Source organism: Bos mutus, chromosome 12 (genome assembly GCF_027580195.1).
Source record: "Bos mutus isolate GX-2022 chromosome 12, NWIPB_WYAK_1.1, whole genome shotgun sequence".
In the NCBI taxonomy this organism is placed as follows: Eukaryota; Metazoa; Chordata; class Mammalia; order Artiodactyla; family Bovidae; genus Bos; species Bos mutus.
Window position 1 is genome coordinate 20,123,911 of NC_091628.1, and position 72,089 is coordinate 20,195,999.

Consider the following 72,089-nt stretch of genomic DNA (forward strand, 5'->3'; position numbering starts at 1 on the left):
TAACAGACTGCACTTGCTTCTGGCTTTGGCTTTTAACTGTTAGATTGATCATTAGCAAGTAACAAAGGGGGCATGTGCTGGTTCAGCCTTGAGTAAATTTGGGGGTTTTTCTTCCCCTTGATTTACACAACTTGTGTATGCCTTTTGTGGGATACCTATAGCGCTCAAAGGTTGACATGCCCACCCGAAGGTTGATATGCTCCTTCTGCATTTTTCTCCTTGAAGTTTAAACCATATGTGGAATCAACATTTCCTCAAGATCTTTTTTAGCACTTTCAGTTCAACTTTCTCTCCCCATTTCTTTCCCTTCCCTGGTTTAGTGTGTTAAAAAAAAAAAAAAATCCTTTTGCATCAGCATTTATGCAGCATCTATTTTTTTTTTTTTTTACTCTCATCCAAAGGCACATTTGGATTTACTATTTCTCTTGAACAGTTGGTGTTCACTGGCAGCAACAAGAACAAAATTTATAGCAGCAAATGGAAGCTGAACTTGCATGCTGGCTCTGGGCTGGAGCGCTTCGTGTTTGCCATTTCCTAATTGTGAAAACAATATGTCCAAGGTTTTGCAGTCATCAGCATTCTAATGTAACGATTTCCATCTGGTCAAAGGAGGAAACTCAGAACCTCTATCTCCTTGAATTTAATTCCACTCCAATGTAAAGGTAACTGGCTTAGAAGAATGTGGAAAGACAGAAAAAAATTCAGACAAAATATGTTCTGAAAAGTGTCTGTAACATCCACTTATCCACAGGATAATTTTCCTGAAGGACAAACAGGGGTAGAGAGAGAATTTGCCATGATCTTCTTAATGCAAGCAGCTCTAACTGGAGCAAGATGACAAGATTACTTGGAGGTGAGAGAGGATAAAGAAGGCAGAGTGATTTGTGGTGTGTTCCAATTGGAGGTAATAAGGAGTCAGAGATCCACAGAGACAAAGCAGTTGGAGAATAATACTGAGGCAATCGAGGCCAACAGAGTGGTAATAAGAAGCGGTTTTAACATCTCATCTCGTCCCATCTGGCCTTAAGAATTTGGCACTGGCTGTTGAAACATGAAACTCATGATGACCCTAACACTCTTCCAGTGACCTCCCGCACTCATTGGTGTGGAGGTGGAGCTAAAAGAAATGTAGCACAATATTTCAAATGCTTGGTTTGCATTTTTCCATATTCATTGATTCAACAAATATTTATTAGGCAGTACACTATATGTCCGGAGAAGACAATGGCACCCCACTCCAGTACTCTGGCCTGGAAAATCCCATGGACGGAGGAGCCTGGTGGGCTGCTGTCCATGGGGTCGCTAAGAGTCGGATACGACTGAGCGACTTCACTTTCACTTTTCACTTTCATGCATTGGAGAAGGAAATGGCAACCCACTCCAGTATTCTTGCCTGGAGAATCCCAGGAACAGAGGAGCCTAGTGGGCTGCCCTCTATGGGGTCGCACAGAATTGGACATGACTGAAGCGACTTAGCAGTAGCAGCAGCAACAACACTATATGTCAAGAATGGCTTTGGGTGCTGGGGTTATGGATCATAAGCATCTCTTGGCTGTCCATTATAGATAATTAAATGAGAAACATAAAATATACACAGTATGGTCCTACTTCGAGGTGTTTCAGCTGAAACAACCCACAAGGAAGACTTTTCTATATGTTAACCTTTTTTCTTATACTTTATATTCATCTTTTTCTTCCTGAAATTAGTATGGAAAGGAAATAGGATGCTAGAAATTACCCTACAGTTGACCTTCACTCTATATAGAATAAGCGAGTTCTTGTTAGGAAGAGGGGTCTATCCATGATCTCCCAGTTCCTAAACAGCAGCAGCATTGCAAACATAGCCAACTTCCAGAGTTGAGGCCAGAGCCTAGCACATTCAATGAAAAGGTATCAATTGGCCAAACAGAGGACGCTTGACTAGATGGTTAGAGTCTGCGAAATCAAAGCTCCAAAATGATTTTTAAGGGCAGTGGAACGGGACAGAAACTATGAGATTGTTGTCCTCCTCCTCAGATACACATCTATCTGCAGATGTGAAACAACTCAGCTTGTTCTCAGTGCACGGTCTTTAGTTCTGGACAGCAGGGTCCTACCCCCCTGCCCACAAGCAGACCATGGGTTCTGTCACAGAACTGCCACTCTGTCCCCCGCTTCCCTCCTCCCCATGTTCTGCTGGACATTCAAGCTGTGCAGTCACAAAACTCAGAGAGGAAAGAAAGGGTCAACTTGTACTAACTCAAGCTACAGGCGGTACTCGTGGTGCAGAACCTGCCTGCCAGTGCGGGACAAGTAACAGATTCAGGTTCAGTCCCTGGTTCGGGACGATCCCCTGGAGAAGAGAATGGCAACCCACTTCAGTATTCGTGCCTGGAGAATCTCACAGACAGAGGAGCCTGGTGGGCTGCAGTCCGTGGGGTCACAAAGAGTTGGACATGACTGAGGCAACTTAGCACTACACGCTCAGTTACATAGCCCCAGTTCATTCCATTCTGGCAGAGACTCCTGTGGGAAGACATAGAAATGGTGCTTACCTGGGAGCCATCCCTCATCCAGAATCACCAAGCCCTCCCCTGTCTCCTCCGACTGCTGCATCTACCTAGGGTTTCACCAATCCCCAAGTCTAGGGCTAGAAGCCTTGTTTCCTCCACACTAACTCACATGTTGGGCAACGTTGGTTCTTTTTTTTCTTGTCTCTCATCCCATCTTGACAGTGACCTCTCTGGGATCTCATCTCCCTCTCCTGTTATTCGTCTTTATCAGAGCAACCCCAGTCTATCCAACATGTTTCAAGACCATTGAACCTGAGGAGGAAGGCAACTCTCCTGATATATACATGTAACATGATGTTAAAACAAAACTTTCCTGTTGTCTCAGTGTTAGCTGAGGCCCTAGAGCTAAGAATGAATATTGTTAAATACCCATCTATTCTGAAGAGACGTAACTTGTGCAGGGGTGACCGAAAATGGGTCCAGGAACACTTAGCCTGTCCCATAACCTCAAGTATGTATATTTAAGGAGAGGCCTATGAATTAATATGGAAAGCATGGATTTCATCAGAGACAATTTTTAGGTTGCTGAAATGTTTCCTCTATTTTCCTGGTGTTTTTCATCTTAAGCAAGTGAGAGGGGACTTCAGAAACTCGAAGAATGGATCTACCTAGGGTGTATTCATTTCCTATGGCTGCTATAACAAATTATCACAAATTTAACAGCTTAACACAACACAACAATAGAACCCCTGGTGGCTCCGATGGTAAAGAATCTGCCTGCAATGCAGGAGACCTGGGTTCAATCCCTGAGTCAGGAAAATCCCCTGGAAGAGGAAATGACAACCCACTCTAGAATTCTTGCCTGGAGAATCTCATGGACAGAGGAGCCTGGCGGGCTACAGTTCATGGGGTCACAAAGAGTCAGACACTGCTGAGTGACTAATACACACATTTATTGTCTCACAGTTCTGTAGGTCAGAAGTTCAGAGGACTCGGCTGGATTGTCTGCTCTGTGCCTTACTAGGCTAAAATCAGGGCTTCCCAGGTGCTGCTGTGGTAAAGAACCCTGCCAATTCAGGAGACTTAAGAGATGCAGATTCAATCCCTGGGGTCAGTAAGGTCCCCTGGAGGAGGGCATAGCAACCTACACCAGTATTCTTGCCTAGAGAATCCCCATGGACAGAGGAGCCTGGTGGGCTGCAGTCCACGGGGTCTCATAGAGTCAGACACAACTGGAGCAACTTAGCATGCACGCAAGCATGCACAGGCTGAAGTCAAGGTGTTGGCTGCACTGTCTTCTCTTCAGGAGGCTCTAGGGGAGAATCTGTGTCCAGGCTCATTCAGATTGTTGGCCAAATTTAGTTCCATTCGGCTGCTGGACTTAGGTCCCTGTTTCCTTGCTGGTTGTCAGCTGGGGACCACCCTTGGCTCCCAGGGCTGCTCTCTGGTTCTTGCACTGCTGCTGCTGCTGCTGCTAAGTTGCTTCAGTCGTGTCCGGCCCTGTGTGACCCCATAGATGGCAGCCCACCAGGCTTCCCCGTCCCTGGGATTCTCCAGGCAAGAACACTTGCACAAGGGCCCCTATATCACAGAGCCAGCCAGAACACATGGAATCCTCCTCATGGTGCCATATCTCTCTGACTTCAGCCAGGAAATGTTCTCTGCTTTTAAAAGCTCATGTAATAATACTGAGCCCCTCTGATAATCCAGGATAATCTCATCTTAAAATTCATAACCTTAATCACATCTGCAGAATCCCCATTGCCACATAGTGTAAACTATTCACAGGTTTTGGGGATTAGGGTTTGGACATCTTTCGGGGGGATATTATTCCGCCTATGACATAGAGAGTGGGACCTGAAAAACTCAGAGGCTCAGAAGCTAAACAGAGCAGCATGTGGCAGCCGAGTGAGAAAGGGACCAATTGATGGAGTCAACTGTACTTCCGCTGTTGCATTTCTGCTGGTCATATGGCTTGTGCCCTGTGAAGCCTCCGGGGAAGAGATCTGGACTTGGTAACCTTGAACTGGAGCATTCCCCAAGAGAACCATCAGGAGCCACAGGTACCCAGCAGAATGAAGTTAGAGGTGAATCACAGGAAGCCAGGGGCTAAGGGGAAGTAACAGCAGCCAGTTGGAGAAGACACGTGTGTGTGCCTGCTAAGTCACTCAGTCGTGTCCAACTCTTTGTGACCCCATGGACTGTAGCCCATCTGGCTCCTCTGTCCATGGGATTCTCTAGGCAAGAATACTGGAGTGGGTTGCCATGCCCTCCTTCAGGGGATCTTCCCGACCCAGGGATCAAAACAATGTCTCTTTTGTCTCTTGCATTGGCAGGCAGGTTCTTTACTACTAGAGCCACCTGGGAAACCCAGAGAAGACACGTGTACTAGGAAACCATGCTGGGAGTTCCCCAGGGCCCAGTGGAGATGTTTCTGAGGAATGCTAAAGGTGCCTTATTAGAGAAAGCATCAGCCTTCAGATAAAGCCACATCCAGAAAACTCCCTCAGATGAAAACCTTGCCTTTCCTTCCCACTGTTGTTCCAATGCTTGTTGTTCAGTCACTCAGTTGTGTCTAACTCTTTGCAACCCCATGGACTGCAGCATGCCAGGCTTCCCTGTCCTTCACCATCTCCTGGAGCTTGTTTAAATTCATGTCAGTGATGTAACCCAACCATCTCGTCCTCTGTCGTCCCCTTCTCCTCCTGCCTTCAATCTTTCTAAGAATCAGGGTCTTTTCTAATGAGTCAGCTCTTCGCATCAAGTGGCCGAAGTATCGGAGCTTCCATTTCAGCATCAGACCTGCCAATGAATATTCAGGATTGATTTCCTTTAGGATTGACTGGTTTGATCTCCTTGCAGTTCAAGGGACTCTGAAGAGTCTTCTCTAACACCACAGTTTGAAAGCATCAATTCTTTAGCATTCAGCCTTCTTTATGGTTGAACTCTCACATCCATGCATGACTACTGAAAAAACCATAGCTTTGATTAGATGACCTTTGTCAGCAAAGTATGTCTCTGCTTTTTAATATGCTGTCTAGGTTTGTCATAAATTTTCTTCCAAGGAGTAAGCATCTTTTAATTTCAAGGCTGCAGTCACCATCTGCAGTGATTTTGGAGCCCAAGAAAATAAAGTTTGTTACTATTTCCATTGTTTCCCCATCTATTTGCCATGAAGTGACGGGACTAGATGCCATGATCTTCGTTTTCTGAATGTTGAGTTTTAAGCCAGCTTTTTCACTCTCCTCTTTCGCCTTCATCAAGAGGTTCTTTAGTTCCTCTTCTCTTTCTCCCATAAGGGTGGTGTTGTCTGTATATATGAGGTTATTGATATTTCTCCCAGCAATCTTGATTCCAGCTTGTGCTTCATTCAGCGGCATTTCGCATGATGTACTCTGCATACAAGTTAAATAAGCAGGGTGACAATATACAGCCTTAACATATTCCTTTTCCAGTTTGGAACCAGTCTATTTTTCCATTTCCAGTTCTAACTGTTGCATCTTGATCTGCATACAGATTTCTCAGGAGGCAGGTAAGGTGGTCTGGGATTCCCATCTCTTTAAGAATTTCCCACAGTTTGTTGTGATCCACATGGTCAAAGGCTTTAGTATAGTCAATGAAGCAGAAGTAGATGTTTTCCTGGAATTCTCTTGCTTTTTCTATGATCCAGTGGATGTTGGCAATTTGATCTCTGGTTCCTGTGCCTTTTCTAAACCCAGCTTGAACATCTGGAAGTTCTTGGTTACAATACTGGAGGATCCAAAAGCAGCAAAAGAATCAAGAGGAGTGGGAAAGCAAGGAGTGGGGAGACGTGCGCCTGCCCATGCCCCCTTCATCCACAGTGGTCTCCTAAGGCAGGGCTGAGCTGGAGGAGGGAGGACACTTCAAACTGAGTAAGCAACTGAAGCTTGTCTATCAGACTGGACTGAAATTTCAGCATCTCAAAACACAAAAGTATTTGTTAATACCTGATAGTCACATAAAAGTTATGGATCTGCCTAGGATCCCCAAAACGGAAAACAGTTTCATCAGTCAGTTGCAGCAAAGAATAATGTTGCTTTCTGCTTGCTCTTGTTTAACAGATAGTTACATAAATTACCCAGCCCTTCTCTAGCAACCTTTAAGGTCTGCTTTAAAGCCATCTCAAGGGAAGAACCACATATCTCCATTAACAGGAACTCAGACCCTTGTTGAATTAAAATCTTTGGTTATACTTTATCAATTTCAATTGCAAAGCCAAAATACTGAGTTTTTATGTGATATATTATTTATGTGAAATAATACTTTGTTGCTACTGTACTAAACATAATAAATTCTCTGAGAAATGACAGAGTATTTTAATTAGTCAAGAAGGCTATTTTTTGATCTGTGATCCTTTGGCTACTTTTTCTGTGGTGTAATGGAACAAGCATTAGACTAATTGTTCTAGAATTAGGTCTTTTACTAACTATATACACATGGGCAGATCATTTCACCTCTGTGAGCTTCAGTTTCTTTCTGTGTAAATTGTTTAACAGGAATGTTTGACTGCCCATCTCATGGTATTTTAAGGAGAATCAAATGTCATAATGCCATGAAAGCACATTTCTAAATTTTAATCTATAGGATTTCTATATATGCCATAATAGGTAATACCTTTTTAAGGAAATCTAAGATTGCTAAGCCATGAAATTAAAAGATGCTTACTCCTTGGAAGGAAAGTTATGACCAACCTAGATAGCATATTCAAAAGCAGAGACATTACTTTGCCAACAAAGGTCCGTCTAGTCAAGGCTATGGTTTTTCCAGTGGTCTGTATGGATGTGAGAGTTGGACTGTGAAGAAAGCTGAGCACCAAAGAATTGATGCTTTTGAACTGTGGTGTTGGAGAAGACTCTTGAGAGTCCCTTGGACTGCAAGGAGATCCAACCAGTCCATCCTAAAGGAGATCAGCCCTGGGTGTTCTTTGGAAGGAGTGATGCTAAAGCTGAAACTCCAGTACTTTGGCCACCTCATGCGAAGAGTTGACTCATTGGAAAAGACTCTGATACTGGGAGGGATTGTGGGCAGGAGGAGAAGGGGATGACAGAGGATGAGATGGCTGGATGACCTCACTGACTCGATGGACGTGAGTCTGAGTGAACTCCGGGAGTTGGTGATGGACAGGGAGGCCTGGCGTGCTGCGATTCATGGGGTTGCAAAGAGTCAGACACGACTGAGTGACTGAACTGAACTGAACTGAAGATTGCTAAATGGACTATTAATAATCCGTTGTATAATAGTCTATGCTTAATGGACTGTTTCTGGAAGGACACATAAGAAACTTGTAACAGTAGTTGCCTTCAGGTAGAGACTTGAGTGGTGGGGAAGAGAGAGACTTATTTTTCACTCTATTCCTTTTTTATATCTTTTGAATCAATACCATATGTATACATCATGCATTGAAACAAAATTTAACAATAATTTGAGAAACTTAAGAAAGGAGATATGTTTATTCTTAATAACAAATGGGGTATAATCTAATCTTTCTGTAAAGGACTTTTTCGGCTCTGTAATGCTTCAGGATTAAATACAATCAGCACAGGACTTGGCACATAGTAGTGTTCAGAAAGTGGTAATGCCCTTTCTCTTGAGGTCATCCTTATGACCAGTAACCTCTGGTGAATTAGCTATACACAAGGACATAGCTAACGGGATACTGGATATTAGAAACTTTATTGGATTTTGCTAGGATGTTGGACACAAATGCTAAGTAGGAATGCCAGAAAGCTGATGAATCATCTGGTAAACCAGTGGAAAAGGTGAGTGGAGCCAGAAGCAGACCAGAGAGGGCAAGGAAACAAACAGATCTGGAAAAAGGCAACTGCACTCATTATATCATGTAACCTGCTTTGCAGTTGCTGATGTTCCCAGACTATTAAGTGCATTTTGCAGATTGGAGTTATTCTAATCTTCATGGTATTAAGTTCATTGAATAACAAATAGCTTGAAATCTCATTAGACTATGGACCTTTCTTTTTGAATTTATTAATACTCCTCATTTTATGATGAGGAGCAGTGAGTCCATAAAGCAGAATGCTTTATGGGAAGCTGTAACACCTAGCCCTAACGCCAAGACTGAGAACCTGATAGTGAAGCTGTTAAACATGAAGACTCCTGCTAACAGGAATGCCCAAGGCAGGCAGACACTATGTCTCCCTTTTTGTTTTAATGTAGCTGCATCAATTCCCCTATTCTATTATAAATTAAGCACCCAGAATGACACTTAGGAAGCAGGCAAAATGAAAACAAAACTTAGAAAAATTATCCCATAGAGAAATTGCCAGTGATGTTAAGGAGTTATTGATGCTGTTGTGGGGACTATGGGACCATTTAGAAGCTAGATCCTCAGAGTGTGGTTCCCAGACAGCAAAATCAGGGAGCTCATTCTCAGTGCAGACTCCCAGGCCCTCTCCCAGGACCTTCCAAATCAAAAACTCTAGTTTCACAAGATCCCCAGGTGATTTCTATAAACATGAAATTTTCTTTATTTTTTAATTAGAGTTGATTGCTTTACAATGCTCTGTTAGTTTCTGTTCTACCACAACATGATCAACTATATGTGTACATGTATGCCCTTCCCCTTGAACCTCCCTCCCACCATGCCCCCCATTCCCCCCTCGGTGGTCACAGAGCCCTGAGCTGAGCTCCCTGTGCTCTACAGAAGGCTCCCACTAGCTATTTATATATGTCAGTGCTCCTCTCTCAATTCATCCCAGCCCCCCGTGCCCCCACCCCATGTCCACAAGTCTGGAACGTGAAAATTTGAGAAGCATCAATTTAGGTGTGCATGCATTCTTGCTCAATCTCGCAGTCGTGTCTGACTCTTTGTGACCCCAGGGACTCTAGCCCACCAGGCTCCTCTGCCCATGGGATTTCCCAGGCAAGAATACTGGAGTGAGTTGCCATTCCCTTCTCCAGGGGATCCTCCCAACCCAGGGATCGAACCTGCATCTCTTGCATCTCCTGCATTGGCAGGCAGATTCTTTACCCCTTCGCCACCAGTGAAGCCCAATTTAAATGTAGCATATATTTTAGCTTAAAAAAAAAAAAAAAGGTCCTAATTTAAAGACAACATTCATTTTATCTCAGTGAGGAAAAATGGTCAATTTTGGATTGTCCCATGAGAATAAATAATTAGTAAATAAATTCAGTCAAAAATTTAATACAGAGGCACTTTCCAAGGAAAGGCTTTGGGACAGTGGAATCATCTGAGGGCCATGGGAACTGAAAGAAGAAAATAGATAGAAAACAACAAGCTCAAAGATGAAGGCTGTAAGTCTGGCAAAGGATTGAATGTAGAGTCCAGTCTCTGCAGACTGGTGGATAAGAGAACGAGGAGGCTTTTCACTGAAGAAGATAATCTACTAACTAGTGAGATGCCAATGAAACAAAGCTTGCATTTACAACCAAGGACATTTAGGATCTGGGACATATTTTTTACAAGATTGTTCTTTGAATCAGTGATTCTGTTTGACACTAAGCATTGCTTCTGCTGCTTTCTGTCTTCCCAAATGGATACTTGATTTTTTAAAATTTGTATTGGAGATAGTTAACTCAGACGGTAAAGAATCCACCTACAGTGCAGATTAATTTCTGGGTTTAATTCCTGGGTCGGGAAGACCCCCTGAAGAAGGGAATGACAACCCACTCCAGTAGTCTTGCCTGGAGACTTCCATGGACAGGGGAGCCTGGAAGGCTACAGTCCATGGGGTCGCAAAGAGTCAGACACGACTCAGCAACCAGCACTTTCACTTTTCATAGCTGCTTTACGATGTTGTGTTAGTCCCCCCTGTACAGCAGGGTGAATCCGCTGTGTGTATACATTATCCCCTCTTTTTGGATTTCCTTCTCGTTCAGGTCACCACAGAGTACTGAGTAGAGTTCCCTGTGCTACACAGTAGGTTCTCATGAGTTCTCTATCTTATACATAGTAGTGTATGTATGTCAGTCCCAATCTCCCAGTTTAAACCCCCACACTCCCCCCTTGGTGTCCATACATTTGTTCTCTATGATGCTTTATTTGAAAGGCTTCCTCTTTCACCCTCCATTCATATGTAAGAATATTTTCCTCTCTTTTATTCATAAAAGTGCTACTGTGAGATAATGCGTGTTCCTGCTAGGGTTGCTATAATTTCAGCAAACACAAAGAAACTTAATAACTTAATTGGTGTATAAAATTTCCCATATATGACTCAAACAGGGGCTCTGTGACGGCCCGAAGGGTGGGATGGGGAAGGAAATTGGAGGGAGGTCCGGGAGGGAGGGGACATGGGTGTACCTATGGTTGATTCTTGTTGATGTATGACACAAAACCACAAAATTCTGTAAAGCAATTAAACTTCAATTAAAAAATTAAAAAGATATTTAAAAAATTTCCCATTTATGATTTTGATTGGAAAATAACTCAAGAACTTACCGTGAGTGTGACTGTGAATAAGAATCCACTGCACACCCAAGTGAAGGTTCCCAGGCTGGATGGGAAGGAGGAGAACGGGGGGCAAAAATGTGCGCAAAATTAAGAGAAATTTTTACTGCCTCACTGTGAGCTCTTCCCATTAAAGAATTTAGTGAAAGGAAATAGGAATGAGCATATATACTTGGGAATGCTCAGACCCGTCCCCTTGCCAACAAACTGCGGAAATAATAGACATCAGCAACCAGCTGGTGACTTTTACTTTGACTCTTATAATAATAAATTAGTGGAAAAGCTTCTGAAATATCACTTCCAGTGTGGAAGACCCTCATCTTTCTTACTGTAGGGGACCAAGTTATAATGTTATCTATTAGAATGAATCATTTCTCTTGGAAAGTCCCTATGTGATAAACCAGACTGTCGGGACACTAGCCAGCTTTATGTTTTATTTTTGGTGATTTAAGGGATTTATTACAACAGATGACATTTCTGATAGTGGAAATTTACCTGCATGTAGCCAAAGTCTTGACCTCTTGAATAAATTTTCAGTTGGCAGAAGTGGAAAGTCTTCTCCAGCTTTGAACTATAGGGATTTTCAGTAAGGGTTCAATCAACAAAAATTCAGATACTCTTTCTTAATGGGGTAACTTTAAAGGTACATTAACTAGATAAAAGAGAGTTCTGTGTGGGCAAGTTTAGAGAATAACGTAGCAGCTGATATGTGTGGGTGATTATTTGGGTCCTAGCTTGAACAGAAAGCAACGTTTAAGATCTGTTAAGTGTGCGAATCTAGGTGAAGTCCTCTCAGTTTTGAGTCATGCTTGTGGGTTTCCATGTGTTACAAGGATCGGGCGAACATGCTACCATGGTTCAGCGTTAATGGGAATTAATATGTGGTTTATTTAGCAAGTTAAAACTCTTCCACATTAGAAAGGACTTTACAGCAGACAGTTTTATAAGGAGAATGGAATGAACTGAACACAGTCACTTGAATTAGAATATCTTTTATATTCTCTGTGTCCCCTCAGAGTTGATGACAAACCTAGAGAAGCATGCTAGAACAAGCAGACCAGAAAATTAAATTCTTCTCATTCTCACTTCGTGCAGTAGGCACAATTCAGAGCGTTTAGCCTCAAACATCTTTCTGTGTGTTTTTCTGTTTTCCTTTCTTCCTTTCCTTCTTTGTAAGTCAGCCAGACTTGGTAAGGTCATTAAAATTGGGACTTTGGCAAACTTGATGAAATCAGGAAAAAATTAGCCTGGAAAGATCCTTGGAGTGAGTCAGGTCCGGTGCTTTGTCTTCTGGCGCCTGACGTCTCGGGACTGTGGGAACCGACTGTGATGGTGAGTGTGAGGGCGCCACTGCAGTGCGGCGGGCGAGCTGTGCGGAGGTACACGCCGTTATCGTTATGGGTCCGGCACCAGGTCATCCTGGATCATTAGAAAGTTTTGATGTTTAAAATAAATTCTGTTTCCATATCTGCCCTAAACGAATTCACCTTTAATCATATAGAGCTATTCCCACACTCATTTGTTAACAAAGAAGGAGACGAGCTGGTTGCAGTCCTATCTAGAGACACCTTGATTTGACAGGAGGAGTTTTTTAAAATTATGAAAAGTAACTCCCTAAAAAGGTGGGGGGTAGTTGGGGGCGGGGGGGGGGGAGGAAAGAGCAAATTACTGTATGAATCAGGATAGGGAAGCCTTTTCTAAGTAACATAATACCAAAGGCAGGAACTTTGAAAGAAAAACTTCATAGATTGGCTGTATATAAATTTTGCACTTTTGTGTATTAAAGACCACCATGTTGTTCAGTCACTAAATCATGTTCAGCTCTTTGCAACATCATGAACTGCTTCATGGCAGCCTTCCCTGTCATTCACTATCTCCCGGAGCTTGCTCAAACTCATGTCCATTGAGCCAGTAATGCCATCCAACCATCTCATCGTCTGTCGTCCCCTTCTCCTCTGGCCTTCTATCTTTCCCAGCATCAGGGGCTTTTTCAATGAGTCAGTTCTTCACATCAGGTGGCCAAAGTATTGACGCTTTAGCTTCAGTATCAGTCCTTCCAGTGAATATTCAGGGTTTATTTCCTTTAAGATTGATGGGTTTGATCTCCTTGCTGTCCAAGGGACTCTCAAGAGTCTTCTCCAGCACCACAGTTTGAAAGCATCAATTCTTCAGCGTTCAGCCTTCTTCATGGTCCAACTCCCACATCAATACATGACTACAGGAAAAAAAACATAGCTTTGACTATACAGACCATTAAAGACCACCATAGGAGAAAGCAAAATGCAAGTTATACACTGGGAAAATAATAATATTTGTAACTCATATGGACAGATAAAATTATGTTATTTATTTACTGTATACATGTTATTTATGTTATTGCCAAGATGTCACTAAAATGAAATGAAAGGAATAAAAGCAATATAAAATCACAAAGAGAATGAAAGAAGAGACAAGAGCAGACAAGGAATAGCAGCAAATTTTTGAAAGATGGAGAGCTGATGGACAAATCAGCAGAGCTGACCAATCTGAGCACCAAGTATCTGCAAAGGAAACGAGATGTGAGCCAATCCCTGCAAAGCAACACTAGGAAGTTCAGGGATGGGAAGTACCAACTAGTGTGGGAGGCACCATAATTTACAAGAAGAATGCAGTATCCAATAGTACGGTCACTGTTTCCAAAACCACTAGAAAAGAAACACAAATTTTGAAAGAGATTAATATCAGATGGAAAAGGCTTAAAATACACTCACTCTTCAGCATTTGTTCATTCACCAAACATACACCAGGAACCTCAACTATACTCTTGACACTCTTCTGAGTCTTCCAGATAAAGTAACAAATAAAATTGTCCTACTGCAAGAAGACAGATCCGTAACCCAGGGAGATCAGTGGGTGAAGGGGGAAAGCCAGCAGGACCTAAGCCTTTCTTTCTCTTTCATTCTTCATTTCTGTGCATTACCATGCTTCCAGCAAAGAGCACGTCACTCGCCCTTTACTGCGTGACAATGCAGAATATGCCCTAAGCCCTGCCACCCAGTAGCATGAGCCGGATGGGACTGACCCAGCACAGCAAAGGAGACCCAAAATGAGAGTAAGACAAGGCACAGTAGAGTGAGCTTATTCAAGACAACGCTGTAATTAAAGAGAGAGAGAGAAAAAAAGGAAGTACTTATAGCTGAGAGGGAGGAGACAGAAAACTAACAGATCCTGTCAGTTGGTTAACAAGGCTGGTTAAAGAAAGAAACAAGGGTTCCTATTTTCTGTGCTGTGATTGTGAGAGGCCTTTTCCAAGAAGAAGAAGAGACCCAAGGAGGTGGGGAGCTTACCAATCCATTTTCTAAGGGAAGAACAGTTCAGGCAGAAGGAATAGCAGGTGCAAAGACTCTGAGCAGGGTGAGTGTTTGGATTATCCAAGAACAGTAAAGAGGCCCGGGTCACTGAAGTCACAATATGTGGGAAAGAGTGGGAGGAAATAAAGTCAGAGAAGCAGCCAAGGGCCAGGTCATGTGCAGCTTTGGAGGCCATAATAAAGAATTTGACTTTTATGACGATACCAGAAACATTCAGAGTTTCAAGGAGGAAAATGATAGACTTTGATTTGTGTTTAACAAGGATCTCTGACTCCTGCATGAGACAGCATTTTGTGGCGGGAGAAAGGACAAGAAGACTATTGGTTTGGAGACTATTGACATAATCCAGCAAAAGATCATAGTAAATAAAGGGATGGAGGGGGTGAAGGAGGTAAGAAGTCAGATTCTAGATACATTTTAAAGGTTGGGCCTGTAGGGCTTGAAGATGAACTGGATGTGATGTGGGAGAAAGACTAGAGCTGAGGATAATCATAATTTATTTGGGACCTGAACAACTGGAAGGATGGAGTTGCCACATATTCAAATAGGAAGACTATGGGAGGAGTGCCTAGCGTCTGTATTATGATAGCTGTGGTTGTGCTTGTGGGATGCAGAATCGGGAGCTGGGTCTTCCTGAGTTTGAGATGTCTTCAGGCATCTGAGAAGAGATGCTGTGCAGGCAGTCTGGGGTTCAGAAGATGGGTCGGGACGAGACAAATCAACGTGCTCATCAGCACATGGTGTTTATTTTGAGCCATGGCACTGGGTAATCTTCTTCGAGAGTGAGGGGAAATTCAAGGTCTGAACTAGTGGGCACTGGAGCACTGAGGCTTCCTACAAGTTAGGAATATAAGGAGCACGTAACTGAGAAGACGGGAAAGGACCAATCAAGAGAGTCAAGAGTGAAGGTAGATCTAGCCAGAGAAGGAAAACCAAGAGAGAATGGTATTTCCAAGGCAAAAAAAAAAAAGGAGTTTTGAGACAGAGGGAATGAGCATTTATGCCAAAAGCTGCTGATTGCTCAGGTAAGATGAGGGCCCGGACTTGAGCACTGGCTTGGACTAAGTAGAAGTCTTTGAAAGAGCAGGTTTAGTGCAGTGGTGGGGAAAGAAGCCTCATCACAGTGGGTTTAAGACAAATATGAAGGGAGGAAGAATTAACAGCAAGTAAAAACAACAAACAGAAGACAGAAAGATCAACACTGTGTGATCCCATTGTCTTGTAGGAGAGGGAACCGAAAAACAGTCAGCAAGCAGCCTGATGGCCAGCACGCGCCTCACTCCTGTCCTGTGACCTGCGATTAGGTGACGTGGCCGTGCTGGCCTCTGAGGTGTTTTTCTAAAAAAATGTATTTACTTTCAATTGAAGGATAATTGCTTTACAATATTGTGTTGGCTTCTGCCATACATCAACATGAATCAGCTATAGGTATTTTAAACTTGTGAGGTCCCAGCCCAGCTCACCTTCCCCAGCTCAGCACTCTCTTATTTGCCTCCTTTTACCATTCCCCTGGGCAAGGTTCCCATCCCTTTTCCTACTCTCCTCACACCCCCACCCACCTTCTCATCCAAAGACAATCACCTCTCCAACAGCTTTTCCCGAATCTATCTGGGAATCAGCCAGCCTCCTCCTCCCTCTTTGTATACAGCAGAGGCTTCCATTAGAAAGACATGTTTTTTTACTTAAATTTCCCTTGAAAATACACAAGGGTTTAAATTAAGGGTAAAAATTGCATTTTTGAATCACAAAAGTTTTTGCCCAAATCCAAAATGTTTGAAAAAATAGGTCAAGAGGCTTTCTTAAAGCTTCAGGTTTTCCCATCTGTGGTTAGATTCATGGATCACATGTGAGGCCCTTTCGTGTGTGGATGTCATCGTTCCAAGTCTTCTGACTGGGCCTTTTATTTCTCCAGGCAGGGGTGGTGAGCCACGGGGTGGGCTGAGTACCTGTGAGTCTAGGCAGCAGTTCCTAGAGAGGGCTGTGACCTTGAACTTGTTTCCTAACTCTCTGTGTTGTGCTCAGCTGTTTCAGTTGTGTTGGACTCTTTGCAACCCTGTGGATGGCAGCCCGCCAGGCTCCTCTGTCCATGGGATTCTCCAGGCAAGAATACTGGATTGGGTCGCTGAGCCCTCCTCCGGGGGATCTTCCTGACCCAGGGATCCACATCTCTTACGTCTACCTGCACTGGCAGGCAGATTCTTTACCGCTAGCACCACCTGGAGAGCCCCAACGAAAGCTTCACCTAGATACTGAGTCAATTTGGAGGTAGTCTGGGATGAGGCCTGAATTCGCATCTGCATGGAGTCAGTATTTTCTTTTCCACTGAGTTGTTCACCTGGGAGAAGTGCCCATTAGAGCACTTTTAGAAGTGGGCATTAGAGACACTAATGCCCAACTGTTCTGGGGTTCCACACCATGAAGAGCTGTTTCGATGTTCTTGGCAGACTCCCTTGTGAGGCTTGGGCTCCCAGCACCCCCCAGGACTCCTGTGTCTGCTGGCCTCAATTCCCTCAGCCAATTCTCCTTTCACTTATCTGAAAACATTTGAAGTGACTCCCTTGACTTTTCTCCAGTTTCACCCCTACAGCAACCCCACCCTGAAAATGTGTAGAGTGATCCTCTACCTTAGGGTCCAGTTAATTAACTCAGTGTCAAAGCTGGCTCTGGTCCACTTTCTTCCAGGACCAGGGCTCTTCTCCCAGCTTCAAGCCCTCTGAGCTTTGCTCACTGCCGTGTGCTTTGCACCAAGCTCTTTAAACTTTAAGGTGCTAGTAATCACTTGGGAATCTTGTTAAAATGAAGATTCTCTTTCTGTAGGTCTGTTGTGGAGCCTGAGGTTCTGCATTTCTAACAAGCTCCCAAGTGAGATGCATGCATATATGGCCTGGGACCTGCTTTAAGAGTGGGTCTTCAAAGTGTACCTGAGGCTGCACCCGTTGGTACCTGGCCGGGCCATGCATCATGCTAAGTCTCTCAGTCATGTCCAACTCTTTGTGACCCCGTGGACTACAGACCACAAGGCTCCTCTGTGGGATTCTCCCAGTAAGAATACTGGAGTGGGTTGCCAGGCCCTCCTTCAGGGGATCTTCCCGATGCAGGGATCAAACCTGCATCTTCTACATCTCCTGTGTTGGCAGGCGGGTTCTTTACCACTAGTGCCACCTGGCAAGCCCATGGCAGGGCCATATCATCAACCTTTAAGTAGATCTGGCCACAAAAAGGCATCCTTCTCAGGAGATGGGAAGAAGCCAGTCCTTGAACTGGAAAGGAATCACATTAGCCTGGGCTTTGGGAGGAAAAAAAAAAAACACAGGAAAATGCATCTTTTTCCAATTACAGATAAGAAACTAGTTATTTTAAAGAGAAATGAGAAATGTAATAGACTAAAATTGCAGTTCCCTAGGTATATTCTAGGAAATATTGGTCCTGTGGGATGTTAACAGGAGTTGTGTGCAAAAGAGGTTTCTATGCTCAAATGAGTTCTAGAATCTAGAATGTAAACACGGGGTTAAACAAAGTTTAATAGGTTTTCTTACCACAGAACTTTTCAGAGGCTTTTATAAGTTGATGTGCGTAGTAGCTGTCCAAGAAGGACATAAAGCCTGCAACATTCTCCAAAAGTATTTTCTAAGAAAATCCTTAAGTTTTGTGTTTTTTTTTTTTTTTTTTAAGGAGGCTAAACAGTACTAAATCTCCATGGAATTCTCTTTGGGAAAGGGTAACATAAGCGCATACCCAGAATCAACTGTATCGACCTTCCCACTTCTTCCTTTGCCTGCCCCAGAGATTACAAAATGGAAAAGTGTTTGTTTTCTCAGATTCATTTGCTAATAACTTTGTCATTGTTTAGTACATTCACGAATCCATAAACATCTGTTATTTAATTTTTTTCACAAATGTCAGGTACTTCTTATAAGTGCTATGGCTAAAATGTAAAAATCATGACATCTGTTCATCTCCACGTTCTATCAAGACTGAAAGGTACCCCTTCTGCACTCTTTCCTCTCCTTACTACTAACAGAAGTGTTGCAGGAAGGGGCCCCTTTTAGGGCCCGACAGTGGGCCCTTGTCTAACACTCAGAAATGAATTGTCCGAGGAGACATGTGTGCTAACAAAACAAGAGATTTTATTGGGAAAGGAGTTCCTGGGTGGAGAGCAGTAGGGTAAGGGAACCCAGGAGAACTGCTTTGCCACATAGCTTGCAGTCTTGGGTTTTAAGGTAATGGGATTAGTTTTCAGGTTGTCTTTAGCCAATCATTCTGACCCAGAGTCCTTCTTGGTGGTGCACGCCTTGTTCAGCCAAGATGGATGCCAGAGAGAAGGATTCTGGGAGGTGGTCGGACAGGTGGTGTCTCCTTTTGACCTTTCCCAAACTCTTCTGGTTGGTGGTGGCTTATTAGCTCCACGTTCATTAGGACATTAGGACATCCGTCCTAAAACAACTCATGCAAATGGTTATTATGGTGCCTGGCCAGGGCGGGCAGTTTCAGTCAGTGTGCTTCCCCTAACAGAAGAATTGGGGGAGGAGCTGTAGGAGGGAGAGTATTTAAAATGAGAAGAGGAGGACAGTCCTTTCATCTGTAATTTGGAAAGCTGAGAGGGCTTGATTTGGTTAAACATGTTTGAATACGCTTCAGAATTTCTCCTTGAGCTTTAGGAGTTTGTCTGAACGGGTAACAGGAAAATATAGGATAAGTAGACTGGAAGGCGGAGAAGGCAATGGCACCCCACTCCAGTACTCTTGCCTGGAAAATTCCATGGAGGGAGGAGCCTGGTAGGCTGCAGTCCATGGGGTTGCTAAGAGTCGGACTCGACTGAGCGACTTCACTTTCACTTTTCACTTTCATGCATTGGAGAAGGAAATGGCAACCCACTCCATATTCTTGCCTGGAGAATCCCAGGGATGGGGGAGCCTGGTGGGCTGCCGTCTATGGGGTTGCAAAGAGTTGGACACGACTGAAGTGACTTAGCAGCAGCAGCAGACTGGAAGGACCATGCCTCCGCCAGATTTTGCTGAGGGGTCTGCATCCTGGCAAGTATTTAGTTGCACATAAAAGTTAAGATACTCTCTGAAAGTGAAGGAGGCATTTGGAAGTTCTGTGTTTCTGTTGCAAGCAGGCTGGAGAAGCATTTTACACGGTTATGGCCACAAACCAGGATGCAGAAAGGGCATCTGGTTCATGTAATAGCTGCGTCCTCAACCAAAATTCTTTTAATCGTCTTTGGGGAAAATTAGATTGACGGGATGAAGCAATGAAGAGGGCTGTGTGTGTCTGAGGCAGTAGTAGGTAGCTGGAATTGGAGATGGGTCAATTTACAAATTAAATAAAACAATAATATTGTACTTAAAAATAGTAAAAGTGCAAAATCTCCCTCTACCGTGATAGCATTTTCCTCCCCCGCCCCGGGGAGGTGTTGGACATATCAGAGCCTGTATTGTTGGGGTTGCTGTGGCAACTGCAATACCTCCACTTTCCTCTAAAAACCTCACTAGCCCAAGAACAAGCCTGGGCAAGTTCACAATTCAGCGGCTTATGAGCACTTTCTTATCCTAAAATAGTGCAGTGATAATTGCTGAGAATCATAAATAGAAGAAGGGGAAGTTATTTGTGCTTGCCTCATCTACCTACTTGGGCTTTCCTCACATAATGTTTCTGGTTTAGTCACTAAGTCATGTCCAACTCTTTGCGACCCTGTGGACTGTAGCCCACCAGGCTCCTCTATCCGTGGGATTTCCCAGGCAAGAATACCACAGCAGGTTGTCATTTCCTTCTCAGATCTTCCTGATCTAGGGATCGAAGCAGGGGCTCCAGCATTGCAGGCTGCCCTTTCCCTAATTGTCTGCATATCTAAACACAACTTATTTCCAATTACAAAGCCAATGTCCATTTTCCAAAATTAAGGGGAAAAATGTCTGCCAACTTGAACATATAAACTTTTAGGCATCTAAGTGAAATACTTAAAAATCTACTTACAATATTTAATTTATTAATTTCCATATATGTATATGAATGGCATAAAACTAAAGAGAAAATAATATTCACTCTGATCTGGAAATACTGCTCTACTCTGGCATTTCATGGCTTCCCTGGTGGCTCAGTGGTAAAGAATTTGCCTTTGATGCAGGAGCCAGAGGAGACTTGAGTTCAATCCCTGTGTTGCAGGAAGGGAGACCCCTTCCAGGGCCCGAAACTGGGCTCTTGTCTAACACTCGGAAATGAATTGTCCGAGGAGACACATGTGCTGACAAAGCAAGAGATTTTATTGGGAAAGGGCACCCGGGTGGAGAGCAGTAGGGTAAGGGAACCCAGGAGAATGCCTCTGTCACATGGCTTGCAGCCTCGGGTTTTATAGTGATGGGATTAGTTTCCGGGTTGTCTTTAGCCAATCATTCTGACTCAGAGTCCTTCCTGGTGGTGCACGCCTTGTTCAGCCAAGATGGATGCCAGAGAGAAGGATTCTGGGAGGTGGTCGGACAGGTGGTGTCTCCTTTTGACCTTTCCCGAACTCCTCTGGTTGGTGGAGGCTTATTAGTTCCATGTTCCTTACCAGGACCTCCTGTCGTAAAACAACTTATGCAAATAGTTACTATGGTGCCTGGCCAGGGTGGAAGATTTCAATCAGTGTGCTTCCCCTAACACCTGGGTCAGGAAGGTCCCCTGGAGGAGTACATGGCAACCCACTCCAGTTTTCTTGCCAAGAGAATCCCATGGACAGAGGAGCCTGATGGGCTACAGTCCATGGAATCGCAAAGAGTTGGACACAACTAAAGCAACTTAGCAGCAGCAGCTGACACTTCATGAAGCAGTTTGATTCAAATGTGTCATGTGTATCTTGGCTGTCAGTGAGTGTGCTGTCACTAGAAATCTCTTTTAGTTTTTCAACAATTTTCCCAAACATGCTGTCTCTCTGCCCCCCCAAGTTTGACAGCACAGTCATTTTTAAACCCAGATGTGATACCATCACCGGAAATGTTATTCCATACCTCAGGTACCCATTTCTACAACAGTAGGATGGACTTTCCTTTTCGTAATTCATCTTTCATGGGTTTAGTGATCTCTATGATGTGACCCCTTATTGTACTGCCTTTAAAAAAAAAAGGTGTTTACAATGACATACAAAACTTGAAAAATGAGGTTGAACCACCTAAAGTAAAGATGATTACACTCTGTTAAATGTCTCTGACTCCTTTTCATTAATTTCAACTTAATTTGATTAGTTGACCTAACAAAATAGTTTCAGTGACAGCCATAGCTAACACTTTCTGAGCTCTTAGCACTTGCCAGACATTGTTTAACCAAGTTATGCACAGTAACTTATGTAAAGGCCTCAGAGGGTGGCAGATGAAACTTCCAGTGCAGATACAGCTGTGGAGCAGATGAAAGTGTCACTCGCTTGAGTGTGGAAAGCATTACCCACAAGTCATGTAGAATGGTTTCCACTTGTGTGTGCGTCACTGCTGTTTAATCACCTGGTTACCCATCACACACACACACGTACACACACACACACACACACACACACACACAGAAAATGGCCATCCTCTCCTTTCCCCATGGAGAAATACAAAGGCAAGATCTTAACAGCATGCCTTGTTTTAGATTAGTGGTTCAACCATGTCTGCACATTTGCATCATCTGAGAAGCTTTTAAAAGACACTGATGATGCCCAGGCCTCACCCTAGAACGAATAAAGCAGAATCTCCTGGATGGAGTCAGAGCATCAAAAGTCTTTAAAGTACCACAGCTGATTCTAATTTATAGCCAGATTGTGAACCAAAGTTTTAGCTTATTAGACATCAACCAAATGTCCTCATATTTCTACCTCGATAAAGGAAACGTCCTCATATCTCTACCTAGGAAGTTGGGAGGCGCTCAGTGTACTCTTTAGTGTTCTGGAGAGTTTCAGAAGTTCTGCTGCGCATGAACATGTACTTGCACTTTGTTTTCTCTGCTCCAGCCTTCCTTTGCCCCATCCTTTAAAACACCCACCTCACCTGTGCACTTAGAATATACCAAGTTCTCCTGGCTAATAGTGCCACCCAGAGACTGGTACAGGGAATTTATCTCCCCACCTGCTCCTTCCCACTCACTAAGGGGTGCACACCCACCTCAACTCCATCCCGTTTCCCTGCACTCAAGCACACATTTTGTGTCTTCCAGTCTTCAGCTGATAACAATAAAGGCATTCTCTTTCTTATGTAGCAACTTTCCTTCCACATTATTCTTCCAATAAGGCCCACAGGACAAAACAATAATAATAACTTCTTTTTTGACCTTATTATATATAATATCATACATTGTACTAAGCATAATACATAGCTATCATTTATGCCTGACAGCAAACGTAGGAAAAATCCTTCTGCAGATGAAAACACTAAAGCTTGGAGAGAAAACGTACCCTGCTCAAAATCAACAAGGTAGCAAGTAGTGGGTGTCAGGATCAGATTCTGAAATATCTGGCTAGACGTTCTGAACTCTACCATTACCATACAAGCCTCCCTACACACCAGCCTCCCTGACATGTAACTCGGACAGTTACACAGAGCGCTATGCTCCGGGAGGGTCATGCTCAGTTTAGTGCTCTCTGTGACTGTCTTGAAATTCTTAATAATTTTTGAGCCAGGAAATTATTCACATTTTCATTTTACACTAGGTCCCACAAATTTAATCGCCAGTTATATTTTCTGCTGCTGCTAAGTCACTTCAGTCGTGTCCGACTCTGTGCGACCCCATAGACGGCAGCCGACTAGGCTCCCCCGTCCCTGGGATTCTCCAGGCAAGAACACTGGAGTGGGTTTCCATTTCCTTCTCCAATGCATGAAAGTGAAAAGTGAAAGTGAGTCGCTCAGTCGTGTCCGACTCTTAGCGACCCCATGGACTGCAGGCTACCAGGCTCCTCTGTCCATGGGATTTTCCAGGCAAGAGTTCTGGAGTGGAGTGCCACTGCCTTCTCCAGTTCTATTTTCTAGGCTCTGTCAAAAATAAATAAAAGCCAGTCACTTCATTTCCTTTGGTAACCAAAACATACCCAAAATATGGTCTATTTATGGGGAAAAAAAACTTCACATTTAAAACAAATCTGTGAACCTGAAGATAGATCAAAATTATTCAGTCTAAAGCAGCAGTCCTCAACCTCTTTGGCACCAGAGACAGTTTTCATGGAAGACAATTTTTCCATGGACAAGGAAGGGGGGTGATGGTTTCCGGATGATTCAAGTGCATTATGTTTATTGCACACTTTATTTCTAACCTAATGTCACTGCTGATCTGACAAGAGGTACTGCTCCTCAGCCCAAAGGTTGGGGTTCCCCTGACCTAAAGAACGGAAAAGATAAAAGAAGAGAAAGAAAAAGATGAACAGCAAAACAAAAGCAACAATGTCTCAGGAACGTGTGGTCCAAATTAAAAGTTCCAATGACATATCATTGGAACTCCAGAAAGATAGAAAATAAGGGGATAAAACAGTTATCTGAAAAAACAATGTGCAAAAATGCTAAACCTTTGTGAAAGAGAATTTTACAAATTGAAGAAGTTCAATAAACTCTAACCAGGATAAATACAAAGAATATGACAACTCTATCTATAAGAGATAAAATTTACATCATCTAAAGACACAGGTAGACTGAAAGTAAGTAGATAGGAAAACAAATTCCATGCAAACAGTAAGCCTAGGAAAGCTAGATGGCTATGCTAAAGTTACTAAGTAGCTGAAGTAGCTATGTAAAGTAGATTTCAAGAAAAAGAGTTACGAAAGTAAAGAGGGATGTTTCATAATGCAAACTATCCAGCTGATCTGTAGGATGTTTAGATATGTGTATGCCTGTGTCTGAAAACAGAGCTTCAAAATACATGGAACAAACAACGACAGAATTCAAAGGAAAAATGAGACAACCCCACAAGAATAGTTGCAGAGTTTAACATGCTTTTCCCAGACATTGATAGACTAGTTAGACAAAATAGTTCAGTGAAGACATAAAAGATATGAATAACATTATCATCTTGACCTAATTGATATTTATAGAGCACATTATTTAAAATAGAATAGACATTTCTTTCAAGGGCACATGTTTACCAAGAGAGACCATCTCTTTGGCCATAAAACAAGTCTCAATGAGGTAAATATTTTCAAATCATGTAGAATATGTTTTTTATTACTATGGAATTAAAATTAGAAATTAGAGGTCAATAACAATGATATTTCTTGAAAACCCCCAAATTATTGGAAGTTGATTTATGAATCAGAAAATAAATTGTAGGAAAAATTAGGAAATACCTACATCTGAATGATAAAGATGTGTTGAAATTGTGAAATGCATCTAAAGCAGTTTTTAGAGGAAAATTCATAGCTTTAAATATTTATGTTACCAAAGAAGAGTGGTCTAATATTGGTTGGATAAAAAGGCTAATGGTCGCCTAAGATTCTACTTCACAAAAAGAGAAAATAAGAGCAGAATAAACCCAAAAGAAGAAAGAAAATAATAAAGATAAAAGCAGAAACCAGAACATTAAAAAAACAGACAACAGTGAAATTTAACAAAGCCAAAAATTGGAAAATACCAACAAAATTGATTAGTAGCTGAGGAGGGGCGAGAGAGAGAGGCGGAAAGTGAGAGGCAGAGAACACAAATTATTAATATCAAAAATGAAGGAAGGGGAGTTCCTGAGGCATAAGTGATTAAGACCCCACCTTCTGATGCAGGGGGCTCAGGTTTTATCCCTGGTCAGGGAACTAAGGTCCTCACATGCCACAACAAACATGAAAGATCCTGCGTGCCACAGCTAAGACCTGGCACAGCCAGATAAATATAATATACAGAAGGAAATATATATAATATAATTATCAATACATTAATTATTATATTAATTATATTATAATATATCCATAATATAGTTATACTATATTAATATAATATATATAAATAATATATTATTTTAAAGAGTGAAAATGAATAGGCCTGCCACAGACTAGTAGAAAATATTTTCTAATGTACGTCTGAGAAAGTATTAATGTACAGGAAGGATATTTATCTTCTCCATGGTAATAAAATAGACAAACAACCCCATTAAAATGGGTAAAGGATGTGCCTAGGCACCTCACGGAAGATATATGAAGACCCAATAAGCACATGAAAACATATTAAGCATCATTAATCATAAGGTAGATTCACATTAGAGCCACAATACTTCTGCTAACTCATTAGAAACTAAAATCAGCAACACTTCTGAAAACAGCAAATGTTGGCAAGCATATGGAGCAGCAAGCATTCCTGTAGCCTGTCGGCGAGACATGAGACAGTGAAGAGGTACAAAGGGCACAGCCACTTTGGACAAAGGTCTTGCCATTTCTAATAAACCAAAACATGTTTACACTACTAGTGGGCATTTTCCAAGAAAGATGAAAATATGAATCCCTAAAACAACTTGTACACAAAAATGAATGGCAACTTTTGCTTCTAACAGCCATAACCCAGGAAACAACCTCGGCGTCCATACACAGGAGAATAAACTGTGGAATATCCATACAAAGAAACGTTACTGAATGGGTCGCTCAGAAAAACAACAGATACCAGAAAAACTACAGGTAAATGCAATAAGGCGGTTGAATTTGAAACGTTGTGGTGAGAGAAAGAAGCCTTGGACAAGAGTAGCTCTTTATGATTCCATTTGTATGGAGTTCTGTAATAGGCAAAACTAATCCGTCGTGAAGAAAATCAGAACAGAGGTTTCCTCTGGAGAGATGGGGAAGGGTTTCCTGGGAAGAGGCATAACAGAATGGTTGGGATAATAATCATTTTCTGTATCTTGTTGGCGGTTTGGGTTACATGGGTGTATACATTTGTCAAAACTCATCAAATAGCACCTTTAGGATTTATGGATTTTATGCTATGTGAATTTTACCTCTAGAAAAAAAATAGCTTTAAACAAATGGTAAACTCTTTTAAATATGTAATAACTCTGGTTTATGATGCTCATACTGAAATATTTAGCGGGTAATGTACTCAGGAATGCATCTTACACTGAAATGTATCCAAGAATTGATTGATAAATAGAAGGATTGATAGGTAGATAGATGAAGTGATGTAACACATTAATTTTAGAATCTAAACGGTGAATTTTCTCTGTAAAATTATTTCAACTTTTCTATATATCTAACATTTTTCATAATAAAATGTTGGGAATCAAAAGCCTCATGATCATGGTAACCGCAGCAATTGTTTAGAACCTAGGCCTACAAAAGATTCTTCCAGGGAGGAATATTTTATCACTGACATTGTTTAGGATTGCCAGCACATGGTGGTAATAAAAAGCAGATTGACTTTCAGTTGGGTTTATTATTGTTTTTAAATTCTCGACAGCAAAGCACCCCCTTACTGCCTGTACCCATTGTGGGTCCTCCCCCGCGTACGTCCCGGGTACATGGTTAGTGTCACACAGTTGGAAAAGCACAGTGACAGGGATCAGAGCCAGATCTGCCTGATTCCAAAGCTCCTTCCACGCCAGCAAACGCTTTTCACATTATCTTGCTAGTTACACTGCAAATTATACAAGAATGAGAAAGTCGTAATTCTGGCCTACAAGGCGATCATAGTGTAGTGGAGACAGATCCACACTTAGATGTTTCTAATACAGTTGCTGGAGGAAAATGGGAAAGCTTCTTAGAAGTAGGGTCTGAGGTGTACTTTGCTCCCTCTTTAAACTCATTTGGCGTCCTTCCATAGTTCATAAACTCAAGTCCAAAATCCTTAACATGACCTACAAAGATCCTCCATGATCTGGGTGGGCCCTTTCTCCTTTTCTCTCCTCATCTTGGGCATGGCCCAGTAAGCCTGCCTCCAAAGATAACACACTCTATAAGACTCTGGCTTCACTGGCCTGCTCTTCTTCTGCATCATGTCCCTCCTGGCCTTGTGGTCTTACCTAGGCAGTGCCTTCTTCATGGAATGCTCTTCCCTTTTTTCCTCGCTTCCTCCCACTTCCAACTTCACCTAGACCAATTCTGTTCATTCTTCAGGGCTAAGATAAAAGGTTGCTGTCTCCACTAAGCCTTCCCTGATCTCACAGGCTGAGTGGCCTGCCTTTCTCCTGTAAGATACAGAACACAGCTGTAATTACACCATGTCTTATGTAAATTTGAATGTGTTCTAGATTCTCAGATAGTGTGGTTTGGAACCATATTTGACTTGTTCCAACAAATCTTTGTTGAGTGAATAGAATTGAATGACTCATTAGGTGACTCTATGAATAAATGAAAGGTAGGACTTTAGCGCCAAGTGATGGAACGGAGATGGAGGGAAATAACATACAAAGAGAGGTAGAACCTTGAGCCAAATTCCAGAATGAGACGGAATGAGAAGAGATGCCAAGACCTGGGTGTTGGGTACTTTCTGAGGTTGTTTTAAAAGGGAATTTTAAAAAGTCAATCCTCAAGAAGTTCCTGTGCTTGTTCTGACTAGGAACCAGACATAAATTACATTTTGTACAAAGCAGGTAGATTTAGAGGCATTTGGGGGAAAACCTGAAAACGTCTCACCAGCCCTGTCTCTAATTAGAGTTTCTGGGAATTGTTTCTTTTCTACTGTATCTCACAACTCCAAAAAGATCAAAACTGAGATATGATCAGGTCCCTGGGAATTCCCGCTCATTAGTGTAACCCAATCCCACCTAGTCTTTTTTGGCCAAATGCTTAGATACATGGTGACACTAGACTCTTTCTTCAGGGCATGTGAAGCTTCCCAAAGAAATGATTCTAAATGCCTTATTAAATCAGCAAGTGGCGAATGTGGAGCATGAGTTGAGAGAGAAAGTGTAGGGAGGTGAATTCTGCCTTGTTATTGAGACCACACTGATTTCTTGTTGATTTCTGCACCGTTTTTTTAGTCCTGGCTGGAACACAAAGATGCACTTAGCAATTTAAATGTTCCTAAAAGAGCTTAAAAATGTACAAAGATCTTTATTCCCAAAGGTGCTCACACAATTTTTCCTGCACTATTTAGGCTTCCATTTATTGATCCCTTGGTACGTTCCATTTTAATGATGCACGGATAGGGAAAGGATGGACTCTAGAGCAGTTCATACAACAACCTCAAACCATAATAATGTAATGGTAAACCCTTCTCTCAGCATCTGGAATCCTGAAGGCAATATTCCTATAAAGGAATTAAAGAAGTTATTTCAAATCCATGTCCGCACAAAGATTTACAAACCATGGACTTATTTTTCTCAATCTTCTCTGAGATTTTTCTGGGAGTAAATCTGAATTTTAAATCCCTTGTGTGTGCAAAGTTATGTTATTTGACTAATAGAGTTTTGGCTGCTCCCTTCACAGACAGAACAGACATTGATAATGACGCACAGAATCCTTTGCAACTCAGTGTACCAGGCAGTCACTACCAATTAACTGGAGACTACACATGGGTTGAAATTTATTTGCTGCCTGAGAACTAGGACATCTCTTAGGCTTCCTATAGAAATCAGGATCTCACATACAGTTGTTTACTTTCCACACAATTTCATGAGAACATCCAGTTAGTTAAGTGAATTTAAGGAATATTTACTTTGTCCTTGATGTTCAAAGAAGTATACTAATAAGTATATATTAATACTTAAAATATACTTATTTTCTCAGAATCTCAATTTTCTCCATTGGTAAAATGGGTAAAAACAATGCTTATCCTTTTGTGAGATAGTTAGGGAATTTAAAGTCCTGCTGTTGCTGCTGCTAAGTCGCTTCAGTCGTGTCCGACTCTGTGCGACCCCATACACGGCAGCCTACCAGGCTCCCCCGTCCCTGGGATTCTCCAGGCAAGAACACTGAAGTGGGTTGCCATTTCCTTCTCCAATGCATGAAAGTGAAAAGTGAAAGTGAAGTCGCTCAGTCGTGTCCGACTCTTAGCGACCCCAAGGACTACAGCCTACCAGGCTCCTCTGTCCATGGGATTTTTCCAGGCAAGAGTACTGGAGTGGGGTGCCACTGCCTTCTCCAATTTAAAGTACAATGGATTTTTAAAATTTTAGAACACAAATAGTAGTATATAGATGTATTTTTAGATCATCTGGGAAAAAATACAACAGTAGATAGAAGAGCAAGATTAAAGAGCTAGATTAAAAATGAGTTGCCCTTTGTGTGTGTGTAAAAGCATTTGGTGGAAAGTTTATTGTTCTCTTTGAAACTGAAGACTTTGGCCCTGGCTGGTTTTGGGGTTTTTTTTTTCTTTTTAAAGTTTAAAGAAACCCTAAAATGACTTAAATAATCACCCCAGGTCCTTTAAAGATCAGACAACACTTTCAGCCTGCCCAAGGAATATGTATTTCTTGGAGAAGGGAACACCATTTTAAGGCTAACACAGGAAGCCACACTCAGGATTCAAAGTCTAGAGTTCGTATTTAGTATGGTTTTGCAGCCTATTTTCCGTACGTGGTGATGACTGAATAGAAACTCCCAACCCCAAGGCACAGAGATGGAGCAGCCGCAAACCCTGATGAGGTGGGCAGGAGATAATTTAGTCACTGGTCTGTATGGACCAGGGGCCAGTAAACTTTCTGTAAAGGGCCATAGAGGAAATACCGGACTTTGTGGGTCATTGACAGATTGCAACGAGTCACCTCTGCTGTGTGTGAAAGCAGCCACAGATGGTAAGTGAAAGAATGAATCAAGCTGTGTCCTGATGAACTAGTTCCTATAGAAACAGGCAACACATGGGCTCCAGTTTGCCAACCGTCAGTTGAGACCGTGAAAGCCTTCTGGGGTGAGAAGAACCCCAGCGCAGGCAGAACCTGTGTTTGGAGGTTCAGAGTCGTCAAGGATGCGCCCCTCCATTGCGTCAAAGGTAGCAAAGATTTCCCGCCTAAAGGGCCACAAAGTAACCAGTTCAGTTGTTTTCCATAGGGTCTAATTATTTCTTCCCTTTTAAATGTTTCTATGGCTGAAATGTGTTTAAAAGAGAGAAGGAGGGAAGAGAAAGGACAGGAAGTTAGTACAAAGGAAAACTGGGTTATGCAAGGAAATTGACAGATTCTACTGGACAGACCCTTGAGGCCCGAGAAGGTTTGCTGACAGGGCAGGTAAGACAGAAAAGAAGGCTGAGAGAGGCCCAGTGAGGGTCTTTTAAAACAGTGGACATCCCGCATGAAAAACTGAGATTTGTGGTTGAGAGCGGGGCTTCTTGAAACGGATCTAAGTTTTAAATCCTGGTTCTACTATTTACCGGCTGTCTGACCTTGAGCTTATTTCTTAACCTCCAAGCCTCAGTCTTCTCATCTGTAACATGGGAATAAGGATACTTTAATTTGCAGCATGTCTGTAAAGAATAAAAAGTATGTTGAACCCTTAACACAAGTGCCTGGTAAATGGAAACAACTCTAATGAATGAGGTTTTGAGCAGGAAATTCATATTGAGAGCAACTAAAATTAAAATGGAATTAGCATCCCAGGTGAGTGGAAAACAAAGCAGTAAACACAAGCATAGCTCTTCTCTTCTAGGATTCTCTTCTCTAGGTTCATTCGTTTTCCATTACAGCAGATGTTTCTCATCGCTTACTGTGTTCTTGGTGCTGTGGTAGTTTCTGGGGCTACGAAAATGAGCAAGGTTCTTCACTTCTGACAATAGAAAGTTGAAAGAGCCTTGTGGCTTGAAAAGGCCACGTAGCCTAATAGCTGACTTGTTGTTAAGGTATTGTCTTTGGGCTGTAAACCCACCCTTCCGTCCTCCACTTAGTGACCCTGAAGGTAACATTCTGGAAACCACTTCTCCCCTTTGCCAGTAGTGTACAGCTTAGTAACAGTCTTCTATACCAAGGCCATAGAGAACTATGCTCCATAAAGTGATCTGCAGGCTTCATTTTCCTTGTTTGTACAGCATAGACTGTAACAGCAGATGCCTCTGAAGGTCTGTAGGAGATTCAGGCCCTTGGACTAGTACCTGGCACACACAGCTCTGTAAGTGTTTATTAAAACAGAAAAGTGAATATTTGTTTATTTAATAGCAGTTAACACTGATTATTTCATTTTACAATCCAGTTTCATATCCATTAACTCATTTGATGCTTAAATAATCCCACAATGAAAGAAAATTAACTCTCCAAAGGCTCAAATAATAGTCACACAGCTCAGGTCAAGCAGAGACTCTGTTCACCTCACCTTGCCTTCTTTTGCCTGCAAATCAGCTATTAATATAATGTGGCTTTATTCTTCCATCATGCGGTCAGTGGATAAATTTGGCTTCCTGATACAATGTGCAAGCTTTAGAAAATTCAGTAGTTTTATTTAAATAATTCACTTAGTTAATGAAATAGAAAAAGTATTAGCCTTTTCTCATGTCCTTCCCTCTCGAGGTATTAGTCACTTTTCAGTATTACACACATAGATACATATAGCACTTTAATCAGTGTAATTTTACTTTTTCTAGAAAAATTCTATTTAGGCCCACCAAATTTTCCACTGGATTTATCCCTTTACAAGTAAATCTGTCTGCTTCCACCCTGATTTCAAGGACCTTCCAGTGATGATTGGCAGGAAAAAGAAAAGGGCACCTAGTAGACAGGAAAAGAATGAATTTTGACTTCAAAAGGATCTATAGATTTGCCACTTAGCTGCAAGACATTAGGAGAATTACCTAGCCTGTTCTGACATGAAAGCATTCAGCACAATGGATACTCAGCAATAGAAATACAAATATTTACATTAAATATTTAATAATATTTACATTAAGTGTTTATGTGTAATATATGTAAGCATCTACTTGTGGAATATAAACCTTACAACTGCCCCCAGACATAAGTGTTCAAGTAATGTAGCCCAAAGAAAATGATAATAAAAATCAGAATACATTATAGATGGCATTTCGATTATTCCAAACTGAGTGACAGTTGTTGTTTCTAAGAAAAAAGAAAAGTAATCATGATGATTAATGCTTTCTGCGGTTAATTCTCCAACGACTGTAGTTATGCTGTCTGTTGGCAGGTTGGGCTATTGCATTAAGGGATAAGGTTGGTTTTGTCTATACACCTCACATAGGGATGTGAGGCATCCGTTTATGCTCTCAACCAACAAACATTAAGAAATAAATACAGCTGTATGTATATGCCTGGGCATACCACATGAGTGTATTGAGAGTGCGTTTTAGAATCACAATCTGGAGGCTGAGAAGCACCCGCTGGAAGCGCTCTCTCGCCCACTTCATTTTACAGATGAAGAAAACCTCAGTATGTCACAAGTCAGGTCAAGCATCTAGTTGGTGCCGGCGGGTCACTGAACACAGCTTGTCCTCACCTCCCCCTCCGCCACCCATCCATCTCCCTTTCTACTGTCCTTGTAAGTCCCCATTACCGCTCAGCCTGCAAGCCTGTGCTGTGATTCTGTGAGCAATAATTTTCCGTTCGCACTTCCCAGGCCTGTTCCAGTTGGAAAGATGAGAGTTGTAAACTTTGACTTATGCAGTTGAATGAGACATTGTTTGATGGAAGTGTGTGGGCGGGGAAGCTAACAAACCCCAATTGCCAACTCTTGAGGCAAACATGCTCCCTTTATCCCCCAATGTCGTTTTTGACGTAATGAGCATGGCTTCCAATTTTCCTTGCAAATCAGCACACTGGTGACCATGGCAACTGGCATGCTCAAAAGATGCTCTGTCAAAAGGCTTTGAAAGGCCTACAGACATTTGTATTAGGTGGGCACAGCCACTCTGGCCAGCGCCTAACAAACACCCAACTAGACCGTGCTCCTCAAAATGAAGCATGCAAACATTTGTATTTCATTAAACAGAAATTAATAAGACTCCAATAGGAAGAGGCAAAGAATTTTTTTGTGTGTATACAGCTGTGTTATGAAGTCATACAGAGAATGCTCATATGAATAATGATTGCACATGTGTATTCAATTTATTTCTTTTACCTCTTACATGGTCTCCTTCAACTTTTTTTTGTATAGGTTTTTCAGAAATCGATCACACATTTCATAGCTGGCCAGGACAGTTCTCTTGAAATCTCTTTTTACACAACAGGACCCCGATAGCACTTCTATATTTAAAAGCCACCCTGGATCATAACCAAGTTATACTTTTGGAAAATGTACATGTTCTCTCCTTGATGACAAAGGGACATGAGTCTATTGTTTGACACTATTAGAGGAGAAAATAAATGTTGAAGTCCATGTCTAGAAATAATGAGCCTCTACATTAAAAAAGTAGGATAAGTGTGGTTTTTAGTGCAATGAAAGACGAAGGACTCACAAGAGAGGCAGTGTTCTCTTGTGACCGTCCCTCCTCTGGGCTCCACCCTCATCTTTTGTTTGCATCCCCATAAAACAAAAGAAGGCTGGTGCCGGGCAGTAGTAAATGTTTTGAAGGGGAAAATGGAGGGGAGAGAAATAGAAGGCAAAAAGAAGAAGGAATGGGAGGAGGAAGTGAAGGAGAAAAAGAGAGAGAAGAGAGAAAAAGAAGAAAGGAAAAAAGGAGATATTGAGAAATACCTCAGTATGCTGATTGTGCATGCTTTTTGAGGCTCTGAAAGTCTCATTTATTCAGGCACGTCCATCTAAATGCTTGTCTTAAAAGAAATTAGCAACATAAAAAGCAGGGGTGGAGGGACTCATTGGATTTCTAACCCAGCACCCAGATAAAGACGAGCTGTGCTTTAGTCATAAAAGTGTTAGTTGCTGAGTCATGTCTGACTCTTTGGGGCCCCATGGACTGTACTTCACCAGGCTCCTCTGTCCACTGAATTCTCCAGAGAAAAATACTGGAGTGGGTGGCCATTCCCTTCTCCAGGAGAACTTCCCAACCCCAGGATCGAATCCAGGCCTCTCAAATTGCAGGAGATTCTTTACCATCTGAGCCACCTAAGAACCTTCAATTCAATGAACCTGCATTGGTCACAGCTTCTCATGATGTCTTCTTGTTTAATATGACATTCATTGATAGATATGGCGTTCATTGATAGACATGCAGCTTGATCACAGCTCTCTTATTTAGGCTTCATGACACTTTGGAATTTCCCCACCTGCAAAACCTCCACAGAACTTTACTTTCTAAACTCAGCCTTTAGGGCAGCTCTGTTTCCTTCTGGCTGCAGTTTGCTATTCTTGTCACACAGGAGGCAACTTCCATTTTCCTCTAAACCTCCATCTTTCAGGTTGAACTTGATCACAGGCTGGGTGGGTGGGAGGTAGAACATGGAAGTATTTCTCTTTCTAGAAATGATTATAAAACAGGAACTTTCATGCCTTGTGCAGAGCCTATCCCTTCAAATAAACAATGTGATGTCAGCAAAAGTACAGGAGCTCCTTGAGGTCTGACCGATGTGGGGGATGATCCCCTGGAAAGAACAGTGGTACCCTGGCCCAGACAGTGGTTCACATGGAAAAATACCAATCTCACCATGCCTTCAAACAGTTCTAGACTTTGCACCCAAATAGGATAAGTTGCTGAAGTAATTTATGCCTGGCTTGGTTCTCAAGTGTTTTTCCTCATTATCAAGATGTATTCTTAACCACAGTTAGGGATGAGCAACACATTTAAGGGGATAAATGAAGTTTTTCAAGTTTGTGACTTGCAACCCTATTGTTAATGGCGATAAAAGATAAAATCCTAGTTGTCCCCCTCTGTTCTGGGTGTAAGTGAGGAGACTGAATACAAGTGTCTTCTCCGTTGTGATGGGGGCTGATGCGGAGGGAAGACATCAAGGGAATTAAGCAAAATGCCGGATGCAACCAATCTTTCAATTGTTTTATTTTTTTTTCTGTTATAAAACTACAAGCTGTAGATTTCTTAGTTCTCACAGGACTCATTTTAGACCCACTTTATTTTTTTTAAAAAAGAAATTCTTAAGTAGGCTATTTTGTGCTGTTGCTGGACTCTCTTCTGTGATGGGTAATGTGTTTGATTATTTTAGATTTTGTGTTTTAAAATGTAGTACTTGACTTTTTGCCAAGTAAAAATAAATAAATATTATTCCAGTGGTGGGGGCGAGGCAGGGGAATCTTTCCAAGGTTCATCTTCAACACTGTAATACACATTGGTCAAAGTGAGAAACTAAGCAGCTAACTATGATTTCTTTTATCCTTATTTCACCCTTGTATTGCAGCATAACAAATTGCCCCAAACTCAGCAGTTTAAAACAACTCTTATTTTTTCACAGTTCTGAGAGTCAGGGAGCCTTTGGTTCAAGTGCTTTCATGAGGCTGCATTCAGGCTGTCACTGAGGCTGGGGTCTCATCTGCAGACCCCACTGGAGAGGGTCAAGTTCCAAGCCCACTTGTCTGGTGGTTGTCAGGCCTCAATTGCGTGTAGGCAGTTAGGTCTCTTTCCTACTGGCCATTAGTTAAAGATCTCCGTTAGTTCCCTGCCACACAAACCTCTCCACAGGGCTGACTAAAAACATGGCAGCTAGCTTCCTGCAGAGTGAGTGATGAGGGTGAGCAGGAGAGAATGTTCAGGACAGATACCATAGTCTTCTTATAACTTAATCTCCATTATACTCTGTTGTATTTACGCACTAAGTCACTTCAGTTGTGTCCAGCTCTTTGCAACCCCGTGCACTGCAGTCCACAAGGCTCCTCTGTCCATGGGATTTTCCAGGCAAGAATACTGGAGTGGGTTGCCATGCCCTCCTCCAGGGGATCTTCCCGACCCAGGGATCAAACCCAAGTCTCTTACATCTCCTGCATTGGCAGGCAGATACTTTATCACTGCGCCATCTGGGAAACCCTCAGAGGTCTACAGTGAAGGTTAAAGGGATGAGGTCTGGGGATTTTATAAAGCACTATGTACATTGTAAAGTGCCATGCACATGTAAGTCTTATTGTTATGTAGCCTTTATCTTAAAAGGATCAGGACAGGACAGAAGGTAATGAAAATAGCCTGCAGCCCGTCAGCTCGTCTCGGGTGTCTCTCCGTGTGTCCATTTTTTTCACAGTGGGGAAACGTCAGCATCTGTAAGGAAGTAAGAGGGGAAAACAGGTGGCCTGTGCCCTTCACACTGAAGTTTCACTGTAACACAGTCACGGTGTGCTGGGCGCTTAGGAGGGCTCTCTGACAGTCTAGCTTCCCATGATTTCTCTTTGAGTCTCTCTGGTGCTTCATCCAAAGCAAGAGCCTCTCTCCTGGAGCCTCTCCTGCAGGTTCTCTGTTTCCTGCACTGTCTCTTTACTCTGCTTTCTGTCCCTTGGACACTTTCTCTCTGAGATCTCACTATCGCTTGGGTGGTGACTGCAATGTGGGACGTCAGTCGGTGTCAACTCCACCTTCTCCCACAGCAAATCACAGCAAAAGTATGAAGCCTTTTCAGTATCCTCAAGTATACATCTTATACACAGAAAAGGCCTTTCAGAGTTTAGGCTGGTTTCCAAAAAGCAATATTAGATTTATTAAAGTTATATTAAAAATACAATTCCTCTTTAAGCTTTTGGATACATCCTATATAAATCACATTATTTTATTTGTAAGACTACAGGTTTTAACAATGATTGTTAAGGTTCCCTTGATTAATACATGGTCTCATTTTATAAACCAAAGTAATTAAACACCTTTGAATGTTTTTGTTTATTAATGTATGTATTTTTAAGTATACTTGAAATGTCTGATGACAAACGTCTTCATGCATCTACGTATTTCCCATGAATCTAATCAAGCAAGTTTTAAAATGTGATCAATATTAAGTTCAATAAAATGTTCCAATATTTTTTATAGGTTCAGTAAACATGTTAGTATATGTTAGGCTATGATAACAAATGAAATGTGAGATCTTGGTGGATAACACAATGAGAAAAAAATCAACCAGACACCATTAGCAGATTTGTTTTTTTGGCCTTCACCACCCAGAGTGTGGGATCTTAGTTCCCTGATCAGAGATCGAACCCATGCCCCCCTGTATCCCTGCGTTAGAAGCATAGAGTCTTAACCACTGGACCACCAGAGAAATTCCAGCAGAAGTCTTTATTCAAAAATCCAAGCACACAGGATTTTCCAAATGGGATTTCTAACTTAGAGAAGGAGGGCAAAATGTTTCACAGGCTTTAGCAAGAAGCGATCTGCCACTATTCAGTCAGTTTCAGGAATAGTTGTATCAAGGAGAGTTTTCAGAAGAGAGAATTTTATTCTCTCTTCTGCGTATGTATATTAACAGCCATGGTTTGGGCATTTGGATATTTTATCAAAAGGGGTGAAGATTAACATGTGCTAGAAGGGGCTGAGGGGGCATATCTATTGGGAGCAAAGATATGTGAGAGTCACAGTGAAAAACCATCTCTCTTCTATGGTCTCTCACAACACAGTCCAGATACTTCCCCTTCGGGTGGAGAGCGGAGCCCGCCCCGATCTAGGAGCTACACCAGCCAGGCCATCTGCTTCCAGGGCACCTTCACAAGAAAACGAAGAATGGAGGAAACAGCCCTACTCTGGCCACTCCTATCTGACATAAATATTAAATAGAGATTTCTTAATGTGAAAATATGAATGATACAATTTTAATTCTTTAAAAGATTCCTATACTTAGTTCTGTGTCTTCCCAGGGGCTTCTTTCTGGCTGTGCAATAAAAGGTATTTGGGGATTTACTTTCTGAGACTAAATCACAACTGGCGGTTTTAGCAAGGATGCTTAGTTTATGAATTCATGCCTGTAATTGGAGCATTATAATGAAAAAACAGTCCTGTCACCCTCAAAACCCACATAGCCTGTGTCCATGCTGTCCATACAGCCATATCCATCCATGCCCATGTCCACAGAGCATTCATGGAGTAGGGCAGAGATGGATTGTTGCCTGTCCTGACTGCTCAGTTACCTATTTAGAATTTACATTTCTTTTTTTTAAAAAGTAATTTTGTTTATGTATTTGGCTGTGCTGTCTTCGTTGCTGAGTGGGCTTTTCTCTGGTTGCAATGCACAAGCTTCTCATTGTGGTGATTTCTCTTATTGTGGAAGATAGGTTCTAGGTACATGGGCTTCAACAGTTGAGGCAAGAGGGCTCAGTACTTGCGGCTCCCCAGGCTCTAAAGCACAGGCTTAATAGTTGTGGCAACCGTGCTTAGCTGCTCTGAGGCATGTTGGATCTTCCCGGATCAGGGATTGAACCTGCGACTCCTGCATTGGCAGGTGGATTCTTTACCACTGAGCCACCAAGGAAGCCCTAATTTGCATCTCTTTGACTCTTAAGACACACAAATGTCTTCATCTAATTCAAATACCTTTGAACTTGATGTAAACCTGCATTCTTTTCATAAAGATTTATGAGTATTACAGTGTTAAACAGAAGTGTAATAAGGTGTATTCATCTTGAAAGGGAAAATGTGAGCTGCTCAGTTGTGTCTGATTCTTTGCAACCCCATGGACTGTAGCCCATTAGGCTCTTCTGTCCATGGGATTCTCCAGGCAAAAATACTGGAGTTGGTTGCCATGTCCTTCTCCAGGAGATCTTCCCAACCCAGGGATTGAACCTGGGTCTCCCACATTGCAGGCAGATTCTTTACCCTCTGAGCCACCAGAGGAGCCCCATTTATCTTGAAGGTAGGGGATAAAGATGGAAGATGCTACCAAGATGGTTTAAGAACGGAACCCTTCTGCCTACCACCCAAAAAACAAACAAGCAAATAAAAACATTCTCACACTACGGAGCTTGGTCCTATGTATTTTATGTGCTAAAAAAAAAAAAAAAAAAACACATCAGCTGCCTCCCCATCGTTACAGATATATATATCTTTCCATATACTTGGAAAGATCCCAACCAGGATGGGACATTCGGTTTGGCAATAGAATCATAGGCGAAAAGGTAAAGACCCTCCCACAAATATGTCTTAGTCTGGTGGGGCAAGAGGGACCTGCAGCCAACAAGCACACACTCATGGGAGCCTGGGAAGCAGGACAGAAGACGCTGCTAGGGAGGTGGGAAAGTGAAAGTTGTTCAGTCGTGTCTGTACAGTCCATGGAATTCTCCAGGCCAGAATACTGGAGTGTGGGTAGCTGTTCCCTTCTCCAGGGGATCTTCCCAACCCATGGATTGAACACTGGTCTCCCGCATTGCAGGTAGATTCTTTACCCACTGAACCACCAGGGAAGGTGAGGAGGCATCCGTATTTGTGGTAGTTAACTGGGGAGAGAAGAGAGAGCTGCCTGCAGGCAGGACAATGATGGGTAAAGATGCCAAGAAGCCTGAGAGCAAACAGCAGTTCAGTACTGCTGTGAAATGGTCTGGGAAGGATGAGAAGCCATTAGGATTCTGGATTTAGTCCGAGAGCTAATTGGGAGGCACTGACAGATGTTAAGTAGATAAATAACATGACTAAAATTTCATGTAAGGAAAATCAGTCTAGTGTAAACCGGTAGGTAGAGGGAGCTGGCTGAAAACAGGGAGACAAGTCAGAAGGCGGTTGCATTTATTTATGTAAGACATGGTGAGGGCCTGCATAAGAAATTATACATGTGCAGATGGAAGAAGAAAATGAGTTCTGCTTTCAGGAGATAAACATCAAAAGAAAAGCAATTCTTTGAGTAAAGGAAGAATTTCCAGAGTCAGGAGCTAGAGAATTATATGAGGGCCCTAAACAGCAAAATGAGAAATAGACCTGCAATTCCCAGAGAACAGAATTCACCCTCTGTACTGAAATGCTCAACTGGCCATTCTACCCTCCCAGCCCCATTCCCTTTTCCCTGCCTTTCAGCAATCTGAACTCCCTAATCTGCCCTACGGGCTGCCCAGTAACCTGGCCCATGGCCCACGTTTCTTCTGGAACCAGCTGACATTTGCTTGCTTTCTGACAAAGAGACACTCCCATCACTACTCCAGAGCCCAGATTTCACATCTATAAACCGTGAGCAATAATACTGCTTCCTGGGGTTGCTGTGAGGACTTGAGATGATGTGTGTGCAAGTACCTGATAAATGTCTGTAAAGCGTTGTACCAGTGTGAGGTGTTGCTGCTGACAGCCAAATAAGAAAGGGAGGAATGGTAAGGCTGGAACGCCAGAGGAGAGAGGCGAAAGTGGATGGAGCGTTGTCTGGGACTGGTCACTATATACAGAATTCAGTGCAGACTGCGCTCACAGTCCTGCAGTGAGAGTCAAGCTCTGTAAACAGAGTCGTGTGCTGGAAAGCACGTGGACTTGGCAAGCCTTCAGTTTGAATCCTAACATCACCACTGGCTAACTGTGTGGGTGTCAACAAGTTACCTAACATCTCTGAGCCCTCATTACTTTATCTGTAGTATAAGATAATATCTCCTCGCTTACAGTGGGTTTTTTTAAATATTTATTTTTATTTATTTACTTGACTGCACCAGGTCTTAGCTGCGGTACGCAGGATCTTTAGTTATGGCATGCAAACTCTTAATTGCGGCACAGTTCCCCAGCCAGGGATCAAACCCGGGCCCCCTGCATTGGGGGTGTGGAATCTTAGCCACTGGATCACCAGGGAAGTCCCCCGTACAGTGTTTTTATGAGAACTGAATGAGTTAACAGAAGCTGGGTAGTATACAGAAGGGGATTGAAAATGTTGGTTTCCTTCTCCTACTTTCTTTCTTCCTGAAAAGTAATATAGTTTCAGGAGAAGCTCAGCTTTTACGAGAGCTGCTTTCAGAAGGGAAAATAATGCCAGCCTGAATTTTGTCCTCTCCCTTCTAGTGCCAGGAGTGGTGAACTATCAATCAGTGAAATCTCCGGATGGCCGGAGGGGCTAGATTATTCAGAAACATGTGAACTGGTGATGAGAGTGCAGTGAGTCAAAAAATAATGGATTCAAGTAAATCAAGTGGCTTCATGTGTTACTGGAAATACATGTATGTGAATTTAAAACCTCAGTAATTTGGGGCACAGTTGTTATCTATAACGTTTGCTCATTGTTCCATAGGAGATCTGGCAAATGTTGCTTTCGGAGGGGACTTTGGTCAAATCTCTTCAGCCCTCAGGGCATGAGACGGTCTCCCAAAGTGGTCTACCTAAGTGGATGGGATGCAAAGTGGATGGGATGCAATATTCTTCCTAAAGTTAATGCATTCACTACTTAGGAATACGGAAGGATGAGGTGTGTTAAAGGAACAAAGGCAGAGACCTGGTCATGATGGCTGAGGCTCTCACAGGCAAGAGTCAAGGTTGGGAAGAAACCATGAGAAGGCCAAGAAAACCTGGCATTGCACTGACTATTAGGAGGCTCAAAAGGGGTCAAGTGCTTTTTTTCTAAGCGCTTATTGTGATGAATTCCCTTTCTTCTAATGTGGTTTCTATTGACATTAGCTTTCAGACTTTTCTAAAAGATTTCTTAAATGTACTGTTTAGCAGGGAGGCTGGGGGAGAAGCGGGGAGAGGTGTGAGTCTACATCTCAGCGAGTTTCGTTCCCCCATCCAGACAGATGTTGTCTGGCGAGAGCAGCACAGCATAAAACGTGACTACTGGATTTGGCATAAAATGGACCAGTTAACCTTCGCTGATTGAATCCTGCAAAAGTAACAAGACTAGTCGCATTATGGCTGGATGCTGTTTAAAAAAGCACAGTGTCAGCCAAATTGCTCATTGCTTGTCATGGTCACCAGCATATTCTGAGCAGCTGGACGGCTCGAGGTCCCCTCTGTCTGCCTGGAGCCCTGCAGGCCTGTGCTGGGCTTTTAATGGGCTTTAAACATGAAACTCTCAAGATGAACCCCACTCAACTGCTCCAAGGATTTCAGCCTTGGGTCTGGAATAATGAAAATAAAAGGACAATCTCCTCCTCCTTTTCTTCTCATATCACTTCCCAGACTTGGGGAATCTCTCTTTTCCTTTCTCATTACTGTTTCCTTCTTTGCTCACAGCTTTCCACATTTTTAGCACCCTCTCCTATGCTGGTGATGAGTGAAGGGGTTCACACACTCTTTAGGTCTAGGACAGTGAGTCTCTGTTCCTGAGAAATCCCTGGAAAGCTGGTTAAAAACTCAGGCAGGCAAGCCCCAATATCTATGCATGTGTGCTAAGTCACTGCAGTCGTGTCTGACTCTTTGCAGCGACCCTATAAACCGTAGCCCACCAGGCCCCTCTGTCCATGGGATCCTCCAGGCAAGAATACTAGAGTGGGTATTCCCTTCTCCAGGGGATCTTCTCGACCCAGGAATCAAATCTGAGTCTCTTACATCTCCCGGGTTGGCAAGTGGTTTCTTTACCACTAGCACCACCTGCAAAGCCCCCCAACATCTATAATTTCAATGAAATAAATGTGAAGGAGTGTGGTCTGGAAATCAACGCTTTTAGCCCCAACCCACTCCTACCCCTTCCATGTCAGGTGATTCTGACACAGATAGACAAAGCACCAGAAACGTGTGACCAGCACGGCCGGCATGCGCAGCTCAAGAGAGAGTTGAGTGGAGACCTGACACCCACATCCTGCATTTCCTCTGATCTGTCTGACTCTTTGCATTGGCTCCTCTTTCTGGAATCAGGAAGACTCCCAGGCTTTCTCAGAAGGCTCTAATCCTACACACCCTCTCTGATTGGTGTGACTGGGAGTCAGACTGAGGACTGCAATGTCTTTAGTCCGGATCTTGCTTCAAAGCTCCAGACAGTGACATCCACCTGGAACTATCCCACAACTACCTCAGTTTAACATGCTCAGAACTTAAGTCATGAGTGTTGATTCTGGATAAGATGGGTAAGCACTCTCCGCCCCTCTGACTCTCTGAATGCAGCTCTAAAACCCGGACCAGGTATTTGAGGACTCTGAAAAACGCCAGGCAGGCTAGGATAGAAGACCAGAGAATTCAATATATGTACCCCTGAACTGGTGATGAGCTTCCCATTTTTCCTCCCGTGTCCACTAACCTGGATACAAGACAGCCTGAAAGCCAGAAGCGGGAACCAAATGTACAGAAGGCACACCCTTGACTCTGGCTTTGTTGTTCAGTCACTCAGTCATGTCTGACTCTTTTTGACCCCATGGACTGCAGCATGCCAGGCTTCCCTGTCCTTTATTATCTCCTAGAGTTTGCTCAAACTCATGTCCATTGAGTTAATGATGAAGTCCAACCATCTCATCCTCTGCCGTCCCTTTCTCCTCCTACCTTCAATCTTTCCCAGCATCGGGGTCTTTTCCTAAGGGTTGACTCTGCATCAGGTGGCCAAATTATTGGAATTTCTGCTTCAGCATCAATCCTTCCAATGAATATTCAGGGTTGATTTCCTTTAGGATTAACAGGTTTGATCTCTTTGCTGTCTGGCTTGAAGAGTGGGAGAGGGAGCTCCTGCAAGAAGACCTCCTGTTGTTTCTCCCCTGCCCGTTCCCGAGACCCTGGCTCCAAGCTATCCTTCCAGAGGTGGAAGCAAGGACTGTGTGTGCAGGTGCCGTGGGGGTAAATGCTTTCTACCTTTCTGCAACTTGCTTTTATTTTCCTAATGGTGTGTTTTGAAGGACAGATGTTCATGTTGACAAAGCCCTGTGTCTCTTTTGCGTGCTAAGTCACTTCAGTAGTGTCTCTCTCTTTAAGACCCTATTGACTCAAGCCCACCAGTTTCCTCCATCCATGGGATGCTCCAGGCCAAAATACTGGAGTAGGTTGCCAATGCCCTCCTCAGGGGAACCTTCCCAACCCAGGGACTGAACCCACATCTCCTATGTCTCTTGCACTGGCAGGCGGGCTCTTTACCACTAGAGTAGATTTGCTCAAGTGTTTATCATTTTAATGTTCTTCATTTCCTCCAATATATGTGAATTTCTGCCTATTAGTAGTTTTCTTCAACTGGAAGAAGAACATCTTTGAGGATTTCTTACACTGTGGGTCTGCTGGCGACAAATTCTTTCCGCTTTGATTCACATAAAAATCTCTTTATTTCACTTGCATGAATTTTTTTTCTTTTTTGTTCTATGTATAGAATTTTGAGTCAGCAGTGTGTTTTTTTTTATCATGTTGATTATACCATGTCTTCTAGCTCTTTTTTTTTTCTTATGAGAAGTAGGCATAATTCATAGAATTATTCTCCCTTATGTAGTATGTCTTCTTTCTTCGGATGCTTTTAATATTTTCTCTTAGTCTTTGGTTTTCCACAGTTTGACTGTAATGCGATTAGTTATGTCTTTATTTGCACTTATCCTACTTGGGGTTTGTTGAGCTTCATAAATGTCAGGACTACTGTTTTGAATCAAATTTAGAATGATTTCAATAATATAGTTGCAATATTTCCTGCTCCATTTACTCTCTCCTCTCCTTACATACATCTTAGTCTTCTAGTGACAGTCCTACAGCTCAGTGTCAAAAAGTCTTTTTCTCTCTGACTTTCAGCTTAGCTAACTTCCATTGGCCTGCCTAGTGACCTATTTTCCATTTCTGGTGACCTACTGACTGTCACTGCTCCTTTCACTGGCTGTGTTTATTCTCCCGTCAGTCATGGGAAATGAATATTTCCAGATACTGGGTTTTTCAGTTCCTGGATTTAAATTTGATTCTTTTTTCAATTTACATATCAAACCTGACAATTCCCTACCTTTTCATCCATCATACCCATGCATTCCTATAAATTCATTAACATATTTACCATAATTATGTTAAAATCCTTATCTGTTAATTTCAACATCTGGTTGGCCTATGGGTCTCTTTCTATAATTGACTTTTCTCTTGACTATGTGTCATATTTTCCAGTATCTTTCCATGCTGCTGCTGCTGCTGCTAAGTCGCTTCAGTCATGTCTGACTCTGTGTGACCCCATAGACAGTAGCCCACCAGGCTCCTCCATCCCTATTTTATAATATGTATGGTGGCTCAGATGGTAAAAAAAATCTGCCTGAAATGCGGGCAACCCAGGTTTGATCCCTGGGTTGGGAAGATTCCCTGGAGAAGCAAATGGCAACCCACTCCAGTATTCTTGCCTGGGGAATTCCATTGACAGAGAAGCCTGACGGGCTAGAGTCCAGGGGGTTGCAGAGTCAGAAACCACTGAGCAACTAACACTTTTCACTTTGAGACATTGTGGGTGAAACTTTGTAGATACTTTGAATTCTTTTCTTTCTGAAGAATGTTGACTTGTTTTAGAAGGCAGTTAAATTACTGGCAGAGAACCTTGATTTTTGGAGTTTGCATTTAGGCTTTGTAAGGGTGATTCTGTTTCAGTTTTGTGACTGCCATAGGGTGAATTATTTAGTCCCAAGTCCTAGGGTATGCCTTTGGGTTTTAAATTTTAAAAGCTTGAGGCATATTTTTCAGATCTGCTTAACTTGGCGGGATTTGAATTCCAGTGTCTGTAACAGGCAGCTGCTGAAACCTCTGCTCAGTTTTTTCAACTTTCTTGCTGTTGTTTCTCCCAGAGCATCTTGGAGACTCATCCCATGCATATGCAGTTTAGGAATCCTCTGAAGGTGTGACTTGAGTGTCTACACAGACTTGGGGGCTTCCCTAGAATTCCCCACCCTTCTCAATTTTAAGCCTCTCTGGCAGTCCCGAACTCCTCCTCATTCCTCAGTCCTATGTTCTATGGCTGAAAGCCTGCCACTGTGCTTCAGCTTCACCTGCCCCACTGATGGACCTGGGAGTACCCTTGCTGCTGCTGCTGCTGCTAAGTCGTTTCAGTCGTGTCCAACTCAGTGCGACCCCATAGACGGCAGCCCACCAGGCTCCTCTGTCCACAGGATTCTCCAGGCAAGAATACCGGAGTGGGTTGCCATTTCCTTCTCCAGGGGGTACCCTTAGGTAGGGCGAAAAAGCAGGGAAATGTTGATCTCACTCAGTGAGGATCGAATCCGCTCCAGTTTCTGCCAGCTTTTGTTTAACTCCCAGTTGTTTGTTCTCCCCGCCCCCCACTTTTATAATTGTTATTGGCAGGAGAGGAGCCAAACATTCCACTGTGCCATTACTCTTTTTTTTTCGTAATTTTCATCTGTTTCCCCTTTGTGTTATGGTCTGGATAATTTCATCACATATATCTTTCCATGCATTAAATTTCTCTCTGGCTTTGTTTCAGTGGCTATTTAATCTGTCAATTGAGATTTTAATTTCAGTGACTGTGTTTTTCATTTATAGAAATTTTATCTTTTTCACATCAGCCTATTTTTTTCCCCAAGGGCTCTGTTCTTTTCTTATGTTTTTAATTCCTTCTTAAGTTCCTTGTCATTTCAACCATACTTACTTTATAGCCTCTATCTGAGAACTGTATTATCTCTATATTCTGCAGGATCAAATCAAATTACTTATTTGGTCAATTGACTTCTACTCATGGTGGATTGTATCATTATATATTTGAGTTTTTGACTCATATTTGGATTTCAAGTTTATGTTCAGCCGAGTTTTAGCTGTGGAGATGATCTGTGATCCTTGGTGAAGGGTATAGCCCTGCCGAGAGGTTTTACATTGAATTGCCAGATCTTCTGGTTCTATTAGGGGCCTGGATACAGTTTTCAGCTAATTTCTTAATGTCACGGTTCCTGTACCTTGGCAAACTTTTTTCCAACCAGAGTCCAGATTGAAATAGATAATTTTCCTTGACAACTCCTTATGCTGATGGGTAGGTATATTTATCTGTGCTGATGCCCAGTCGCTCAGTCGTGTCCAGCTGTTTTCGACCCCATGGACTCTAGCCCACTGGGCTCCTCTGTCCATGGGATTTCCCAGGCAAGAGTACTAGGGTGGGTTGCCATTTTCTTCTTCAGGGGATCTTCCCGACCCAGGGATTGAATCTGTGTCTTCTGCATTGGCAGGCAGATTCTTTACGCTGAGCCACCAGGGAAGCCCCAGATATGTTTATCAGTTCAGTTCAATCGCTCAGTCGTGTCCGATTCTTTGCAACCCCATGAACTGCAGCACGCCAGGCCTCCCTGTCCATCACCAACTCCCAGAGTTCACTCAAACTCACGTCCATTGAGTCAGTGTTGCCATCCAGCTATCTCATCCTCTGTCATCCCCTTCTCCTGCCCGCAATCCCTCCCAGCATCAGGGTCTTTTCCAATGAGTCAACTCTTCTCATGAAGTGGCCAAAGTACTGGAGTTTCAGCTTCAGCATCATTCCTTCCAGTGAACACCCAGGGCTGATCTCCTTTAGAATGGACTGGTTGGATCTCCTTGCAGTCCAAGGGACTCTTAGGAGTCTTCTCCAACACCACAGTTCAAAAGCATCAATTCTTCAGCACTCAGATTTCTTCACAGTCCAACTCTCACATCCATACATGACCACTGGAAAAACCATAGCCTTGACTAGACAGACCTATGATATGTTTATAGTTCTCCACAAAACTCAAGCCTCTTCATTTCACATCCATGACAGTAGCTATAATTTAAAAAAAAAAAAAAAAACAGAATACGAAGGTGTTCACATGCATGTGGAGGAACTGGGACTCTTATGCACTGCTGGTGGGAATATAAAATTGTGCAGCCACTGTGGGAAATAGGATGGCATTTCCTCAGAAATTAAAAACAGGCTTACTATTTGACCAAGCAATCCCGATGCTGGGTATATACCCCAAAGAATTGAAAGCAGGGAATTGAGGTAAAACTTGTACACTCATATTCATTCATAGCAACAATATTCACAATAACCAAAATGTGGAAACAATCCAAATGTCCATTGATGAGTGAGTGTGTGGGTTAACAAAATGTGGTTTTATATGTATATAAGTATACTTACATATAAACTATAAATAAAATGGGATTATTATATAGAAAATAAATTCATGTAAATATATAATATTATTCAGTCTCAAAAAAGGGGATAAAACTCTGATACATGCTGTAATACAGATGAACCCTAAAGATGTTATACTAAGTGAAATAAGCCAGTCACAAAAGAACAAATATTGTATGATTCCACTTACATGAGGTATGCAGAGTACTCAGACTTATAGAGTCAGAAAGTAGAATGGTGGTTGCCAGGGCCTTGAGGGAGGGAGGTGTGGGGAGTGCAGAGTCTCAGTTTGGGATGAAAAAGTTCTAGAAATGGATGATGGTGGTGGATGCACAAAGTGTGAATATACTTAACGCTGTTGAATTGTGCACTTAAAAGATGGTTAAGATGGTAAATTTTATGTTATTTCTATTTTCCCCAGTAAAGAATAAAATAAAATAAAACTCAATCACCTTAGTTCCTAAGACTGAGAAGTATCCCCAGACCCAGGGGAGGCACACTGTCAGCTCACAGGCTCAGTACTCTAGAAGTGAACTGCTGGCCACTCAGTCGTATCCCACTCTTTGTGACCCCATGGACTGTAACCCACCAAACTCCTCTGTCCATGGGATTCTCCAGGCAAGAATACTGGAGTCGGTTGCCATTCCCTCCTCCAGAGGATCTTCCTGATCCCGAGACTGAACCTGGATCCCCTGCCTTGCTGGCAGATTCTTTCCCTTCTGAGCCTCACTACTTTAGGGATTTATCTTACTCTTTAAAGAGGTTAACTATGTATTTAAACACGACTTTTAGCATTTTATTTAAGCTGTTTTGTTAAAGAAGAGTTTGTATTATTTCTCTATTTTTTCATAAATAACCTCATCAAGTGAAGATCCTAAACAGAGGTTGCAAACTGGTGACTTACAAATTTTCTTGTTTGTTTTTCAGTTGGGACATCTCACCAAAAAGTCAGATTCCCACATTCTCTTGAAAATTGTGAAGCTTGTCCATTACTGGGCCACATTCTCACCTGGAAATGGAAGGTCCCGCTAAGTACTGACTCCCCTTTGAGATGGAATAAATGCTCTGGAGCTTGCCACACCTGAGATCTAAAACTGACCTGTTTTACTTTCGCAAGTACAAAAAAATATTAAAGTTTGCAACTGTGGGACTAACAGGACTCTATCAGGTTTTTATGTGCAAACAATTTCTTCTTGTAGGGAGCCTTTTTAAATTCAAGCACATAACCCTCTCTTTACAGTAGTCTCTTCCTCTTATGGCAGGAAAGAATTAGACGTTTGATTGAAGGTGTCCCTAAGAAGCAATGAGGTGGCATGAAGTTTTGGGCAAGGAGGGATCTTTAGTCTGTGCAGCATCTCTCATCTGCATAGACCTACCTTCACCCTTCTAGTCTTCTCCATCCCACGTGTTCGCTTTGACTAGAAGGAACAGGATAATGTATACAGAACACTGTGCCTGCAGTCACAACACAGGCATTCTACATCCAGACCTGCCTTTTGCTAGCTGGGCACATCCCTTCCAGAAAGACCAAGTGACGTCTAAATTCTTAACCTCCATCTCTGATTTCTTCATCTATCTGCTGCTGCTTCCTCATTTTATATCCCATAAATATGATGGATCACGTGTCTATTAAGCTAACAATGGATCATCTGCTCTTAATCTAATGTGCTTCTTTCAAGGGCACAGTTGCTTTGGGAGAACTTAAAATATTAGAAAAACTAACTAGATAGCCAATGTCCCTTGTGAAGAATAATTTTAGGAATTAAAAAACAAACAGAAATTAGTCTTCATGGCTGTGCTCGTGGTAAAGAGTCCACCTGCCAGTGCAGGAGACACAGGAGACACAGGTTCCATCCCTGGGTCGGGAAGATCTCCTGGCATAGGAAATGGCCACCCACTCCAGTCCTCTCGCCTGGAAAATTCCAAGGACCAAGGAACCTGGCAAGCTGCAGCCCATGGGGTTGCAAAGAGTTGGGCATGACTGAGCGACTGAGTGCACACACACACATATCAGAGAATAGCATAATTATCTCTGCTCTTAGTTGCCACTTCTTTTAACTTTTAAGGTAAAAATCTCCTACTTTTGCAAATGCTGTCAACTAATTCATTTAAACAAAGGATTGTGTGGGCAAAAGAAAACATACCTATGGACGAAATTTGGCTTATGAGCCACTAATTTAGAGGAGGAAATTCTAAAAATAATGGAAAAATTGTTTTAAGATTTATGCCTTTAATAAGTTGGATATAGTAAACCTCAAAAGTTGCACTTAATTTTATATCATTTTATGGCCCCTAATGATTTCACACATAAATCTCTAGCCTCTTGTTAGTCCCCTGGGAAATCAAGCCATTTACTGATGTGTATTTCCACATAAGGACCTAGCAGGATGTCAGATAAAGAACATATGCTTAGTCTGGCCAATGTTTTCATGAAATTGTAGGTTTAGGAAGTACCTCGTGAGCTTCAAGTCCCTCCTGAGCTTCTTGTCCAGAGACGGCAGATAACGTGGTCCCATATGGAGCCACCATTCCCCATCCTTATGACAGACGTTGCCAGGCAAAGCACCTGAAATCCCCACCCTTAGCGTTTCTTATTCACTTAAAGTGAGGCTTAGAATTTCAGTTTGAAGAATAGCATCTCCAAACTTGTTTTCCTTGAACCACTAGTTTTAATGGATATCCTTAAGTAGTCATTAGTGTTTGTGGTTGTAGGAGTCAGAGTTTAATTGCAACCTGGATTCACTCTAGCTAGCTTAAGTAGCAAGTTATTGCTATTATGGTTGTTGTTAGTAGTAGTAGTAGTAGTAGTATACTCTGGGAGGCCAGACTTGTATGTTACTCAGCCAAAAATAACACAGCTAGGGCCAGCAATAGGCAAAGAACAATGTCCGACCTCACCACAGCACCTTTCTGGAAGAAAAACCACTGCCTGAGAGTGGACACCGGGCCCACCACCACATCCCCTCGGGAATACTAGATGCCCACAGCACTGTTCTTGTCAAGAGACGCAGTGTTCCCCTAATGTACTGACTTCCTCTAGGAGGTAGCCCTAGGCACACATCTGACTGGCCCCATCTAGGTCATGTGCCTGCATCCAACCTCCAAAAGTGTTCTGGGAAGTATAATTTTCAGAAGAGGGAGGTGCACACACCATAAGGGAAGTTGGAATGGTGGGGACAGGAGGTGAGTGAGTCAACCCACAGTATCTGCCAGCTTGAATTAGTTTAAGCTGAACTGCTGTCTTAGTGGAAAGTTTTTTCAGAGCTTTTAAAATGCTAACGTTATTCTAAGAGAGGGTTTGTTTGTTTGTTTGTTTAGCTTTCTAGTCTATCCATTTATTTGCATGTGTATCTTTTTTTTTAAATTTTAATTGGAGGCTAATTACTTTACAATATTGTGGTGGTTTTTGCCATAAAGTTATGTTACCAGGAAATATTTTTTCCTAATCTTTTGGAACTAGTATGTTCTATAGAACACAATTTGACGATTACTACAGTATGCCATTTGTATATAAAACATGAGTGTGTGTTTATGGTAGCAAGCCCTTCCCTGCAAAAGCCCAAGGTCTTGGCAAATTTTGATGGACAGATAGGAGAGGGGTTAGGAGTCAGGGTCTTCAAGATGACAGACTTGGGTGTACAGCCCTAGTGGAGACCCAGAGCCTCTCTGGGCCTCTCAGGAGAGGATGACCTAGTCGTAAATCTTGGGGATAAAGAATCACTCTGTTGGCATCACCCTCGGGTAGCAGTGTCTGTACCCCACAGATATTTGCTCCGTGTGGACCAGTGAACTGAGCCCACCAAATGGATTGCATCAATGACCTTTTGATTTAAAACCTGTATTTGACAACATTCTCAAATGTGAAGGGTCATTTTCTCTTCTCACTAGTGACTCACTTGTTGAGAGCAAGCATTTGTTTGCAGATTACCAAAAAGAGCATTTACTAGTAATTTGCAACACATTATCATGTGGGAATTGGATTACCATTTAGGATTCCCTCATAAAACAAGCTTTGAGATTTACTACATTTCTGGAGAAATATGTGTGTTCCTTGCATCTGTTAAGGATGCAGTTACAGGTCTTATGTGGGTTTGGGGTCAGCAGAGAATACCATCTTGATTCTTCATGATGGCCGAGATGAGTAAACTCTGTGCAGAAGGTAGAAATTAGCATGGGTCCTTTTGCCAAAGGATTCTTGCAGCAATGGGATGAGCCACAGAGCAGAGGGAGGACAAGAAGACGTCTGGTTGATCTCATGAAAGTGGAATCTGTGGGTCTGCAGAAGGAGCAGTGAGAGTTTATGGCCAAGCAGAGACTAGCCAGGGAGTCAGTAAACACAGTGCCTTGTCTTCCTCTCCACTCCAATCTTTCGTTTTCTTACTGATGGGTCCTCATTTCTCCTACCCAGGGTTAGCACCTATGATGGTTAATTTTATGTGTCAACTTGCCTGGGCCACAGAGTGTCCCCACACTTGGTTAAACATTATTCTGTGTGTGTCTGTGAGGATATTTCTAGATAAGATGAACATGTGAATCAGTGACTGAGTAAAGCACATTTGTCTCCCCGGTGGGGGTGGGCCTTGCCCAATCTGAGGAAGACTTGAGTAAATCATAAAGACTTGAGTAAGGGAGAATTCTCCCGACCCCCTCTCATTCTCTTGGTTCCATTTCTATGGAGAACCCTGACTCATACAGCACCCAAAACTGGCTTTCTTCAAATATGTTCTTAGCCCATCCCCCTTTCTGGCTGTTCCTTGGTTTTGTCAATTCTCTGGCTTATCTGCCTTAGTTTTCTCACCCATATAATTGGGGCAATTCTTCCTGTATTCCTTACTGAAAACCCCTTGGCAATTTTTCCAAATCAAATCAATAAATATCTATAAAGCAGTGGTCCTTAAAACTTTGAGGATCTCAAAGTTTTGTTTACATGGAGTATACTGAACAATATTTACAATGTTGTCTATAAGCCACTTTAGAAATTAATTAAAAATAAGAAACAAGTGTTTAAAACACCAGAATGAAAAAGCATATCTTAGCAATTGCGAAGAAATTGTCATCACACATCATTTAGCTTCTGGACAACTCCTCTGTGCAGCAGTGACAGAACGAAAATCAAGACAAATACCATCTTTTTAAACGATTTTTATCTATGTGTTTATTTTTTTATTTTTGGCTGCTCTGTGTCTTCCTCGCTGTGTGCAGGCTTTCTCTAGTTGCAACGAGCAGGGACTACTCTCTAGCTGCAGTTCGTGGGCTTCTCATTGTTGTGGCTTCTGGTTGCGGAGCAAGGGCTCCAGGCATGCCAGGGTCGGTAGCTGTACCTCATGGCTTAGTTGCCCAGTGGCACGTGGGATCTTCCTAGACTAGGGATCAAATCAATGTCCCTTCCATTGCAAGGCGGATTCTTAACCACTGGACCATCAGGAAATGCCACCTTAATATTGCCACGAGGACCTCCCCGACTTCCAGGGAGGTCTTGGGACTTCCAGGATTCCCAGACATCTTGAAAATCACTGCCCTAGAGCATCTTCAAATGGTCTTCCTGCCTCCTTCCCTGGATCCCTGATCCCACCATCACTGCCTCACCAATCTTCCTAGACACACATTTGATTGGGACGTTCTTCTACTTAGAGCCCTTTCTGTAACTTCTCATGACCAGTAGGATAAAGTATAAATGGCACACAACAGCAGCCATGATCTGGGTCATACCGAGCCTTACCCGAAAAACACCTATTCGTCCTTTAGTCTCAGCTCATATAACTAGGACATTGTGATAATTTTAACACATTTGCCTAGGTTAAAATAGAATAAGTGAAAAATTGTACAAAATTCTTTTATGTATAGAGTTAAATTTTTTTAATTGGAGGATAACTGTTTCACAATATTGTATTGGCCTCCACCACATGAATAGATTTTAAAAAATTTTATTTTTAGTTGGAGGATAATTGCTTTACAATGTGAATCAGCCATATGTATGCATATAGCCTCTCCTTCTTAAACCTCCTTCCCACCACCCACCATCCCACCCCTCGGGGTCATCACAGAGCAGAGCTGAGCTCCCCGTGCTTACAGCAGGTTCCACTAACTATCTTACACATGGTAGTTTTATATATCGATGCTACTCTCGATTCATCCCACCCTCTCCTTCCCCCTCTGCGTCCACAAGTGCATTCCCTACATCTGCATGCTATTCCTGCCCTGCAAACAGGTTCATCAGTACTGTTTTTTCTAGATTCCATATATATGTATTAATATACAATATTTGTTTTTCTTTTTCTGACTTACTTCACTTTGTATGACAGGCTGTAGGTTTATCCATCTCACTAAATTGGTTCCGCTGAGTAATATTCCATTGTAAATAGGTACTACAACTTCTTTATGCATTTATCAGTCAATGGACATCTAGGTTACTTCCATGTCCTGGCTATTGTAAATTGCACTGCAATGGACATTGGGGTATGTATGTCTTTTTAAATTGTGGTTTTCTTAGAGTATATGCCAAGTAATAGGATTGCTGGGTCATACAGTAGTTTTATTACTAGTTTTTTAAGGAATCTCTATACATACAGATATTTTGAGGATAAATAATGGATTGGATGTAAAGATTTTATATTAGGGGTCAGAAAATTTTAAAATTTGATGCCTGGTGTCCATTACACTTTAAGGCTCTTTTAGATATTAGTACTCTTTTTTAACTTTTGGTAAGTCCTTTTACATATACATCCAAACTATGGTTGTATTTATATACATAGGGTTTGCCTTCTAGAATAAAAGCATATCATCTATAATTTTTTTAAACTTTATTCAAATATCATCTTATACCTTCCTTACCACTCTTTCCCTCCTCTGAGAGATGTTCCCATGAGCTCTTTGCATACCTGAATGTTCATTTTCTTCACAAAGAACCTATAAGCCCATTGAAGACATAAATCACGTTTCACAGGTCTTTGTAACTAGATTTCACTATAGTGACCAGTGAGGTTCCTGAGATTCAGTAGATTCTCTAAAAATACTTATTAATTAATGGTTAATGGAAATCAGGCCTGTATATATACTGCCCATGGTAATCCTTTTCCCAGCTTCCATGCTATCTTCCAAAATGGCTCTTCTCCCTAACGTCCAAAATTCTGTCATAGGTGTCAAAACTCCATGTATCCATGAATCCTTTCTCACTCTCAATTCTTTTCACCAACTAGCTACTGAGTCCTCTTTATTTCTGCAGTGTCTCTCATATCCACTGTCTCCTTTCTATCATTTCCTGCCACAGATTTAATTAACTTCTGCATTATCTCACTTGAGTACAGCTTCCTCATCTTCTGACAGCAATAGCACTGATTTCCAGACAGGGAGCCTCTAGAGGGCAAAAGATTTAGCCCTTACCATACTCCTGGCCAGAGAAGGCAATGGCAACCCACTCTTGCCTGGAAAATCCCATGGATGGAGGAGCCTGGTGGGCTGCAGTCCATGGGATCGCTGAGGGTCGGACAGGACTGAGCGACTTCACTTTCACTTTTCACTTTCATGCATTGGAGAAGGAAATGGCAACCCACTCCAGTGTTCTTGCCTGGAGAATCCCAGGGACGGGGGAGCCTGGTGGGCTGCCGTCTGTGGGGTCGCACAGAGTCGAACACGACTGAAGCGACTTAGCAGTAGCAGTATACTCCTGGCATATTGCACAGGATTCGAAAACTGTTTTTTTTTTTAATAAAATGTGAACTCCCACCTGTTATATATACTGTATCCAGAAAAAAATATTTTCAAAGCAACTTCTAATCATGTCCCTTGCCAATTCAAAAACTTTTCTGTTTCCCATGAGTTACCAGGTGTAAAGGATGCCATTCGTTCCCCAGGCCCACGTCTCCTCACCTCCCAAGTCTACGTGCAACTCTGGAGTACAGTCCCAAGACAGTTTTTCACCTCAGAGTCCTCAGCATCCTCTTTTCTTCCTAGAAGTGTTTCCACCATTACAGGAGCTTGTTCTACTAAAGGTATAATCTAGAAGCTGAGAAAAGTCAAAACCCTTGAAGGCAACTCTCACCAATGTGATTTGGGAGCTATTGGCTGAATGCCTCAGTCTTCTCTCTCTTTAGTAGGGCTCAGTTTCTCAGAGAGCCCAGTGCCCACAGTGGTAAATCACTCACTAACCCCACGCCCAAGATAAGAGAAACCCAAGTAAGATGGAAGGTGTTGCAAGAGGGCATCAGAGGCCAGACACACTGAAACCATAATCACAGAAAACTAGTCAATCTAATCACACTAGGACCACAGCCTTGTCTAACTCAGTGAAACTAAGCCATGCCTGTGGGGCAAACCCAAGATGAGCGGGTCATGGTGGAGAGATCTGACAGAATGTGGTCCACTGGAGAAGGGAATGGCAAACCACTTCAGTATTCTTGCTTTGAGAACCCCATGAACAGTACGAAAAGGCAAAATGATAGGATACTGAAAGAGAAACTCCCCAGGTCAGTAGGTGCCCAATATGCTACTGGAGATCAGTGGAGAAATAACTCCAGAAAGAATGAAGGGATGGAGCCAAAGCAAAAACAATACCCAGCTGTGGATGTGACTGGTGATAGAAGCAAGGTCCGATGCTGTAAAGAGCAATATTGCATAGGAACCTGGAATGTCAGGTCCATGAATCAAGACAAATTGGAAGTGGTCAAACAAGACATGGCAAGAGTGAATGTCGACATTCTAGGACTCAGCGAACTGAAATGGATTGGAATGGGTGAATTTAACTCAGATGACCATTATATCTACTACTGCGGGCAGGAATCCCTCAGAAGAAATGGAGTGGCCATCATGGTCAACAAAAGAGTCCGAAATGCAGTACTTGGATGCAATCTCAAAAACGACAGAATGATCTCTGTTCGTTTCCAAGGCAAACCATTCAATATCACGGTAATCCAAGTCTATGCCCCAACCAGTAACGCTGAAGAAGCTGAAGTTGAACGGTTCTATGAAGACCTACAAGACCTTTTAGAACTAACACCCAAAAAAGATGTCCTTTTGATTATAGCAGACTGGAATGCAAAAGTAGGAAATCAAGAAACACCTGGAGTAACAGGCAAATTTGGCCTTGGAATACAGAATGAAGCAGGGCAAAGACTAATAGAGTTTTGCCAAGAAAATGCACTGGTCATAACAAACACCCTCTTCCAACAACACAAGAGAAGACTCTACCCATGGACATCACCAGATGGTCAACACCAAAATCAGATTGATTATATTCTTTGCAGCTAAAGATGGAGAAGCTCTATACAGTCAGCAAAAACAAGACCAGGAGCCGACTGTGGCTCAGATCATGAATTCCTTGTTGCCAAATTCAGACTTAAATTGAAGAAAGTAGGGAAAACCACTAGACCATTCAGGTATGACCCAAATCAAATCCCTTATGATTATACAGTGTAAGTGAGAAATAGATTTAAGGGCCTAGATCTGATTGATAGAGTGCCTGATGAACTATGGAATGAGGTTCATGACATTGTACAGGAGACAGGGATCAAGACCATTCCCATAGAAAAGAAATGCAAAAAAGCAAAATGGCTGTCTGGGGAGGCCTTACAAATAGCTGTGAAAAGAAGAGAAGCAAAAAGCAAAGGAGCAAAGGAAAGATATAAGCATCTGAATGCAGAGTTCCAAAGAATAGCAAGAAGCGATAAGAAAGCCTTCTTCAGCGATCAATGCAAAGAAATAGAGGAAAACAACAGAATGGGAAAGACTAGAGATCTCTTCAAGAAAATGAGAGATACCAAGGGAACATTTCATGCAAAGATGGGCTCGATAAAGGACAGAAATGGTATGGACCTAACAGAAGCAGAAGATATTAAGAAGAGGTGGCAAGAATACACAGAAGAACTGTACAAAAAAGATCTTCATGACCCAGATAATCACGATGGTGTGATCACTCACCTACAGCCAGACATCCTGGAATGTGAAGTCAAGTGGGCCTTAGAAAGCATCACTACGAACAAAGCTAGTGGAGGTGAAGGAATTCCAGTTGAGCTATTTCAAATCCTGAAAGATGATGCTGTGAAAGTGCTGCAGTCAATATGCCAGCGAATTTGGAAAACTCAGCAGTGGCCACAGGACTGGAAAAGGTCAGTTTTCATTCCAATCCCTAAGAAAGGCAATGCCAAAGAATGCTCAAACTACCGCACGATTGCACTCATCTCACACGCTAGTAAAGTAATGCTCAAAATTCTCCAAGCCAGGCTTCAGCAATAGTTGAACCATAAACTTCCTGATGTTCAAGCTGGTTTTAGAAAAGGCAGAGGAACCAGAGATCAAATTGCCAACATCCGCTGGATCATGGAAAAAGCAAGAGAGTTCCAGAAAAACATCTATTTCTGCTTTATTGACTATGCCAAAGCCTTTGACTGTGTGGATCACAATAAACTGTGGAAAATTCTGAAAGAAATGGGCATACCAGACCACCTGATCTGCCTCTTGAGAAATTTGTATGCAGGTCAGGAAGCAACAGTTAGAACTGGACATGGAACAACAGACTGGTTCCAAATAGGAAAAGGAGTACGTCAAGACTGTATATTGTCACCCTGCTTATTTAACTTATATGCAGAGTACATCATGAGAAACGCTGGACTGGAAGAAACACAAGCTGGAATCAAGATTGCCAGGAGAAATCTCAATAACCTCAGATATGCAGATGACACCACCCTTATGGCAGAAAGTGAAGAGGAACTCAAAAGCCTCTTGATGAAAGTGAAAGAGGAGAGTGAAAAAGTTGGCTTAAAGCTCAACATTCAGAAAACGAAGATCATGGCATCCGGTCCCATCACTTCATGGGAAATAGATGGGGAAACAGTGGAAACAGTGTCAGACTTTATTTTTTTGGACTCCAAAATCACTGCAGATGGTGATCGCAGCCATGAAATTAAAAGATGCTTACTCCTTGGAAGGAAAGTTATGACCAACCTAGATAGCATATTCAAAAGCAGAGACATTACTTTGCCAACAAAGGTTCGTCTAGTCAAGGCTATGGTTTTTCCTGTGGTCTGTATGGATGTGAGAGTTGGACTGTGAAGAAGGCTGAGCGCCGAAGAATTGATGCTTTTGAACTGTGGTGTTGGAGAAGACTCTTGAGAGTCCCTTGGACTACAAGGAGATCCAACCAGTCCATTGTGAAGGAGATCAGCCCTGGGATTTCATTGGAAGAAATGATGCTAAAGCTGAAACTCCAATACATGGCCACCTCATGCGAAGAGTTGACTCATTGGAAAAGACCCTGATGCTGGGAAGGATTGGGGGCAGAGGGAGAAGGGGACAACAGAAGATGAGATGGCTGGATGGCATCACTGACTCAATGGACGTGAGTCTGGGTAAACTCCGGGAGTTGGTGATGGACAGAGAGGCCTGGCGTGCTGCGATTCATGGGGTCGCAAAGAGTCGGACACAACTGAGTGACTAAACTGAACAAATGTTTCATTGGCTTCTCTCCTTTCCCTGTCTCATTCCCTCACTTCTTCCATTGTGACCCTCTATGATCACCTCCCAAATAAACTATCTGAACTCAAACAATGACACTGAACAAAATTTAAACTTCTTGGCCTGTCGTTCAAAGCACCCCATAACTTGATGATAATCTATCTTTCCAAGCTATGTCATCTCTTCGTTACACGTACCCCACCCTCTGGCCTCACTGGTGCCCACACCACTGCACTCTAAGTCATAGTCACTGTGCCTTTTCATGCAGTAGTAATGGAGTGAGATCACTATGATTCATTTAGACCAATAAAGTTTCTCTCCCTGGTGTAGTGAAGGGCCTCACCTACCTTAATGGAAGCCTCTTAGGGGAAGGGGACTACACTGTAGGGCTTCTCAGGTGGTGCGAGTGGTAAAAAACCCACCTGCCAGTGAAGGAGATGTAAGAGACACAGGTTCAATCCCTGCGTTGGGAAGATCCCCTGGAGAAGGGCATGGAGACCCATTCAAGTATTCTTGCCTGGAGAATCCCATTGACAGAGGAGCCTGATGGGCTTCAGTCTTGGGCTCACAAAGAGTTGGACACAACCGAAACAACTTAGCACGGAAGCAAAAGAAAATGGTTCAGCTGATGGACTGACAGCCAATAGTGTCTGCCACAAACAGGCGACAGGAAGGTAAGAAAGAAAATAGGTGCGTGCCAAACTCTACCAAAAAATGCTGGAGAAGTACTGGTGAGCTGTAGGGAGTAATCTGACATATACTCCAGTAGCAGACACTTGGTAGGTGCCCACAGACCCAAATCCATCCCTTCTGGCCGCCTCCCTGACCCCCGCCATAGGGCCCTCCCAATGCTGGCCCATCCTGTGTGCAAGTGAGCATGTGTGCAGACATGCCAGGACCCCTACGCCTGTGCTGGGACCGCTTCTGCCAGAAAAAGGACCGTAAAACTACCACCCACCGTTTTTCAGAAGTTGCCACCCCCTGCTGTAAAGACTGTCTGCAAAGCCATAAGCTCCAGCTTCAGCTTCAGAAAGCCATTCCTTTTTGCTCATGGGTTTCTGTTCAACTAGGATGCAGAGAATTTCCAAGTGTGCTCCGGAGCTGCCATGGGTTATGAGATGTTAATCAAACACCCACTTGAAGTGCTTTGGAAGCACCTCTGGTTTTTGGGTTATTGATGTACTCATGTTGAGTGAAGGTATATTTCTGGTCCAATCATGAGTTCATTTCAAGACACATTAAAGAAGGATTTTTCCTTACTGCTGACTTCAGGATATTGGTCCCTAGAGACCAGGTGCTTTTCACAGCTCCTCAGAGGCCCCTGAGGAGTGATGGAAAAATGCAGCCAGGCATTGCGCATGGAAGTCAAACATACTGGAATTCCAATTGCATACTGCCTTAATTCAGCTGTTATTGATTCTCCTGGGGAGCCCACTTCACACCTTCACACGTCTCCCTCAAATTGTTTCCATCTCAAAGGAGGAGATGAGATGGGAATTTGGAAGCACATTTTCTTCAAGACAGACATTCGTGCCCCCACTAAGTAATGGGCATTTCCTTCCATGAAGCATTTTTCACTATGGAGGAGTGTTCAAGCACATATTCCTTTTTTTTTTTTTTCATATATACTCTCCTTGCCAGAATATTTATTTTTTATTATTTTTAATATAAATTTATTTATTTTAATTGGAGGCGAATTACTTTACAATATTGTATTGGTTTTGCCATACATTGACATGAATCTGACACGGGTATACATGTGTTCCCCATCCTGAACCCCCCTCCCTCCTCCCTCCCTATCCCATCCCTCTGGGTCATCCCAGTGCACCAGCCCTGAGCATCCTGTATCATGCATCAAACCTGGACTGGCGATTCATTTCACATATGATAATATACATGTTTCAATGCCATTCTCCCAAATCATCCCACCCTCGCCGTCTCCCACAGGGTCCAAAAGACTGTTCTATACATCTGTGTCTCTTTTGCTGTCTCGCATACAGGGCTATCATTACCATCTTTCTAAATTCCATATATATGCATTATTATACTGTATTGGTGTTTTTCTTTCTGGTTTACTTCACTCTGTATAATCAGCTCCAGTTTCATCCACCTCATTAGAACTGATTCAAATGTATTATCTTTAATGGCTGAGTAATACTCCATTGTGTATATGTACCACAACTTTCTTATCCATTGGTTTGCTGATGGACATCTAGGTTGCTTCCATGTCCTGGCTATTATAAACAGTGCTGCGATGAACATTGGGGTACATGTGACTCTTTCAATTCTGGTTTCCTTGGTGTGTATGCCCAGCAGTGGGATTGCTAGGTCATATGGCAGTTCTTATTTCCAGTTTTTTAAGGAATCTCCACACTGTTCTCCATAGTGGCTGTACTAGTTTGTATTCCCACCAACAGTGTAAGAGGGTTCCCTTTTCTCCACACCCTCTCCAGCATTTATTGTCAAGCACATATTCCTATAGGCACAAATGGCAGCCAGCCCTGGAGATGCTTACAAGGATATGACATCACTATTGCACGTGACAGCCTGGACCCCCATCCCTGATCTGCCACCTCTCCCTCGAAATGACCTCAGACAAGCCATTTGAATTGTCGGGGTCTCCTTTCTCTGATCTGCAGTAGTAGTAGGGATCAGTCTAGCCCTTCAGCCTCCTTCCCTGGATCCCTGCCAAGTTATCCCCGCTCTGGGTCTGTGTAAACAGTTAAGCATTTTGTGAAAGTAAGCGATTCAGATTCCTACCTGTCCCTCAGATCCAGGTAAACTGTTCCTCCCTAGAGCTGTCAGTCACCAACCTGAAACTGGCAGTATCCAGATGCACAAATTAGCACTTCCCTAGTGGAGGACTCCTTGTTCTCCAGATTAAACGTGATTGTGCTTCTGCTCGGGCCAGGTATAGGAGTAACAGGAATGACCCCTCAGTTTATGTTGTTCGCTGCACAAGTGCCGTGACTCTTACGTTTGCCCGGGGTCCCCTACCAGGTGGCCTGTGTCAACATTCCTCCTCGCTGATTCAAGCTGAAGAGTCGCATAACCATGATACTGAGTCATTTGGAGGAAACCCAAATTCAACAGGCACCTTGAGTTAAATAAGTGAGATCCAGAGATGGATGCACCAGGAACCAGGAATGAGGCTGGACACTCACCAGTATTTCAGTCATTTAACATCTTGAAGCATTTTAGCTCAAATCAGAAGATGTGACAGTTAATAATAATAGCAGCTAGCATAATGTTATCATTTCCTTAAATTTTATTGGGGTTTTTTTTTTGGGGGGGGGATGCGGAGGAGATGAGAAAAGTTTCTTCTTCGCAGAGTTTTGCTGTTTTAGAAGCCAAATATGGTAATAGATGCTGGAATTAACATAACCCACTGGAAACTGGAATGCAGAAATTGGGGCAGGGAATTGTCATCACAGCCCCACTGCCAACTATAGAAACAATCACGTAAGGCAGCTTAAAGGATTGAGAGGCTGCAAAATTAAATGGCAAATGAGGCAACTTCATCACTGATAGGCAGACTTTCTGGGGAACATGCCTAGAGTATCACTTCCTTCCTTTCTGGGATGCAGGTGAATTTTCTGGCTTAATACTACCAAATGCAGAGGGAAGAAGTTTTTTTCTTCAAGAGCAGAACATTTATCAGCAACATTTAGTACTTGCTGAATTTCTCATGGAACAGAGAGTCAGTATTACAGGTGTGCCAAAGTTATCATGGTCCTTTTATTCTATGATTTTGTCATATAAAGGAAGAGACGCGGGTAGAACAGCTGTAGAACATACTGACAGCCAAAATGGAAGGAAACCACCTGTTATAATTGCTTGGAAAGATTCTAGCATAAAGAATCCGTGTTAAGATGAGAACAGGGTGTGGAAACTAAAGGAAGCCATGAGGTGATTTTGAATCAGACCGTGGATGATGAAAATTTGGCAGAAGGGAACCTTCATATAACATATTTGCATGTCCAGATTTACAAATATGAATTCCATGGCCCAGAGTTCTGGAAGAAAACCAGCTGAAGAAACAGATTTGAACCCTCGGTGGGAAAGATCCCCTGGAGAAGGAGATGGCAGCCCACTCCAGTATGCTTTCCTGGAGAATCCCATGGACAGAGGAACCTGGTGGGCTACAGTCCATGAGTCTCAAAGAGTCGGACATGGCTGAGCAACTGAAAATGCATTAGAGAATAAGATTGTTGGGTTAGATATCACCTGGTTAATATTCAACATACCATAAATTATTGGGGTTATGTGTTTCCCTAATGAGAAATTATTTTTAAATCTCTTAATCAAAGTCTTCAAATTAACAGGTGGCTTCCTTAAGTCTGAGAACTTGATTTAGGATTAAGCAGCAAGGCAAACCAAAGACATTCCTTGAGAAAATCCTTGGGTGGCCTTCACCCTCTTACACTGAAAGGATGTGTCATCCACTTTCTTGCCTTCATGCTAAATTTTGGATAATTTTTCCGACATTACTTGTGTTATTGGATTGTTGTGAAGATTAGATGAGTTAATACATGTGAAGTCCTTAAAACAGCACCTGGCCTTTACTTTGCAAATGCTATTAAAATAGATTTGACTCTGAGTTTGCACAGTTAAGTCAGGTCCACTTAATAATAATACCCAGAAAGCATTTAGAGCAAAAATCAAAAATGCTACTCCTAACAGCATTACCCTCCCTTCACCAGGAGAGACTTCCCACTGTTAGAGCAGAAGAGAAATGAATAGCAATAGCTGTTGTAATTAACACTGAAAATTAGCACTAGGGGTGGGAGTGAAATGGAGCATGGAGGGGGGCGCAAACAGAGACTCAAAGGCCAAGCCCTCAGCTGCCACATCCACAGGGCCATCAGATCCCTCGAGAAGCCTGGAAACGGCCACCTCCTCACCATTCACTCTGACGTCTGGTGTGCAGAGTGTCGAAGCAGGTTCCTCACGGGGCTTCTCCCTCCTGCTGTTTCTCTGCCCTCCCTTCATCCTGTACAGCCGCCACCAGAACCTGCTGCCTAGAACGTGGGTCCAATCCTGTCACTCCCCTGCCCCTCAACCTTTAGCAGTGATCTGCTCCCTGGGTGACTTCCCACCATCTGTTCTCAGCAGACCATCTCCACCCCCGTGTCCCCACCTGGCTCTGTAACCCTCATACCCTGTTGACAAGGGACCGCCTGGCCCCCCTCCACCACCCACACCCACTGCTCCTGCTCGCCCTCACAAAGCCGGAGCCACCCTTCACAGACACACTCAGAGCAATCTCTGCTGTGAAACCTTCCCAAAGCTCAGAGGACAGCCCCCGCCCCACCTCTACCCTTGCGCCATTCTCAGGACTCACAGGGACTCCCTGCCAGGATGTGTCACATCCTTAGAGGCCTCTCAACTATTTGACTTCACCTCTTACTTCCCGCCTCTGGTCCAGTGCACACACCGTCTCTGGTAGTAAATATTCATCTGCCGAGACTCCAACACTTTTCCTGGGGCAGAGCCTCACTGGATGCTTAGAAAACCTATTTCCCCTTCTATCAAGGTGCAGAGTCTACACTTCTTGATCAATCCCAGGCTGTGTGCATAATTTCAGGCTAGCCCAGGACATCTCCCATATATACTAGAGCCCGAGGCCCTTCCTGTTTGTGTGTGTGTGAGAGAGAAAGCAATGAAAAATAATACTAGAGCTGAGAAAGAAAAAACATAAAGGCAAGAAAAGCAATTCCTAGCATTTAAGCATTTGATAGACTTTCATTGTCAAGTACACTCTTCAAATCTTGAGACTCCACTGTCCGTCTGCTTTCCCCTCTTCAGCTCTAACACATTGCTTAGGACTCAGGACTACGACCTACCATGCTGTTCTGTTTCCTGGAGTGAAAGCCAGAGCAGAACTGTATCATTTTCCAAGGGGTCGGGAAGTGAACATATTATAAGGGAAGACCTACTTCCTGAGAGGAAAGTAAGGTGAAGAACCCTAGCATGGGTTTTCAGATGTGGAAATGACACATGGGCATGATAAGAAACACTGGGTGCAGACTCCTAGTCATACTACAGACTCGCCTCCTGTTCCTGGTGCAAGTCATGTGAAGAAGGGCGATCTGATGCTGTTCATTAGGGTTTTCGCTGAAGGTCAAAGCACAGGGAAGAAGATGAGGAAGCAGATGTCCTGCGTCCTGGGGGACACCCTCCACCAAACACTCCCGGGATTTGTGGAGACAGCCACTCCGCCAACTGGGCCTTATTTCCAGCCGTAAATAGAGAAGGAGAGCCTGGGGTGTATCAAAGAAGAGAGTAGCTAGCTACTCAGAAGTCTGCGGCAGAGTGAGGCTTATTTTTCCTTTGTATGTCTGTAAATAAATGGTTTTAATTTGGGGAAACATACATCTGGAGTGTCGATGTATTGCCAAACAGACAGAGCCTCGTCACAATATGACAACAGCATCCAGAAGGCTGTCTGCTTTCCGTGAAATGTTGCCCAGAGGGTGCTCGGTGTCTCGGAGCTCAGCGCGATCAGTGGTTGGCCATCATGGGTCGCACGTTAACCCATTCATTCTTGGAAAGAATTAACCCGAGAATGACACTTGTGATGCCGGGTCAGGTGTGGGAACCTAGGGTGTTCAGAATTCTTGCCTTGGTCCCGCCGCTGCCTTTACTTCATAGCAACCCCATTTAACCTCTTTGTGCCTCAATGCAACCCTTGGAAAGGGAGATTCGGCGTAGGGCAAACTCCCAGTGTGCCTATTCCTTCTTTAAGAAAATTAAACTTGACATACTAGATAAATAAGGTCTGCTAAGAGCTTCATCATGAGGTTCCTGAAGGCAGAAAACTCCATGGTATACATATAAAATAGACGTTGATTCATTTAAAAATATACTTTCATTCACACTTTCAAGAAACAGTTGTTTCTCACAGAAGAGTGCTTTTCTGAATTACATGCCCTGTTGCTGCTTAAATCAATGCCTGCTGAGCCCACAGCACTTACCAAATATAAAGCAAAAGAAGTGTTAACTATATAGCAAAATACTGCTAGCATCATTAGTATGGAATCCTGGTGGCTCGGGTGGTAAAGAATCTGCCTGCAACGCAGGGGACCTGAGTTCAGTCCCTGCGTCGGACATACGCCCTGGAGGAAGGGATGGCTACCCACCCCGGTGTTCTCGCCTGGAGAATTTCACAGACATAGGAACCTGGCAGGCTACAGTCCATGGGGTCAAAGAGTCGGACACGACTGAGCGACCAACAGTGTCCTTAACACATAGTATGTTAGCCCTAAACAATGATCTTGGAGATCATTTTGTTCTATCTCTCCATATTATAGCTGAGAAAACTGAAACCCACTGAGATACATTACTGGCCATTTCTGATATTTCAAAATATGTCACCTGTGTAAAATTTTTCATAATGTTAAAGTACAGATCAGTTAAATTGAGACATCTCAGAACGAAACAGCAAGTATTTCCACAAATCTCTGTTTCCCAAAGTTATCTATTCGCATGACTATTTGTGTGTCCATTACCATTAATACCTTCTACCTTGTTTTCTTGGGGGAAAAAAAAAGACAAGATCTGAAGAGGGGAAAGAGTAGGAGTTGTGAGGGAGGGAAGTTTTTTTTTTTTCTTTCAGATCTTTTCTTATTGTTTTCATGACACAATGTGGACTTTGAGATTCCCTCTTAGACCCACAAGGATCTAGTGTGAACCAAAATAAGGCTCCCTGTTTAAGAAGACACTTGCTTTTTCTTGTTATCTATGAGGTATTTACCATGAAGTCTCACCATCTTGGTGTTCAGAGAGAGCTTGGAGAAATTCCTGGTCTCCCAAACACGAGTGAGGAGGAAGCTCATTTCAGGGAAATTTGGAATGGCAGGGAGTGTGGATGGCCAGGCCATGATGGTTAGGCTGGTGTGGTTGGCCCGGGGTCACAGGCTTGCTAGTGAGGGGATGGAGAGGACTCTGCCAGAGAGATGGACACTATCATTAACCCCCTTTACGGAGGAGGCCGTAGCAGCTAGAGAGGCTCCCTGTAGAGGTCAGCCATGGATTTTGTCTCTAGGTTCCCTGGCATTCTGGAAGGAACAACCAGGACTACCCCTCCTCCATCTGAAATGGTGACTCTGGACAGTGCCTGTGACGGGGAGAGGAGTGGGAGAGGGGAGGGACATGTAAGGACACGAAAGGAGAGTCGATGAGAGATTCTGGGGTTTCGGGGTAAAATTCACCATAACTGTACCCAACCTGGATTCCATGAATCACACTCCTTATTAAATCAGCCTATGAGTGCCGTCAGGAGAAGGAAATGGCAACCCATTCCAGTATTCTTGCCTGGAGAATCCCAGGGACAGAGCAACCTGATGGGCTGCCGTCTATGGGGTCGCACAGAGTCGGATACGACTGAAGCGACTTAGCAGCAGCAGCAGCATGCGTGCCGTCAGGATTGCGGAGATTTCCTGCTGCAGCCCATGGGGTCGCAAAGAATCGGCAGGACTTAACGCCTGAGCACGCACGCACGCACTGTTGCCTAGATACAGCCCTGGGCGTGGCTGGGCTCTTCCTGAATCATTTGAAGGGCCAGGCAGGGCTGTGCCTACACCCGGGACCACCTACACTGTCTCCCACTGACACATTCAGCACCTGCCCAGGGCTCCGACGCCACTCCAAGCCCCAGAGGAGGTGACCACATGGGGTCAGGGGATGTGGGCAGTGAGCCCTGCATCTCCAGAAGAGGCAACTCCAGGGCTACCTGGGGAGTGGTTGGACAGGGTGAAGTAAGATACATGTGTGTGTGCCAGTGAGTGTGTGTACTTGTTCTTAGAATTCCAGGAACACTCGACTCCAGGAACATCTGACACTCCCTATCATCTCCCCACAGGCCAGTTGCAGGGGTGGATTCAAGTTTTGTAGAGCTGAAAGTTTACACAATTGGAGGGCTCTCTTTATGAAAAATAATTACAAAATTATGAATACCATTTTGTGTGAAAAAAATATTTATTTAGAATGAGAAAAGAAACTACAGCAAATGACAATTTTAAAGATCTGACAAGTGCCAGAAACATTGCAAAGTCTAGAAACATGTTTTGATTCATTAATAGCCTGACACCTTTACATGTTTTTCACATTTTCTTGGCTGGTCTTTGACCCACTTTTCTTCTGACGATGATATTGTATTACCATTTTCTGCAGAGAGAATGGACAGAAGATTCAATTTCAATCTCTGCTTTCTAGCTGAAAACTTTCAGCTTCACAATTTCTCATTGGCAATGTTTTACATCTTGTCTTTTTAGAACTGTTGTCAAATGTGGGGAAATCTCTATCAAGTTTCTTTCATATATGAGCTGCAGGATTTAAGGTTATTTTGACTTTTCTAGCACAATGACTAATCCTAGATATTCTTTAAACTGATAACATTCATTAGCCAGAGAATCATATATCGTATATTGTAGTGGTGAATATGAGTTTCCTGTTTTCTTCATTGAAGTCAATATTTTATGTTAGATCAGCAGGAAATGAAAACATTTTTCAGTGTGTTCAATAAATCATATGAATGATTTACTTTTTTCATTGACTTATCAAGTAATCCAAGAATCTGCCTATTACAGGCATACCTCATTTTATTAAACTCTACTTTATTAAAATTTGCAAATATTGTGTTTTCTATAAACTGAAGGTTTGTGGCAACCCTGCATTGAGCAAGTCTTTTGGTGCCATTTTTTCAACAGCATTTGCTCACTGTGTGTCTCTGTGTCACAGTAGATAATTCTGGCAATATTTCAAACCTTTTCATTATTGTTATATTTGTTATGGTGATATGTGATCAGTGACCTTTGCTATTACTACTATGGCTCTTTGAAGGTTCAAATGATAATTAGCACTGTCTAGCAATAAAGTATTTTTTAACTAAAGTAGGTACCAGTGCTTTTTAGACATGCTGCTGCTGCTGCTGCTAAGTCACTTTAGTCATGTCCGACTCTGTGCGACCCCATAGACGGCAGCCCACCAGGCTCCCCCGTCCCTGGGATTCTCCAGGCAAGAACACTGGAGTGGGTTGCCATTTCCTTCTCCAATGCATGAAAGTGAAAAGTGAAAGTGAAGTCGCTCAGTCGTGTCCGACCCTCAGTGACCCCATGGACTGCAGCCTACCAGGCTCCTCCGTCCATGGGATTTTCCAGGCAAGAGTACTGGAGTGGGGTGCCATTGCCTTGCTACTAGACATTTAATAGACTAAAGTATAGTGTGAATATGACTTATATATGCACCAAAGGAGAAGAGGGCATCAGAGGATGAGATGGTTAGATAGCATCAGCAACTGAGCACACGTACACACACACACACACACACACACACACACATCAAAACATTGCAGTGGCTTGGACCCAAGCCTGAAATAGCTTTGAGATATGCCTGTATTTCTGTTTCTGGAAGATATCTCTACACACAAAATGTATTAGCCCAATAATTATACGAAGAAATGACTGTATGTCATGTATATACCTCATTAAACCCAAAATAAAGAAATTCCCAATGCAGGTGCCCTTTATTCCCTAAAATGTCCTCAGACACTCTAACACAACTGGACAATAGGGAGAAGTGAGATCAGAAACAGACAGCAGTCTTAACTGGTTGCAATAAAATATGTGTCTTTTGCAAATTTTACTGAAACATATGGACCATGTGAACACATTTCTCCTCCCAGGGTCTTGGTGCTAGAGCTTGTGCTGAGTCATGTTCAACTCTTTGCAACCCCATGGACTGCAACCTGCCAGCCTCCTCTGTCTATGGAATTTTCAAGGCAAGAATACTGGAGTGGGATGCCCCTTATATGGGAGAGTCCTAAACCACAAGCTCCCCTGGCTTCCTGGGGAACCCTCCCCTGGCTGGCATGTAGCTAGTATAAGCGATGGAGCAGGTACCTTTGGGTAATGCATCACGTAGTCAATACAGGCAACCCAAAGGAAGGAAGGGAGGGTTGGAGGCAGCCTTCCTGAAACGAAGCTCACATTTCTTCCTGGGCCCTAGAAGTTGTAGATCCTGTTTAAACAGTAGTTCCACCCAGGTTCTAATAACGGAAGACAGTTTATCAACAAGCAGAATCTAATGCCAACACTTCTTATGAAACACAGTAAAACTATTTGATGAAAGCTAGGCTGACATGATCTCTGACAAGTATTCTGTCACCCACAATCTGGCTTCAGTATTAAACCATCCTATTACTTTCTCTTCTAGTATGTTTTAACATTCTAGAAGTTTGTCACAACTACATAGACCCTCTACTACAGCTTACACCTGTGCTATTTAACCCTAATATTGACTATGCCAAAGCCTTTGACTGTGTGGATCACAATAAACTGTGGAAAATTTTGAAAGAGATGGGAATACCAGACCACCTGACCTGCCTCTTGAGAAATCTGTATGCAGGTCAGGAAGCAACAGTTAGAACTGGACATGAAACAACAGACTGGTTCCAAATAGGAAAAGGAGTACCTCAAGACTGTATATTGTCACCCTGCTTATTTAACTTATATGCAGAGTAGATCATGAGAAATGCTGGGCTGGAAGAAGCACAAGCTGGAATCAAGATTGCTGGGAGAAATCTCAATAACCTCAGATATGCAGATGACACCACCCTTATGGCAGAAAGTGAAGAGGAACTAAAAAGCCTCTTGATGAAGTTGAAAGAGGATAGTGAACAAGTTGGCTTAAAACTCAACATTCAGAAAACGTAGATCATGGCATCCGGTCCCATCACTTCATGGGAAATAGATGGGGAAACAGTGGAAACAGTGTCAGACTTTATTTTTTGGGGCTCCAAAATCACTGCAGATGGTGACTGCAGCCATGAAATTAAAAGACGCTTACTCCTTGGAAGAAAAGTTATAACCAACCTAGATAGCATATTGAAAAGCAGAGACATTACTTTGTCAACAAAGGTCCGTCTAGTCAAGGCCATGGTTTTTCCAGTGGTTGTGTATGGATGTGAGAGTTGGACTGTGAAGAAAGCTGAGCGCCAAAGAATTGATGCTTTTGAACTGTGGTGTTGGAGAAGACTCTTGAGAGTCCCTTGGACTGCAAGGAGATCCAACCAGTCCATTCTGAAGGAGATCAGCCCTGGGATTTCTTTGGAAGGAATGATGCTAAAGCTGAAACTCCAGTACTTTGGCCACCTCATGTGAAGAGTTGACTCATTGGAAAAGACTCTGATGCTGGGAGGGATTGGGGGCAAGAGGAGAAGGGGACGACAGAGGATGAGATGGCTGGATGGCATCACTGACTCAATGGACGTGAGTCTGAGTGAATTCTGGGAGATGGTGATGGACAGGGAGGCCTGGTGTGCTGCGATTCATGGGGTCGCAAAGAGTTGGACACAACTGAGTGACTGAACTGAACTGAACATAGTAAAATCACTTCAGTAACTTTATAAAATTCTGTTGCCAAGACTCCACCCTCAGTGACTAATTGGCCCAGGGAGTAGGGTCCAGGCTTCAGTATCTTTTTAAACTCCTAATACGTACCCTGGAAAAAACAACTGGATTAGATTTCAGTACTCACTCCCTTAGTATCGCCTTGTGGGCCACTCCTAGAAGCTCACAGGTAGCTATTGCATACACATAATGTAATTTTAAGGAGCTTCCCTCATGGCTCAGATGGTAAAAGCATCTGATTGCAATGTGGGAGACCTGGGTTTGATCCCTGGGTGGGGAAGATCCTCTGGAAAGAGTTGGACATGACTGAGCGACTTCACTTTCACTTTCAATGTAATTTTGACTGTTAGTTTGTTTTGTAAATTGATTTCTCAAACTCTGAGAGGTAAGATCAATT

The 72,089-nt window shown here is 42.8% G+C and overlaps 1 long non-coding RNA gene across 1 annotated transcript; it reads left to right on the forward strand.

The window, feature by feature from the left end:
* Nucleotides 1-19,133: 19,133 nt before the first annotated feature.
* Nucleotides 19,134-48,962, forward strand: LOC138990254 (uncharacterized). The gene is made up of 3 exons (XR_011466373.1): nt 19,134-19,321; nt 25,752-25,872; nt 48,765-48,962. It is a non-coding gene; the product is annotated as an uncharacterized lncRNA (long non-coding RNA).
* Nucleotides 48,963-72,089: the final 23,127 nt, after the last annotated feature.